Source organism: Clarias gariepinus, chromosome 10, assembly GCF_024256425.1.
Source record: "Clarias gariepinus isolate MV-2021 ecotype Netherlands chromosome 10, CGAR_prim_01v2, whole genome shotgun sequence".
Classification (NCBI taxonomy): domain Eukaryota; kingdom Metazoa; phylum Chordata; class Actinopteri; order Siluriformes; family Clariidae; genus Clarias; species Clarias gariepinus.
This window is the reverse complement of record NC_071109.1, coordinates 33071008-33142500: the sequence shown is the minus strand read 5'-3', so window position 1 is coordinate 33142500 and position 71493 is coordinate 33071008. Positions and strand designations below refer to the sequence as shown.

Genomic DNA, 71493 nt, shown 5'->3' with positions numbered 1-71493 from the left:
AACAGCGTGTTGCTGGCTGTCGTGCACATGTTCTAAACCTTCTGAACTCAAACCAAACAGTTACAGCTAATCATCAGCACGTGCAGAAACACACACACACACACACACACTCACACACACACTCACGCTCAGTGTCATTTAGATTATTAATAAATCAATTATAGGCTTGCTGCATTAGAAATAAATTCTTCAGCCAGTATTATGACATTTTATATATATATAAAAGGTTACAGTAACATCCTGGGACAGAATTACCTCCATCACCCTGAGCGCTTTTAATCCTCTCACACCACCGCAACTTAATGACCACAACACGATGCGATTTTATTTAAATACAGTGCGTTAATGCATTCACTCTGATGAGTTAGTGTTTCCATGGTAACAACTCATTAACCAGGACACATACAAGCGAAGTGTTCTGTAACGAGAGATGTGTGTGTGTGTGTGTGAGTAGCATGAGTGTAAGGAGTCTCCAGTGCGAGCGATGTGTAACAGTCAGAGGTGAAGCTGTACTTGAGGAGTTTGTGTGTGTGTGTGTGTGTGTGTGTGTGTGTGTAGTGTCTGTAACCGAAGTGAGAACGCCGACTCTAACGCAGATAAGTAACTATAAATGGATAAAAATATGACGTGGTGTTCTTTAATAAATAAAACGTGTATCTAAAACGCACAAAGAAAACTCTCTCACACACACACACACACACTCTCACACACGTACACACAGTGTTAATACTGATACACTGCACAGTGATGAAGTGCAAGTGACATAAACGTGTAATAAAGTGTTTAATGCAGTGAAATAACAGAAATACACTGCAGTTATAGACACTAACTCATACACAGGGTCAAGATAACACACACTCGTCTCACACACACACACACACACACAACTCCACAACTAATTAATAAGCTATTAAAAGTGTACGGCTTATAATAACAGTAATAATAACAGTAATAATAACAGTAATAATTAGTGTCTATAATCACTGAGGTTGTTCCACTCATTAGCCTCACACACACACACACACACACACACACACACAAACTGCTCAGATTTATAAATCATGTCCCTTATGTCTTTTGTCAGCAACAAACAGCTCTAGGGCTTACACACACACAAACACATCTACACACACACACACACCTACACACACACACACTACATAACCAGATCAGCAACTGATTTATATTTCTACACCTTTAACAATGAGACTAATATTTGAGTAGTTGGATCATGTTCAGGTGTGTGTGTGTGTGTGTGTGTGTGTGTGTGTTTGATGAGTCGCTAAGTACAGATTGAATAGTTACAGTGTGTGTGTTTGACTCCTAGGAGCTTTTAGACACAGTGTGAGGAATAACACCGTGTGTGTGTGTGTGTGTGTGTGTGTGTGTGTTTTCACGGTGAGGCTCAGAGAGGCCTGCGCGAGCTCTTACACACACACACACACACATAGTGTAAAGTCACGATAGTAGACTAATGAATTGAACTGAATTAGTGGATTAAACAGTAACTACGAGCAGGAGTGTGTGTGTGTGTGTGTGTGTGTGAGAGAGAGAGAACACACCGCGCTGGAGTTTCTGAAGTTAAAAGGCGCCGCTGAAGTTACAGTGTAGCTGAGAGTGAAGGTACAGAGTTACACCGGGAAGAGTGTGTGTGTGTGTGAGAGTGTGTGTGTGTGTGAGAGTGTGTGTGTGAGTCCCTGCTCCCTGATGGTCAGGTCCTGAGGAGTTTCAGGGTCCATGTTTAAGAGAAGAAGCGGCGACTCACCGACACTCAGCGCGAAACAGCAGAAAAGCAGCAGCTCCGGGAATAAACACTTCTTCATCATCATCCTCATCCTCATCATCCTCACCCCGCTGTTCAGCTCCGCTCCGCCATTATCCCGCGCGCGCTCTCTCTCTCTCTCTCTCTCTCTCTTTCTTTAGCGACTCCTTTTTGTCCAGGAGCAGCTCCGCGAGTCTCTCTCTCCCTCACACACACACACACTCACTCACAGCGGGAGCGCGCGCGCCAAGAACGCGGACACGCGCGCGGGCACACACACACACACACACACACAGAGTAGAGAGTTAGAGGACGTCACGTCACCGCGTGCACGAGAGCCGCATTCACACACAGTGCATACACACGCACACAGTATATGCGCGCGCACTACACACACACACACACACACACACGGAGAACTGTGCCGTAAAAAAAAAACTTCAAAGGACACCGACGATCAAAGAAAGATGAGAAAAGCCGAATCTCACATTCTTTAACGAAACAATCAGCTTCTAACCTTCTCACACGTTTTGTTCTGTACAACCCTAGAGCTTCTCCAACACACTTTCTACAATACACTCAGACACTACACTACACTCAGACACTACACTCAGTACAGTCAGACACTACAGTACACTCAGACACTACAGTACACTCAGACACTACACTACACTCAGACACTACACTGCAGTACAGTCAGACACTACACTACACTCATACACTACACTACAATACACTCAGACACTACACTACACTCATACACTACACTACAATACACTCAGACACTACACTCATACACTAAACTACAATACACTCAGACACTACACTACACTCATACACTACACTACAATACATTCAGACACTACACTACAATACACTCAGACACTACACTACACTTAGACACTACGCTACACTCATACACTACACTCATAGACTATACAACAATACACTCAGACACTACACTACACTCATACACTACAATACACTCAGACACTAAACTACAATACACTCAGACACTACACTACACTCAGACACTACAGTACACTCAGACACTACACTACACTCAGACACTACACTGCAGTACAGTCAGACACTACAGTACACTCAGACACTACACTACACTACAGTCAGACACTACACTACACTCATACACTACAATACACTCAGACACTAAACTACAATACACTCAGACACTACACTACACTCGAACAATACACTACAATACTCTTAGACAATACACTACAATACACTCAGACACTACATTACACTCAGACACTACACTACAATACACTCAGACACTACACATACACTCAAACACTACAATACACTCAAACACTACACTACAATACACCTAGACAATACACTCAGATACTACAATACACTTAGACACTACACTACACTACAGTCAGACACTACACTACACTCATACACTACAATACACTCAGACACTACACTACACTCATACACTACACTACAATACACTCATACACTACACTACAATACACTCAAACACTAAACTACACTCATACACTACAATACACTCAGACACTACGCTACACTTATACACTACAATACACTCAGACACTACACTCATACACTACACTACAATACACTCAGACACTACACTACACTCATACCTACACTACAATACACTCATACACTACACAACAATACACTCAGACACTACACTTCACTCATACACTACACTTCAATACACTAAGACACTACAATACACTCAGACACTACACTCATACACTACACTACAATACACTCAGACAATACACTACACTCATACACTACACTACAGTACACTCAGACACTAAACTACACTTATACACTTACACTACAATACACTCAGACACTACGCTACACTCATACACTACACTCCAATACACTCAGACACTACACTACACTCGTACACTACACTACAATACACTCAAACCCTAAACTACACTCATACACTACCATACATTTAGACAGTACACTTCACTCATACACTACACTTCAATACACTAAGACACTACAATACACTCAGACACTACACTCATACACTACACTACACTCAGACAATACACTACACTCATACACTACACTACAGTACACTCAGACACTAAACTACACTTATACACTTACACTACAATACACTCAGACACTACGCTACACTCATACACTACACTCCAATACACTCAGACACTACACTACACTCGTACACTACAATACACTCAGACAATACACTACACTCATACACTACACTACAATACACTCAGACACAACGCTACACTCATACACGACAATACACTCAGACATTACACTCATACACTACACTACAATACACTCAAACACTAAACTACACTCATACACTACAATACACTCAGACACTACGCTACACTTATACACTACAATACACTCAGACACTACACTACAATACACTCAGACACTACACTCATACACTACACTACAATACACTCAGACACTACACTACAATACATTCAGACACTACACTACAATACACTCAGACACTCCACTCAGACACTACGCTACACTCATACACTACACTACACTACACTTAGACACTACGCTACACTCATACACTACACTACATTACACTCAGACACTACACTACACTCAGACACTACGCTACACTCATACACTACACTACAATACACTTAGACACTACGCTACACTACACTATTCTATACTGATAAAATACACTACACTTATACACTATACTAATACACTACACTTATACGCTACACTTATAGACTATAATTATACAATACATTTATACATAACACTCATACACACAGACACTACACTACACTCATACACTATACAACACTGATCCACTACACTCATCTACTACACTACACTGATACACTACACTCATTTACTACACCACAATATACACTACACTAATGTGGTACACTGATACACTACACTACATCAAACTAATACACTATACTGTACCTTTACACTCCACTCCACTACGCTTATCTACTATACCACACTACACTCATCTACAACTCTACACTATATTCATCCAATACACCACACTCACCTACTACACCACACTACACTTCACTCACCTACTACACTACACTTATCTAATACACCACACTCACCTACTACACCACACTACACTTCACTCACCTACTACACTACACTTATCTACTACATCACACTACACTACACTTCTCTACTACACTACACTCATCTGCTTCATTACACTTATCTGCTACCCCACACTAAAATCATCTACCACACTACACTACATTACACTCATCTACTACACCACACCACACTATACTCATCTACTACACTACACTTATCTACTACACTACACTACACTCATCTACCAAACTACACTCATCTACCAAACTACACTCCACTATACTCATCTACTAAACCACACTACACTACACTCAAATAGCATACACAAACTGTATTACTCATCTACTACACTACCTACAATCATCTACTACAATCATCTACTACACTTCACTACACTATACTTATTTACTAGACCACACTAAACTAAACTCATCTACTAAACAACACTCATCTACTACACTACACACATCTACAACACCACACCACATTACACTGCACTCATCTACCAAACAAAACACATCTACTACACCACACCACATTACACTGCACTCATCTAATATACTACAATCACCTAGTACACTCCAGTCATATACTACACCACACTACACAACACTATCATCCAATAGACTACACTACACTAACATTTAATACACTACATACACCACACTAACATCTTATACACTACACTACACTAACAACAAACCACCCCTTTATCTCTAAGATTTTAGAAAAGGTAATAGCACAGCAACTATGTTCATATCTACGTAGCATACACAAACTGTATCAGTCATTACTTAGGTCTCATCACAGGACAGAGACATGATTGGGTAAAGTACCTCCCATTGGCCTCTGATCAGAGTTGCGTCTCTGTGCTTGTGTTACTCGACCCCTGTGCAGCTTTTTACACCATATTTTCTTTGACAGATTAGAAAATGTAGTAGAAATTAAAGGAAACAGCCCTCTCCTGGCTCAGATCCTATTTAACTGATCATTATCAGTTTCTAGATTAAAATGGTAACTATTTGGCCTGTTCTCTAGTTTGGTGTTCCGCAGGGATCAGTTTTAGGTCCACTGCTATTTTCTCTCTACGTGCTTCTTCTGGGCAACATAATTCATAAGCACAGTATTAGTTCCACTTTTATGCTGATGACACACAGTTATACGTCTCAGCAAAGCCAGATGAGAAAGGCCAAGTTTTAAAAAGAAGATCAATGTGTGAAGGACATAATAGATGTTGATGTTAATTAACTTTCTTCTGCTTAATCCTGACAAGAGAAAAGTACTGGTACTAAGAACACATGCAGCTAGAAGTAAGCTTAAGCACACTAACTTTAGATGGTCTTCTGTTGCATCAAGTGCAACAATAAAATACTTTGGTGTGATTATAGATTTTAGTCTTTTATCTGAAGCTCATGTAGATAATATTACCAGAAAAACATTATTTTATTTCAGAAATATTGTCAATATAAGGAATATTTTGTTACTAAACAATGCAGAAAAAAATGTATGGACGTAGAGTATTATGGTGAACTGGTATGTTTAGATGCTGTCCTCCCCACTCTCATTGAATTGTCAAACCTACCTGACTCGTCTTGGTGCCCTTCTTCTAGTTGGAGATCTCGTCACATGGATGCCTTGTGTGGTCTACTTGGGATGGGTGTGGTGACTGGGGACGGTTCTACTTTGCCATAAGGTTGGTCTTTGCCTCGGCTGATGCTCTGAGCACATGTGACTGCAGTCGCTTAATAGTTCAGGACGGGAATTTCCTACAGTCTACCTGAGCCTTAAATAATGAAACTGGACTCTGTATGAACTTCTCCACATCTCCTGTTATACTGAACTTCCAGCCTCCTAACACACAGTATGGGTGCAGATCAATCCCTGCTGTCCATTATCACCCAGATGAGGATGGATCACATGTTGAGTCTGGTTCCTCTCAAGGTTCTTTCCTATTGCCATATCATGGAGTTTTCCCCTCAGCACTAGTGTACCCTCGGCTTGAATTTAATTGATTACACTACACTTACTAACATCCAGTGCACTACCGCAGTCTGAGAAGGAGAAGGGATATGTTTCGTTTCTACACTTCACTTTTTCTACAGTTACAGAAAATATGAACATCTAAGAAATAGCTTTACTGAAAACATCACACACAAAACAAAAGATTTTCCCAAACTGACAGATGGTGGAAGAATTAGAATAATTTTTAACAGAAGGCCCCACTGCTGCTCGCGCTGCAAAATTCATATCTGAGGGCCAGAAAGAGACAGCGCGAGACATAGCGTGAGACACACTTTGAATATCTCCAACCCTAATCACGATCTAACCTGTACATTTTGCATATTTAATATGTTTAGAATGTTTGTAATATACAAAAACGACCAATCAAAAATTTGTACACCCCTTCTAACTCCACACTCCTGATTTTTATTTCTTTCTACACTGTACACTGATGCAATGTTGAAGGCATCTCCTTTCAACACGTTATATTGCGATGTATCTGCTACTTATGATCTAATCTGACGTGCTGGTTGTTAATTGGTGATTTCTGAGGCTGGTGACTCTAAATGAACTTCTCCTTTGCAGCAGAGCTCAGTTTTGGTCTTATTGTCCTGGGAAGGTCTTCATGAGAGACAGTTTCATCATGATGGGTTTTACAAATGCACTCGACACAACACTGTTGTTGCAAAAACTGTTCCAGAACAGCTAAACTTCATGTCTTTAAATAACAACTGACTGTTAGTGCTGTTACTTAAATATAAGAGTTATTTCATAATTTTGGAATCTGCAGTAAAAAAAATGATTCACTAAACAAAAAATACCAAACTAGAAGGGGTGTCTTAACTTTCGACCGGTACTTACTTTTATATATGTTATTATGTAAGTCAATATTTATTATACATCTAGATTTTTTTTTGCTTGTTCTTAACATTATTACTTTATCACCAGTCCACTGTGGGCGTGTCCTATTCACCCATCACACCCCTACACAGGCCACACACTCACCAGTCCACTGTGTAGGAAGGAAACTGGTTTAGGACACAGCCTTACACTTTTCCAAATGCATTAATTTGTCCAAAATGTGTAATGAAACATAACCAGTGTTAATCCTGATCAACTGGTGTTCATCAGCAGCAGACTCAGCTAAGAGGGTGTGGCCTAACATCTGGAGGCGGAGCCACGTGCTTCCATACGGTTGACTGTAAACTTCAGGCTTAGTTTGTGTGATGATTCAGACGATAAACTGGACCCTGCAGCCATTTAGTTTTTCTTTAATTCAGATTTAAAGAAAACAACTCCAAACTTTGAAACATGTTTAATTTTATCCCTTATTCATAAAACAACAACAACAACATAAAAACAATCTAAAGTCATAATGAGCAAAAAAAACTACGGTGAGAATCTGCTTTCACAAGACCGGAGCTGAAGCCAGGGGGTTAAGTCCATTTGGGTGGTGAAAGCAGAAGCACATGTGTATGTGTGTGTAAACCACACTAATGAAACCTGGCTTTACACAGTCACCTGCGCAGCTAAAGGCTGGCAGCGTTCACTTTGATCCTCCAGGCCTAGCAAATAAAAATTTTGACTCAGGATCGCGCTTAAGTAAAAAAAACAACACGTCCGATCCCCGGACGTCCAACATACCTCTGGCATAACGCACACCATCTGGAGCAGGGCGCTTAAAAAACAAAAGCCTTGTGTTCGGCAGCTTGGCACTCACACTCCCGCTAACACTTTCACCTCTCCATGAGTCGTTAGCTCGACGCAGTCGTGTAGCGAAACACGGGAAGGCTTCCTGCATCTTTACACAAACCGAGCTGCAGTACCAGTCTGTGACCCAAACACCAGTGTTTACTCTCGAAAGCCAAGGAAAACCTTAAATTAGCACTCTACAGAGAAATCGTAATAAAAAAACAGAGATTTAGAAGAAAAGCTAGCATGCTAACTGGATCATTAGCTAAGATCACACGCGGCTTGGAAACTACCGTAGCAGAAATATTCCAATGATGAGCGTTTCACTTTTTCAACAATTTACTTGTTTACTAATGTGTGTGTGTGTGTGTGTGTGTGTGTTGGTATTTTTTACCAAGTACATTTTGTAAACTATGGTTTTAATGAATTTCAGGACTTACACTTTTATGCAAGGTCAAAGGTGAGGTGTCCAGGATTCCCTGGGGAAAGGGATTTCCTAGCTAATTTGGCTATGTTAGCGTTAGCGTATTTGTAATAATATTTGTAAAAAATAGCTATCTAATAGAAATTCTGCAGAACCTCAGCTCGGTGAAACTTTACACATGTTTCCAGTACACCACAGTTCAGTGTGAGAGGTGTCTCTGATCTTCTCAACTATAATCAAAAGTCATTAGGGTCACTGGTTAGAAAAGAGAAAAAAAGAAACAGAGTTAAAGTCCGGCAAAACATTCTGCAATAAATGATTTATTGATTATAGTGATTCCTACAAACCTTAACATGAACCATCTAAGTGGATATAATAAACACTGAGGATGGCGTGCTGCGACAGGAAACTAATCAGCGGCAGCGTGCTGTGGTACACTCTCGACCGCACATCAGAACACGGCATCTTTCAAAGGTATGGAGAAGACGTCTCCGTCTGAAGACGTGTAAGAGCAGGGGTGAGAGATGGACGGAATGAGACGCTTTTCAACACTTTCTCTCAGCCAGTAAACAGGAAGTTGGGTGTAAAATCTGAAGCTGTAAACTGCGAGCTTCCCGTGTGATTAGACTCGCTCTCGTCTCTGATTAAACACACGCACACCAGCCTTTTGTTGTCCCCCGTCCCCTGATGAGCTCGTTATTCATTTAAAAGGTGTCCGGCAGTTTCCTCCTCCCTTACTTTCATCTTCCCCAATTAAGGCCGTAGAAACCAGACGCAGCGTGCGCACACTTCCTAGGGGTGGAGCGGTTGGTGCGCTTCAGATGTGGAGTGTTTACACATGACGTTGTGTTTAACACTTAAACTCGGATTTAATTCCTTTTACAATAAAAGACAGAGACACGGCAGGTCACTGATACGACACACAGCACTCCACATCGTCTCCGAGTCAAGATCCAGACATGAAGGTGTTGATTAATTCTCTCTAACAGCAGCCCTGACAATACTGCAGGTTTATATCAACACACTCGTTCTGATACATTGCAGTTTCCACCAGGGATCACCCGATATGATTCCTAAATATCACGATATCTGGGTGCTGATATGCTTTGCACTGCGATTCTCAAAGTATCACAATTTTATAAACATCCTGGTCCAATATTAAAACCTTTTTTTTTTTTTTAAAGATTTTGTTACAAATTCTATGCAACTTTTGTAAATAATTTGTGGTACCACACAGGATACTGTGCCAATGTGAGAATAGATTAGAGCACCGCCCTGTAGGATTATAAAGGAACTACGCAGTGGATCATCCGATCAGCACAAGTTTTTTACACCGGATGGCCTTTCTTTAATAAAAAAAATGTAATTTGATTTTGATACATGAGTTGTGATATGTAACTGAAATATGTATGATTATAGTTTCTATAGTAAGCAATAGAGCTAACAACTGCCTCAAATGTAGACCTGAGTAATAAAAAAGTATAAAAAGCATGTTGATTAATGATTGTAATTGTTATGTTGCAGGAGGAATAAAACACTTGGAGAGGAACTCATCGTGACCCGGAGCTACTTCTCACAGTCGCTGATCACCTGAAACAGCCTCGTGATCAGGGTGGGCATCAACATCTGCCCTGATGTTAAATATCACATATCACTCCACATCTAATATCTAATGTGACAACAAATTAACCCAACAAATTAATTCATTTTAAAAGGTTTGACCAAACAAGAATTACCATATATACACACATTTTTTGTTTTTCTTTTCCTGAAGTGTGTAAATTAAAAAAAAGGAAGGCAATTTTTAAAATAAAGTTCACCTTAAAGTTTCTTTTTTTTTTATTAAGAAAAAAAAGGTTTAAGGTGTGTTGGAAAAAAAGATCAACCAGATGAACCTTGAGTAGTTTTTAACTGTTAAGTAGTAAAGTGGATTTATAAAGAATAATAATATATTTAAAATACTCATGAGAATAAATATATATACAGACACATGCACACCTTATAAATACTCAATTTTGCTTTTTATTTCATCAGTTAAAGATAAATCACAATCTGTTTGTTCTGTGTTTATTTTATAATTTTTCATTTGCAGCGTAAACAATCGTTATTTTCAAAAGTGCATAATTGGACATGATTTTGTTTTATTGGCACAAACATGGTCGCATCCTGCGCTTGTCCTGTTCACCCCTGCAGGAAAATATAGTAAATTAAACAGGAGAAGAAGAATCCCACTTCTCCGGACACAAACACACACACACGAACACACATCCTGCGGTGAAGTTGGCGATGGCTTTGCGCTCCCCTTGGCTTCTCGTTAATGTGCTTCGGTGCCTCAGTGGCTGTGTTTTGGCATCGGATCCGAACCCAAAAAGCGGAAACATTATAACATAAAGGCATCGGTTAATAACTCGCTCTAATAACGACGGCAAAAAGGCAACTAGTGCAACCTGACTGTCAGTCGCTCCTGGAAGACGAAGAAAGGAGAAAAAAATATGTATAATAATAACATTAATAATAATAATCTATATTGCACCTTAGGTTCTTTAACATGGCGATAGATCCGGAGATTAAAGACCAGTTTAACATCATCTGCATAGAAGAAAAAGTATGAATAATTTCTATAAAAAAAAGTTATACATTCAGTGAAATGGTTCAGGATTTACTCCACTCTGCAAACACACAACATTAATATTAGGCAGTTTAGAGGACGGAAGTAGACGTTCGTCTTTAAATCCACTCCAGACTGGGTTCGATCAGGCCCGGTTCTGCTGCTTCGTTTTGGTCCGTGTAAACGTCCTCAGTTACGCTTGAATGGAGCCAAGTTGTTCTTTAATGTCATTTTACTTTTTCAATATTTACTTTTTTGTAAAATGTCATTATCACTTAATTTTATTCTCTTCTTTCAGTTTCGTGTTACTTTAGTATCACTATTTTTTTTATTTCTGCTTTTATTCAAATTGCTCATTATTGTCATGTTGAATCCTGCCTTTTTTATTTTTTTTTACAGATTATTTTTACCTATCATATCTTACAATATTCATTAGTTTTTTGTTTTGTTTTGTTCACATTTTATTTGTAAATTTACCTTTTTTTTTGTTCTAGATAAAAACAGTCATTTCTCCTCCATTTAATTTGTTTATGCCTTTTTTGTTCCTGTTTTATTTTCGTTCTCTCTTGTGCTGCTTTTCTTACCCGCTATAATGACCAGCTCTCCAGTTACAGAGTTTACTTTAAAGATTAACGTTTCTATTATTTTTTTCTACTTCAGTCCTCCAGACACAGCGCCCTCACTGACAGCGATACTCAGAATATTCAGGACATGACACTTCCGAATCGAAAAAAATAAAAAAGGAATACATTTCTTATTGGAGTGTAAACGGAAGAGTTCAGAGCCCTGAGTCGGAGTACATGCCGTTGATGAGATAGTCCATCTGCGTGTAGCCCCTCCTCTTATAGCTCTCGTAGGCGTGTCTGAGAAATAGGATGACTGTGACGATGAAGAACAGCAGGCCGAAGATCAGCACGGCGATGAGGGAGCTGGTGTTCACCAGGTGACTCGTCAACTCTCCTCCGGCTGTTTCCACTATGGCTTTGTCCTGATTGGAGGTAACATCTGGGACTCTGGGGGGCACTGTGGAAGGATTCTGCCCTGGTGAAGGGGTGGAAGGATTGACGGAGGGTAGAACTGGTGGAGCGAGGGATGGAGAAGGTGCCGGTGGTGGGGTAGATGTGGGTTGTTTTTGGGTGGTGAACGGAGGTGAGGTGACTCTCTCGGTGGTGGTGGTTGTTGTGGTGGTGCTAGTGGTTGTCGAGGTAACTGTCGTCGAGGTAAGGGGGGAGTTGGTCGCTGGTGTGGAGTTAATAGGAACTGCAGGTTTGACTGGAGAGTTGTTGGTCGTGGTGGTGGTGGTTGTGGTGGTGGTTGTGGTGGTGGTTGCAGTTGTGGTGGTGGTTGCAGTTGTGGTGGTGGTTGCAGTTGTGGTTGCAGTTGTGGTTGCAGTTGTGGTTGCAGTTGTGGTTGTGGCTGATGAGCTGGTAGCTGTCGTCGTTGTTTCATGATCAGTTTTGTTCATTTGCGCTCCATCGTGACTCTCGTAAATAGATGATATGTTCTCTGCCTCCACAGATGCCACAGGAAATGGTTGTGAGGCTGATGCAGGGGTAAAAGGAGTGTGGTCTGAGGGTTGCCCCTGTTGTCCATTCTGTAAGGAATTGTTCAGGGTTTGCCCCTGGTGTGCATTTGGCTGGGTACTGATTTGGGTGGAATTCCTTAAAGATTGCCCCAGATCTCCACCCCTGGAGGAGCTGTTCTGCCCCAGGTCTACATTAGGAGACGTTCTGCTGGTGTTGCTGCTCAAGCCAGAGTCAGAAGCGTTACCGGCTGAACCCTGATCTCCATTAGGACCAGGAGGAGATAAAGGGGCAGTGGAGGCAGATGTAGAGGCAGAAGGGGCAGTTGGTGGAGGGGTTCGGGGAGGATCAGACCCTTTTCTCTGACTCCGTCTTTCCTTTTGCGCTCTCCTTCCTGAGAGTAAAGTACAAAACGATCAGAACCGTCAGTGACGCACACGAGCACAATAAAGTCTAAAACTCTAAACTTACAAACCAGTGTACTGAGGTCGGGATTCTGATCCACCAGGAGGAGTTAATTATTGAGCTAAAGTCAGGTCCATAAGTATGTGAACAGCGAGACAGTGTTTGTGGTTTGTGCGTCTTTGTTCTCCATTACAGTGTCGACATTCAGCTTTAACTCAAGATCTTTATACATTTTTACATTTATATGCAGAATTTCTGTAAAGCTGCTTTGCAACAATGTCTGTTTATAAATAAATAAAAATAAAACTGAAATAATGTCCCTAAATATGACGTGCACTTCGGATCACAAACCTTCTTCTCCATGTTCTTCTCTTCCAGTCACACTGGTTCAGACTCATCTTCTGTTAGAACTGAAGTTTCCTATCCAACTCTAATCTGTTCTTCCTCTTCCTGAGAGCTCCCAGCGGTCTGCATGTTGAGTTAAACCCCGTGTTTACACTCACGAAGGCGTCTCTTGATTGTAACTTGGATAACGATACTCAGACGTCCCCCAGAGTGTTCCTGACTTGTCTCGATGTTGCCGAGCTCGCCCGTGCATTCCTTCTTTTTAAGAAAGTACAGGATTATTGATTTGGGATAAAAGTTTCTAAAACTTTTGCTCTTGCTTTTGTTTCCTCCTTTCATGTCCACTTACAGACGCTGATCACCAGTCAGCTGTCCAATTACTTTTGAGCCTGTGGATATGGAGGGACTTCGTGAGAGTCCGTGTTATTTTAAACCCAGTGTGGTGGAGGACAACAGAGGCACACAGTCTCACTGTCCCATTACTTATGGACCTGAGTGTACAACAGCATGCCCTGATGAAGTGCTCGACTCTTTACAGGGTGTTACACCAGATACTGATGCAACAGCTCTGATGAAAGTCTTAAGTTGCCCAAATAAATCGCAGCTCCAGCAGGAACCTGGAGGAACTCGAGGTTGTGGAATTCTCTCGGTGTGTATTTTGGTACGGTCACCATGGCAACAGTAACGGATATTGTACTAGCATCGTTAATGAAATTACTGATTAGTAGTTTTTTGCCCCGCCCCTAAGTATGAGTATGTGCTATTACGCTTCATGATGCAGTGACAGCGGGTCGGCCAGCGGTACGTACCCAGCTCTGCGATGAGGTCATCACACAACGTGTCGTTACTGCAGGTCAGGAAAATGCAGGTGGAGTCGCTGTGAGAGAAATACACTCGTGTACACGATTTATCAGGAGGACCTGCGGGAGGAAAACACACGGCTCAGTACCGCATTAACACACACAGAACACACACACGCCTTAGGAGGCTTAGGAGATGCATTTGGACGTCTCCTCCTCCGTCTCTCCACCTGCCTGTCTGCTTGACTCTCTCTATACAAGCATCTCTGTCTCTCTTTACTTGCTTGTCTGTCTGCCTGTACGCCCCGTCTGTCTGCCTGTACGCCCCGTCTGTCTGCCTGTACGCCCCGTCTGTCTGCCTGTACGCCCCGTCTGTCTGCCTGTACGCCCCGTCTGTCTGCCTGTACGCCCCGTCTGTCTGTCTGCCTGTACGTCTGTATACCCATTTGTAGAACAATCTGTAATGGGTTTCAGAACAGTACCCAACCAAATGCACACCTGAGGCAAACCCTGAACAATTCCTTACAGAATGGACAAAGACAACAATCAGACCACACCCTCTTTTACCCCTGCACCAGCCTCACCACCCGTTCCTGTAGCATCTGTCTGTCTGGTTACCCGCCCACCCGCCTACATGTCCATCCCTATACCCGTCCGTCTGTCCCTATACCGTCTGTCCATCTGTCCGTCCGGTTGTCTCTTCAAATGTCTTGGACTCCCTTTACCTCCCTGGCTGTCTCTGTACAAGTCTCTAACCCACCTCACACCTGTCTGTCTTTCAGACTGTCTAAGACTCACACATTCTATATTATTTTAATATTGTGTGGTTTTGTGTTTGTGTGTTTGTGTGTGTGTGTGTGTGTGTGTGCACGCTGGAGTACGTATGATGCGTGTGTGTGTATTTATAGCACAGATTCCAAACATTTTAGACTTCCAGATGGACAGAGCTCTGAGTGAGTGTGTGTGCGTTCACGGACGTGTGTGAGAACACTTTCTCCAAATCCCTGTGGTTTTCTAAAGGTCAAGTGTGCTGCTCTCTCACACACACACTTACACACAGAATTCTGGGACGATGTGTGTGGCCCAAATTATATAAAATAAACAAACACGCTGCTGGTAATGTTAATTAGAAAAAGAGCTTCTCCTAACAAAGCCTAGAAGCAGCTGACCCAAACACACACACACACACACACACACACGGCCCTTTCATCTTAAATCCAAACCACATGTCTGTTCTCAAAGTTTAAAAAAAAAACTAAACATGTGTCTTTACTGGAGTTTCTCTGAACATCTGATACTCTACAGACGTGTTTCATCTCTGTGTCTCTCTCTCTCTCTCACTCACACACACACACACACACACACTACAACTAAACAAATAAATAAATCAAACAGACTAGAGACGACACGCAACACATTTCAACACGACTGACGCTGAAACGGGAACACAGCGCGGTTTATAAAGACGTCACGTGACATCAAAGCGAGCCGAGCGTGTAAAATCTTACAGATGTGAGGCGCTGGTGCGCAGAGACCCGCGCTGACACCACAAGCCCCGCCTCCCCGCTGTACCGCTTACACAACGCGTGGAGGGAAGTGCAAGAACCGGGGCAGAAAGAATTATAGGCTTTTATAAACTTTTTTTTTTTATAGAATTAGAAAAAAAAATTGGTTATAAAGTTTAAAGACTTTTTAATATATAAAAAAATGTGTATTTAAAAAACAAAGAATTAAAACTGAGGGAACAGATCCATACGGTGTCACACACACACACACACACACTCTCTACACAGTTGTAATAAACTTACAATGGGACAAACTGCAGCGTCCAGGGTCGTTTGTCTTGACGACACTCGCAATGCTGCTGATGTCACACACACACACGCACACACTCCACAGGAGCACCAGGACGACATGCTGGATCTTCATAATGACGAGGACTTGGTTAGTCAAAGGAAGTCACCATCACACGCCCTGAACAAATAAACACACACACACACACACACACACTTTTTTTTTACTGCGTGTCTGTATGTGGAAACTTTACATTGTCTCATACATAGTTAACACTCTGAGCAACAGCACCATCTCGTGGTGGAAAGCGGAAAAGACAAAACATTCGTTTCATCTTTGTTTCAGGAGCTTTTCAGTGAATTGGTGATGAATCTTTTTTACCTAGTGTTAGCTATACAGGTGTGTGTAATGTTAAATAGGCCTTCTAAAAAAAAATCATTTATTAAGATGGGAGAAAAATAACTAGTTATGTACCGAGCACAGAAGTGGCGCGACAGGAACAAATTTTTATAGCGTTACATCATGTTTGAGCGAATTAATCAGAAACGCACTTACACACACTCACACCAGTCTTAAAATAAAACTAAGAGTGGATAGTTTAAACGCTGCCCTTGCTTTTTTATGTGAGAAAAACAAAAATTATTAGGAACACGCTACGTTTAATTACTCAACAAACTTTTTTTTTTTTACGTTTAAATTCGGGTGAAAAATGTAATATCGAATCTGGATATTCATAAAACCGTGATACTTATGGAATCACAGTTTTAACTGAATCGGCACCAAGGTATCACGATGATATCGTATCGGGAGACGACTGGTGAGTCCTGGCGCTAGGAGTGCATTTAGATTCTGTTTCACATCTCTCAGACAGGATGCTGAAGGGGCGGGCCGGGCCGGGGCGGGGCTTCCAGTAGTGTAAATAATTTTTTATTCTGTTCGTCTGTGGAATAAAACACACTTTGTGTGTGAGGGCAGATTTTTCGTAGTAACTCTAATATGTTAAAATAAAGTACATTAATAAAATGAGTCAGCTTCTGGGCCTTAACAACGTTACCATGGATACGGACTGCTTATGGAATATTCATAAAGTGGGCGTGGCACACTCAATTTATTTACTGTGTTTGTTACTTACTAAGTAAATAAAGAGCAGCTCTAACTATATTTATTATGCACATGTTAATTAGATGAATTCAATAAATGGTGTGCAGGCAAACAAAATAAACATTTTAAATATATGAAAGTGTACATTTTACATTAAAAAGAAGTTTAACTAAATTACATTTTAGATTTATTCTCTATTTTATTTTCATTTCCTGTTTGTCCTATTGTTTGGCACAACCTTTACAACCCTGTAGAGTGGACATATACTGTATATTACATTTATTATTACAGTTAGTTATTACATAATGATCTGGGGGAAACACTTATTTACAAGTTTCAATACATTAAACTAATAAACAAAAAGACTTTAAACAGAAAGAGGGTCAGTAAATGAAGAAAATGTTTTATTAAATATTACAAAAAATAAATAAGTAACTAAGTAAATAATCTTTTTAAGGATAAACGTGCAGATCTCACCAGAGTGAAAACTCTCTCAGTGGCTTCATGCAAATCTCACAGCTTCACCTGCACTGCGACTGCTAATGCTAATGCTAATGCTGGACTTAAACTGCTATTTTCTGGCTATAAAACACTAAACAGTCGAGTTTATGAGATGTCCTGAGATCTTCCTCCTCCCCGGGATTAACACCATGCTCAGTATGAAGTCCTGTTTCTTCCTGAGTTTAACCAAAACCAAACTAATCTAAGATAACCGTTAGCTGAACTAAACAAACTAGCCACGACGGGAAGCGTTACAGCGGCTGACCCGGGAGTCGGTTCCCCACTGAGTCGGTTCATCACTGAGTCGGTTCTTTAAATTGAAACGATATAAAATGAAGATTCGACTCCGAATATGTACAGGAATACAAAGTGACAGAATTAAAAACTTGTTGGAATTCTACATGTTCTGTATGAGCCAATGAATAAATAAATAAATGAATTGATTTCACACCACAAACAGTTTAACAGTCAGAGACTTTCATTTAAATACTTGCCTCACTGAATCAATTCCGCGTGAAACGACTCTGAATCGGATCCTGCGGGTTCCGTATACAGAGCTGAGCTCCCGGACACGAGCCGGAAACTGCGGGTTATTGTCAAAATAAAAGTCCGTTCCTCTGACGCGTTTAAATGCGCAGTGGATTGTGGGTAGTGATTGAAAATTTAAATCATTTAAGTGACTCGGTTCTTTGAATCTCGTTCATCAAAATTAACGAATCTTGTTTTTGAGTCGTTCTTTTGATAAGAAATAAAATAAAATGTTTAAAAAATAAAACGTCTACATACACAAATCTCGGCTATAGTTAGTAGCCAGTAATGAAAATATTACAATGCAGTTAAGGACATATTATAATAAACAGAATGAGCAGCTCACCTCTTATATCTTCCAATCTGAGTCGTTCGTTCTTTTGAATCTATTCCACCGCATAGCGTCTATGGGAGTCACGTGATAAAGGAACAAACGACTCGGGACTTGAAGACTCATCGAGAACTGTTCAATTTTGTGGTCAATGGCAGTGGTTAGCACTGTCGCTTTGCACCTCCAGGGTCCGGGTTCGATTCCCGGCCAGGCTCGATTCCCGTCTCTGTGTGCGTGGAGTTTGCATGTTCTCCCTGTGCTTGGCGAGTTTCCTCAGGGTACTCCGGTTTCCTCCCACAGTCCAAAGATATACAGGTTAGGCTAATTGGCGTTCCCAAATTACCCATAGTGTGTGTATGAGAGTGTGAGTGTGTGTACTGTATGTGTGTGTGCCCTGCGATGGATTGGCACTTTGGCGCCAATCGGATCGTTCATGAACGACCCTCACTAATTGTGGGAGATCCTCCATGTTGTTCCAGCAGGCAGTGTGTTCAGCCTGTCACATAAACACAATATAACAATATACTTGTGTTAGAAATACAAAATCGCTTTGTATTCCTGAGTGGTACACACAATGTAACGATAACAAGTGTAATGTATGTTTTGTGTCTCTACCCATATAGAGCAGGAAAGTGAATACACAGAGGGCCCCAAAAATACACACACACTTCAGCAGTTGTTATTGATGGCTTTATTAAAACTTAAATAAAATGATGGCAGCAGTGTGTAACGTAATGTTTTCTGTAGTCACACCGTCATTGCTGCCATTGTGACCGTCAGAAATATATTTTTCATGTTGAAGTGTGTATACATTTTTGGGCTTCTCTATAGTATATGTTCACTATTAAAGCATTTTTTTTTAATAATAAATAAATAGCATTTTATAATGTATACGTTATTATTACACTTTTATTACAGTATATTTTTATTACTTTTAATATTTTTATTATTTTATTACTTTTATTATTTTTAATATTTTATTACACTACATTATTATTACACTTTTATTACAGTATATTTTTATTACTTTTAATATTTTTATTATTTTATTACAGTACATTATTATTACACTTTTATTACAGTATATTTTACTTTGTACAATATATTTTTCTAGTTAATTTTATTTCTAACGTACAGTATTTCTTTTATTCATATTTATTTCTTATGTATAAGTTTTTTTTTTTTTTTAGGTCACTGGCGGCCGTATAAGCATTTCACTGGATATCGTACTGTGTATGACTGTGTATGTGACAAATAAAATTTGAATTTGATTTGAATTTGACATGTTTTGCTAGTTCTTATTCTGAAGGCTTAACGTAACAATCAGACAATTCTCTGGAAGCAGAGTGATTTCTATTTAATCATCCAGGAAAAGCATTTCTTTAAACTTATTTTTTTGCAATTAAATCTTAATAATGAAATGCAAAATATCCATATTGTTATTTGAAACATAGACAAATGGTACAAAGTGCATAAAGCACTTATTAAAACTAAACAATCTGTTACTATAGGAACGATAACATATCAGAGCAAGCATGAACCTGCACCGCTGGCTGTTAGAGAGAATTAAACAGCGTGACTAAGTATTAAACTTTATTATTTTACTCCAGAGGTGATATGATGATGACTATTATTTGTCACGTGGACCTTACAGCACAGTGAAATCATTTCTTTACACCATGGATAAGATAAGATAGGGTAAAGCTTTATTAATCCAAGGACTGCTCCAAAAAGATCAAAGAAGAGTTCTGTTATCAATGAAAGACCTGAGTCTCCTGGGAACATACAGTCGGCTCTGCCCTTTCTTATACAGCACCCCAGTATTTTTGGACCAGTTTAGTTTATTGTCTGTGTGTATATCTAAAAACTTATAGCTTTCCACAATCTCCATTTTAGTCCCCATGATGCTAATCAAATGAGAGAGTTTTCCATTTAATAAAATCCAAACCCATTTCTTTTGTCTTTGAAATATTAAGTTGCAGGTGGTTCTGCTGCAATAAATACTTGCACATTTTACTTATGAGATTTAAATATTTTATTTTTAAAAAATAATTTTATGTAGTTAGTGTAATAGATGACACTTAAAATAATATTTAAAATGGATATGAATAGACTTTGTTTAAAATTGCGTTTCATACTAATGTCACATATAATAAATGGTATTTTCTTTTAATTAATAAAATGTCCTATAATTGTATAAGAATGAGAACCTTTATTTTGACGTGGGCGCTGGTGCGTGAACCGGAAGTGCTTTGCATGTTATTGATGTTCTTGTTTTCATGACGGAGAGGCGAATTTAATTCCATTCAGTGCCACCAAACACCGACAAATCAGGATGATTAAAGCGATTCTGATTTTTAACAACCATGGCAAACCGAGGCTCATCAGATTCTATCAGTATTTTGTGAGTTTGTTTCAGCCGTTAAAAGATCAGAGTTAATAGCGCGTGCGTCTCATCAGCTGATTCAATTTCCGGCTCATTTGTCTGGAAATAAAACTCTTATAGTGTGTGTGTGTGTGTGTGTGTGTGTGTGTGTGTGTGTGTGTGTGTTACAGTGTGAGTTATAGTGTGTGTGTGTGCGTGTGTGTGAGTGTGTGTGTGTGTGTGTGTGTGTGTGTGTGTGTGTGTGTTATGGTGTGTGTGTGTGTGTGTGTGTGTTATGGTGTGTGTGTGTGTGTTGTGTGTGTTATGGTGTGTGTGTTATGGTGTGTGTGTTATGGTGTGTTTCTGTGTGTGTGTGTGTTATGGTGTGATGTGTGTGTGTTACAGTGTGTGTGTGTGTTACAGTGTGTGTGTGTGTCTTACACAGTGTGTTACACAGTGTGTGTGTTACAGTGTGTGTGTTACAGTGTGTGTTGTGTGTTATGGTGTGTATGTGTGTGTTACAGTGTGTGTATGTGGTATAGTGTGTGTGTGTGTTATGGTGTGCGTTACAGTGTGTGTTTGTGTGTTACTATGTGTTTCTGTGTGTGCTATATTCTGAAACATAACAGTTTAACACGCATGCACACACACACACACATACATACATATATATATATATAAACAGTATATAAGCATGCATATATTCATACATATGTGTGTGTGTGTGTGTGTGTGTGTGTTTAGGCAGAGGACATGCAGCAGCAGATCATCAGAGAGACGTTTCACTTGGTGTCTAAGAGAGACGATAACGTCTGCAATTTCCTGGAAGGTGGCAGGTAGAGAAATAAATAAAGTATAATAATCAGTTAAAACACACACACAGGAGACACACACACACACACACACACACACACACACAGGAGACACAGTTATATCTGTATTTCTTATAGAGCAGTTTTGTGAAAATCAGATGGAGTCTGATGGACCTGACTGGAACAGAGATGTAATTCTCACCTGTGTGTGTGTGTGTGTGTGTGTGTGTGTGTGTGTGTGTGTTATTTCAGTCTGATCGGAGGCTCAGACTATAAGCTGATCTACAGACATTACGCCACGCTCTACTTTGTGTTTTGTGTCGATTCGTCTGAGAGCGAGCTGGGCATCCTGGACCTGATTCAGGTTCGTCTTCACACCGTCACACCGAGCGATGTTCAGTTACGCAGATAAAAAACACCATCATTTATTTAATGTACTGTACTGATCCTGATCAGGAAACTCGGGGGTTGAAGGAGTTTCTTTAATCTGCTCTGAATTTTATTTACCCATTAAAAAACTAAATAAATAATAACGTTAACGTTCTTAATTTAGTTTGACGTTTATTTAAATATTAATGAAACTATAAAAGAAAACCATTATAAAATACATATATAAGTGTTAACATTGTGTGTGTATGTGTTTTACGGTGCAGGTTTTCGTAGAGACACTGGACAAATGCTTCGAGAACGTGTGTGAGCTCGACCTGATCTTCCACATGGACAAAGTGAGTGTGACATCACTTCCTGCTTAACACCCCTCCCACATACACGGTTTGACCCGCAGCATATTAATAATCTATTAATTATTAAAAAAGAGAGTGTGTGTGTGTGTGTGTGTGTGTTACAGTAAATGCATTCTACTTCCTTATAAAAAAAGAATCTTCCAGTAACAATATACATATACACACACATACCAGGGACGTTCAAGTCAAACCAGGATTTGCTGCAGTCGTTCCCGTGAACATTCAATGAGTGGAACGCCTGATCCTTGAAAATCAACAGACGAGACGCATCTGTGTGTGTGAACTGTACACACACTTATTCACCAACACCACTTACACGTTACAGGGACTCGGCATGGAGTTATCTCCACGTCCCTTCTCAATCCTGACATCGCTTCAAGACATTTCCACATGTTTGGGTCATGAAAGGAGTTCCTGGGAGGCCGGGGTTTTAGATGTTTCTGATCACGGCTCCGGCATACTAAGAAAACTTTCTACCTTGATGGTGTCCAAGCACTAGTGAAACACTGGGATAAGTGCATTAGTGTAGCAGGAGATTATATAGAGACATAAAGAGAGTTTTTACTCTCAGGACCGTGTTCTGTAAAGTTCTAAAGTCCTGGTTTGACTTGAACGGACCACATATATACAGTATACTTATGTCAATCAACCATAGCATCGCCCAGAGGCACTCTGGAGCCACACCCGAGGGGCCGGATCCACCCCAGTGACCCACAGGGAACCTAAGAACTAGGATGTCATACCGGTAATGGTTTTAATGATATGGCTGATCCGTGTACAATTAAAGTCTGAAGTTTACAAATAATTAGGACGAAGGCATTAAAGCTAAAAATTTACTCTCCACAGAGTAATGTAAGGAAAGTCATTTTTCCACCAATTATTTACAGATAGATTATTTAACTTATAATGCACTGTAATTTAAATACTCTTTTTGTAAACTCTATTATACAAAGGTTTACAAAAGCACATTTCTGCACAGCCATAGGCCAATATGTACGAATGTTTCTTAGTACACGCACGTCTTTTTTGACAGCTACCTCACCCCATAGGGACGGGCGAAAACTCCAGCAGCTTATTATAATTAAGAAGTGTGTTTAAGGCGTCCAAAAAACTCCTGACCGGACTTACACCCTTTAAAGGCAGTATTACTCAATACTAACGCAGTGTGTGTAAACTTATGAGCTGCTGCCAATGTGATGAAAGAAATAATCCTTCTGAAATTTCACATTCTTAAAATAAATCGGTGATCTTAAGTGATCCGAGACGGGGACGTTTCCTCTGGTTTAAATGTCAGGAAGCGTGAAAAAAAAAATGGGTTTACGTTACATGGATTTGGCTAAGGTGTGTGTAGCCTTTCAACTTTAACTCTATGTAACTGTTACCATACACACACACACACACACACAGTAACATAAAAATCACCCTTGTTTATATATAACATGAACAGTTTACATTTATATTGATTAAGCGTAATTAAACATTTGGCAGATGCCCTTATCCAGATCAACTTACAATTTTATCTCGTTACACATCTGAGCAGTTGACAGTTAGGGGCCTCGATCAAGGGCCCAACAGTGAAAACCTCCCGAACCGTAGTCCAATACCTGAGTTTAATTGATTATTATTATTATTAATATTATTAATATTTGTTAACAGTAATTAGTTGAGTTTTTATTCAGGAGGTGAGCATGTCTCTCTGTGTGTGTGTGTGTGTGTGTGTGTGTGTGTGAGCAGCACTAATGGTTCCAGCAGTAAACATTATTACAGGAGGATATGGGGTAATAACAGGTTATGTAACCCCGGGCTGAGGGTTTATGATGTGATGGGAAGTGCTTTATCAGGTGATGGTGGACGTTCTCACACTCCTAATCTCGACAGTAATACAGGGTTGTTCAAGACTCTTCGAGTGTTTAAGGTTTTCCAGATGTGTCCAAAGTTTTAAATAAGTGTTTATTGGTCAGTTGTACATTGAAATGCTTGTGGTGAGACTCGGGTAATGTGCAGATGTGTGATTAAAAGAGCGTCAGAGGATTTAATAGAGAGGAGAAAGAGGAAGAGATCAACCACAAGTGCTATACAGTGTATCGATATAATAATATAGAGCATATATCAGAATGAGAGTGTGTGTGTGTGTGTGTGTGTGTGTGTGTGTGTGTGTGTGTGTGTTGGGGTGGGGGCTTGATATGGCTAGCAGTAAGTGTAAAGTGCAGGATGTAGTAAACACTAGATGGTCTGAGGAAGTGCATTAAGAGTGATGATCAGACCTCCACTTCCCCGGCGTGTGTGTGTGTGTGTGTAGGACGACTCTGTAGCCCAGCGCACCGTTATAGTGATCGAATCTTCACAACACAACAGCACTCGGTGTCACACAGTAAAATGAATAAATATGAACAGACTTTGAGACGCAGAGACAGGACGCAGTGGCCATAAAGTAAAGGTGAATGAACATGATGAAGGTAATAAAGTGAAAAGCGCTCTTTAAATACTGCGGCGTGTCATAAACAGTGTTAAAAGTGACGGCGCACTGACGGGGTCCGAGTGTGTTCAGGGTCCTAATGGTCGTCAGCCTGCAGTGACTGTGTGTGTGTGTGTGTTTGTACATGTGTGTGTACACAAGAGTGAGTAAGTGTGTGTGTACAAGAGTGAGCGAGTGTGTGTGCACAAGAGAGAGTGTCTGTGTGTGCGCGAGAGTGAGTGTATGTCTGTGTGTGCGCAAGACTGTGTGTATATGTGCACAAGAGTGTGTATGTATGTGTGTGTGTGTACGAGAGTGTGTGTACGAGAGTGTGTGTACGAGAGTGTGTGTACGAGAGTGTGTGTGTGTGTGTGAACGAGAGTGTGTGTGTGTGTGTGAACGAGAGTGTGTGTGTGTGTGTGAACGAGAGTGTGTGTGTGTGTGAACGAGAGTGTGTGTGAACGAGAGTGTGTGTGAACGAGAGTGTGTGTGAACGAGAGTGTGTGTGTACGAGAGTGTGTGTGTACGAGAGTGTGTGTGTACGAGAGTGTGTGTGTACGAGAGTGTGTGTGTACGAGAGTGTGTGTGTATGTATGTGTGTGTGTGTGTGTGTGTGTGTACACAAGAGTGAGTAAGTGTGTGTGTACAAGAGTGAGAGAGTGTGCACAAGAGTGAGTGAGTGAGTGTGTGTGTGTACAAGAGAGAGTGTCTGTGTGTGCGCGAGAGTGAGTGTATATGTGCACACGAGTGTGTACGAGAGTGTGTGTGTGTGTGTACGAGAGTGTGTGTGTGTGTGTACAAGAGTGTGTGTGTGTGTACGAGAGTGTGTGTACGAGAGTGTGTGTACGAGAGTGTGTGTGTGTGTGTATGTATGAGTGTGTGCGTACAAGAGTGAGTGCGCGTGTGTGTAAGTGTGTGCGTGTACGAGAGTGTACGTGTGTGTGTGTATGTGTGTACAGAAGTGTGCGTGAGTGCAGGAGTGTGTGTGTGTGTGTGTGTGTGTGTGTGAACTGCACTATGAAAAAAAAATTAAGGAAGGTTTCTGATGAATCCACTGTAATTAAAACTGCAGATCTTAAACTCCATTTTTATCCTCAAAAACTTCTGCAGTGTGGTTTAATAAGTGTGTGTGTGTGTGTGTGTAGGTGCATTATATCCTGCAGGAGGTGGTGATGGGAGGGATGGTGCTCGAGACCAACATGAATGAAATCGTCGCTCAGGTTGAGCTGCAGAACCGCATGGAAAAATCTGAGGTAAGCACTTTTTTACACACACACACACACACACACACACACACACACACACGTGTAAATTATTTTCTAGAGCAAAACTTAAGTCTGGTAACCTTCGAGATGTGAGATGTTTTTGAAAATGGTGTCAGAGTTTGCGGGTCATGTGACCGCTCCCTGTAGACTGGTGACACCCTGCACGACTTCACACGTGATTCTGTACCAGTGATGGGTCGAGTCTTTAACGTGACTCAGACGAACGAGTATCTCAGAGAGTGATTCGTTCATTTTCTACTGGACACGCATGCGCAAATCATCACAAAACCTCATAGGTTATGTAAAGGAAACAGAATCGAGCGATTCTTTCTCAATGACTCTTCTACCCCGAGTCGTTTGTTCTTTTGTCACGTGACTCCCATAGACGCTATGCAGTGCAATGGATTCGAAAGAACGAACGACTCGGAACAGAAGATATAAGAGGTGAGCTGCTCATTCTGTTTATTATAATATGTCCTTAACTGCATTGTAATATTTTCATTACTTGATCTAGAGGCAAAACGTGTGTATGTAGACGTGTTGGAGTCTTTTTATTAAAAATGCAACATTTTATTTTATTTCTTATTAAAAAAACGAAATGAACTAAATGACTCAAAAAAAGATTTGTTCATTTTGATTAACGAGATACTGACACCAGACTGACACCAGACTGACACCAGACTGACACCAGACTGAGACCAGACAGACACCAGACTGACACCAGACTTCTCCCATCACGAGTCGCTGATGTTTTAGAGGCGAGTCTGGGTGCACAGCCAATCAAAACGGAGGAGGCGGAGTCACATTTGTGAGGAGGCAGGATGATGTGTATCATTCGGTGGCCAAGATTAAAACTCTTGATCTAGTGTGTGGTGTGTCCCAAGCCTTACAGTGGAGATCAGAGTTTTTTTCTTCCTTTTTTTTAAAACTCTTTGATCTTCACTGTAATATGAGGTCCCATGTACGGCTTAAATCAAACTTCACACATAAACATATATGTAACAGTCACACATACATATATACTACTTAAGTGCTTAAACAACTATATATGAAATACACTCACACACACACACACCTATGAGATGCACAAACACACACACATAAACTCTCCGTGCGCACACACCTATGAGATGGAACAACAGGGCCATAAAAATACACTTTCTCACACACATACTAACAGCAGACCCTGGGCAGGAGGAGGACAGAGTGAAGGTACACAGGATCTACAATTACCACACTTTAATTAGCACCGGGTCCAGTGGACCCAAACATCCTGTATGTAATATGAGCCTCCAATAACGAACTAGACTCAATTTTAACTTAAACGCATCTCCTGGTATACTGAACTTCCAGTTTCACACAGTATGAATGCAGATCAATTCCGCTGTCACCCAGATGAGGATGGGTTCCCTGTTGAGTCTGGTTCCTCTCAAGGTTTCTTCCTATTACCATCTCAGGGAGATTTTCCTGCCACTTTTTGTCTTATCATTTTAATTCTTTTAACAATTGTTAAAAGCGCTATACAAATAAAATTGAATTGAATAATATAAATGTGTGTGTGTGTGGGGGGGGGGGGGTTATAGAGGGTGTGGCCATTGAAAATGTGTTTTGATATAGGCTCGTCACAGAAAATGAGCCAAGGCGTCTGAGTTTGAAAAAATAATGAATTGTATCATTGTTGTTGTTTTTTTTTGGATAAAAAAAATTTTAACTGGTCATTATATGGTGTTCGGGTCTGTGCGATCTGTTTTAATTTTTTATCAAAAAATACAAACTTAAATACAAACTTGAAGCAATCATCATCATCATCATCAGACCTGGCTTATTTATATAAAGTAAACAATGATTAAACGATGTTGGTTTCCTAAAAAATGTAAACTTCTATAAGTAATGTTAAAAAATAAATAAAATTAAAAAAGTTCGAAGAATAAAAAATAATAAATAAATAATAAATAAATTTGATATTTTGAAAGTTGTTGTTGTTGATGGTCACGTTGAAGATGATGTTGTTGTTGTTGTTGTTGTCCCTCAGGGTGGACTATCCGCCGCTCCAGCTCGAGCCGTCTCAGCCGTGAAAAACATGAACCTTCCTGAAATCCCACGCAACATCAACATCGGCGACATCAACATCAAAGTTCCGAGTTTGTCTCCGTTCTGAGTCACATGGCTCCTCCTCTTCCTCGTCCTCGCGGTTATCTTCACTCAGTCTGAGTTTATTTTTTTTACCTTCAGGGGCCAAAACTCTCTCCATGAATCACAGAGCATTTTATTTCCTTAATCACTGACAATGTGTTTGTGTGTGCGTGTGTGAAGTACTTGATGGTGAAAAGGAAACCATCAGTAGCTCGTTAGCGTCACTAAGCCATGTTCTTGTTGATTTTAGTAGAAGTGTGTTTTGTGTTCGTGTTATTGAAAATTCGAGTAAACCGATGAACACGTCTGAGTTTAGTCTGTCTAACCCTCGCCAGCTCTCACGCAGCCATCACACACTTTATTTATACTCGGATTATTGTGTTAGACTATTTAAATGTTCCACTACTGATGTTGATGTTTTATGTTGTGTGTCCTGCTTTGTGGTGCTAATAAATTCAGAGCTCTGGCGTCCAGCTGTGGGATTTCTCGTCTTTTTCTACTTTGTTTCTGAATTTTATAAAATCTGTAAAACTTCATAATCAGAAACTGATAAACTCTTAAATAAACCAAATGAATCGTGGATTTCTGTTCAAAAGAAAGGTGCAGCTTTTAAAAGTAAATGTACACAAGCATTTTGTGTTTACACTGTACTGTGCAAAAGTCTTGACCCCTTCATTTATTCATATCAAAGTAAATTAAATAATGGAGATTAAATAAAAATGTGAACAAATGTTTTACTGCGACAGGCTGCAAAGTCACTAAAGATACAGTTTAACAACTGGTTGTTTATGTAACAAGCTCAGCAGCATCCTCATTTTCCCTCTCGTCTGTTCCAACCAATTCAATTTTATTTGTATAGTGCTTTTTGCCATGGTCACAAAGCAGCTTTACACAATCAGAATTATGGAAGCCACTCAGCATTCAGCATCAGCAGTATAACTAATCACTGGCCTGATCATCTGCCATCATCTGCACCTGTTTCTCACTGGGTCAGTTCTTAAGTTAGATGGTATTTTTTAAATGCTTGAATGATTCATAGGTCACTGTGTTGCTCAACAAACAAAAAACGTTCCTCTGAAATTGCTCAGGTACAGGAATTGGACTGAAAGTGATGAGAGACAAAAACTTGGAGAACTTTAAGAAACCTGGAGAACTATACCCTCAAGCTTAAACATAAAACAAAGCCCGGAGCTTTGGAAGCAAAAAATGAGCAAATAAGGGGGTCAAGAGTTTTGCACAGGGCTGTAATTCTTTAAAATTAGTGAAGCTGCTTTAATGTTAAACGTGTCTCATATTTATTCGTTCACATTTGGTGAATTCACGTAACACTGTTACAAAATGTGGACAATAGTAATACTCATCACACTGGTCACACTGGAGCTGATCCCAGTACACTCTGGATGATGTCATTGTGTGTCTCATCAGAAGACACACATTCTTTGCCATATTTTCTTACCAGACTGATATACAGTATATTAACTAATTTGTTTCTTATCTGTTCTTGAACTACTTTAGATTGTGTTGCTTTTTGAGATCTTTTATCCTCTTTTGATCTTTTGAGATCTTTTGCTTCAGTTTGACAGACATTGTCTAGTTATGTAATTTCTTGATTCAACAGGTCTGGCAGTAATCAGTGTGCCAAGTGATATTTAACTCCGTTTATTCATGGTTTATCAAGGGGGCAAATACTTTTTACACATAAGGCCAGGTAGGTTTGGACAGCTTTCATCTATTAATAAATGAAATAAATATTTAAAAACTGCATTTTGTGTTTACTCTTGTTATCTTTGTGTAACATGTATATATTTCTCTCATGATCTCAACAACATATGTAACTGTGACATGACATTTTTTTGGCGCTGGAAATGCCCTGGTTTCACCCTCACTGTTTACGATCTCACTCAGATAGCTTTATAAGATAAGATTCTATCAAAGGTTAATAATTATCACACAAAAATGTGCAGAGTCTCTTGTGACGTCCCTTATAAACGCATTTACGTGAGATGTTTTTTTTGTAGTCCATTGGCTGGGAAGCGAGGACCGGTGAGGATTCTGAGGTTTACTGAGAAACAGAACCTATATTGTACCTGTGCATGGTGACCTCGTACCTCTGGGTCGTGGGTTCAGATCCCGCTTCTAACAGAAACTGAGCTGGAAATTTACAGCAAGTTCAATAGTTCAGAAGTAGGCGGAGCTTCAGGCAATTTTCTTCCAAAATCTTACATTTTATAATGTGCTCACTGAAATACTTGGAAATTCAATAAGACTTTTCTTCAGATTCGTTTCCATTTTTTGTGATTTTATTTAAAAAAATCTTTCTTATTGCCTTTTTTTATGTTGCAAATCGAGGTCAGTGAAGTTATCACATGTGGTTTATCACCTGTCCATCTTTTTTTCCATGAAGTGTATTTATAAAAAATAATTTTTAAATACAAAGTTAAAGGTACATTTATATAAGCATAAAAATGTGAAGTGAGTTAGTGTTTGTTTTTTAAACAAGAAATTGTATCTGATTGACAAACTAATTTTAATTCATACATAATTGAGAGCATTTATTAATAGAAGACACTAAGTGTGTAAGATTAAACTTTATAGCATGTGCTGATGTTTTTTTTATTTATTTTTTATTTCTGAGCAGCCTCTTAGGTAAAGCCCCTAAATCCACTGGAATCATCACAAATGATTCAGCAGATGACCAATAAATCTTTATATAAAAGTATATCTATTATTTAATTTTCTCCTGGTTGCCTCTGCCAGGGGTTTATACAGCAGCTGTAATCTAAATGCAGCATCAATATTACCAAGAGAAGTGCTTCTGATGAGATTTATTGAGCAAATAAAGAGTTTGAAATATCACCTTTGGGCTCCTCAAACAGTTCTTGATATTACTTAATTGACCGTGATTCATCACAGCAAGGCATGACCGTATAAATCATTAACGTCATTATAAGATAGAGAAGAATAAAGCCTGTGTTTTATAGAAAGCCCGTGCAGTTTCCATTCGGTTTTATTTCCCTCCCTGTTACTTCCACTGTGATGGAACGCGCCTCTTTCTGATGTAAACAGATAAGATATGGGACGCTAGATAAAGCTGCATTAGACTGCACCAGAGTGTGGAGGATTTATTGAGCATTTTAGACAATAATTCATTATAACTGATGGCTCATCAGGCACCGTAAAAGCTGATATACAGTATGTTCCTGAACTTTGCACGGCACTTTTTCTGGGAAAAGAAAGTTATTTATGCAGGAGGAGATCTTTAATATCATGCTGTGTATCAAACTGTATATTCTAAATACTCTAACTTGAGTCATTCAGGATAGATTTGAACTCAAAGAACTTTATTAATCCCAGAGGGATATTGCTTCTGATCAGATGAGGTCCATCTGCACTTATAAGCCAGTTTATTAGCTTCACGTCAGTCATTTTTATTTTATGCACTCAGTGTAGCCCAACTTTTTGCTTTAAGCGAACTATAGGCATCCATACACATTCCAGGACCACATCCCGGTCATTTACTACTTTAACCAGCGCTTTTTTCAGTACTGTGCTAAAAAACTAAATCCTGACTGAAGACCCATACGTCACTGTTGAACTCCCCGTTCCAGATTTATCATTCCCTGGTTTCCTGCTATAACATCCTCCACTCTTCTGAGAAGACTCTTCCAGTAGGCGTTGGAGCGTGACCGTGGGCATCTGGGTTCATTCAGCTACAAGAGCCCTCAGGCGCTGATGTTGGGATGTCGGGGAGGCTCCGGTTGAGTCAGGGCTCTGTGCAGGACACTCGAGTTCTTCCACTCCAACTTTACCTTTTTCCACTCCGACTTCCAACTTTGACTGTATGTCATGACAATTTATAGTCACAGTCAAAGGACAAAGTGGCTTTTATTGTAATTTCAATCATGTACAGTATGTACAGTACACAGTCACATGAAACAACGCTCCTCCAGATTTATGGTGCTGTATAAAACAAGACAGAACTACATGAGACTACGCAGAACTAAAGAAAAGATCTATTAGCACATACTAAGCATTAATGCACATGTCCCAGGTTAAGAGGACATCCAGCATAGACACACAGGGCCATTTGGACAAGAAGGAAACTTGTTAACATTCATTTAATAAGCCAGCTGAAAGAAAAGGGTGTAATTATGTCTAATTAATATGTATATGTAATGTCATATTTCAGAACTTATTAGGAGTTGACATTAAATCATCCCAAAAGCCCAAAAGTTCTGTTACCAGATTCACGTCCTTGTCCAAACCTCGTACCCGCCGCAGGCTTTGGTCTTCCTCTGCAACTGCTCATGTTTGTTTTTATGCTAATTATTAATAACTAAGTTACACTCATGTGTGCAGTATACCTCACCATTAAAGACTGCCTCAAACTTATCTTTAAAAATTAAGCTTTCATACACATTTGGTGTAACTTTTAACTCCTTGACGTACCTGGACTAGCGCCTGAGGCTGGTAACACACCTGGAGCGGTGCTGAAGACAAGCAGCAGATCTAGACAGGGTCAGAAACAGATAAAAGAACTGGACTAATGTCCTGAGACTGGTTCCGGAATTGTCCCAAGGCCAGAAGGGTGTAATAGATCACCAGCTCAGGGAATGAAGGAGGTGGCAGAAATGGACTAAGGCCTGTGAAAAGTACTGAAAATGACTACGGCATGACAATTAACAGAACTGTATCAGGACCTGAGACGAGTAAGAGAATCAGATCAGAGCCTGAGACAGGTCCACCTATCAGATCCAGACCTGAGCTGTGGCAGAAAAAGACCCGGGTCTGAGCTTGGACAAGGGTGTGAGTCCGACAACAGAACTTTAATATCAACCCCAAATAAGTTCTGAAATATTTCACCAAGTATTACATAATGTGAAGAGACTTCTTCAGTTCTTTGTTGTTTTTTTTAGCTGTCTCATCAAATTAATGTTATACTGTCCTGTTTCCCCCTTGTCCAAACGGTCCTGTGTGACTCTGCTAGATGCCCTATGAACCTGGGCTTTGGTGGTTAGTTAGTGTTAATAGATGATTTATTAAATCTGGTGGGAGGAGGAACCTCTAAATAAAAGGAACATCAGATAGTCCCTGCACTTGTCCCTACTGTCAGTTTGCAGCACATCTGTTCATCATGGCTAAGGGGTTCTTTGTCAGCAAGGCAGTTGGGATCACCGGGATCGTGCTGGCCGCCGGAGCTGTGGCCACCATCATCGCTCTCTCTGTCGTTTACGATCAAGAGAAATCCAGAAACAAAGATCTAGAGGTGAAACCCACTGTAGCAACGACAACCACCACAACAGCCCAGCCAACCACACCAGCATCCAACGAACCCTGGGACAAATTTCGTCTCCCTGATACTCTTATCCCAGAGTCTTACGATATCACCTTATACCCACGTCTCGAACCAAACACTGAAGGCCTCTACATCTTCACGGGATCCTCCAGCGTGGTGTTCCGTTGCGTGAAGGAGACGAATCTGATCCTGATTCACGCCCACAGGCTGAACATAACCGCCGAAGTCACACTGACTGCGCTCAGCGGCGCTCCTGCACCCGCAATCAGAGACAGGCAAACCATCAGCAAAACCCAGTATCTTGTTTTTCACTTGAGTGAGAACTTAAAAGTTGAAGAGATGTACAAACTCCACACCAGCTTCCAAGGGGAACTCGCTGATGATCTGGGAGGATTTTACAGGAGCGAATACGTGGAGAGCGGAGTCAAGTAGTAAGCATTCTTTCTTTTCTTTCTGACTTCTTAAAATGTTTAAAACTAAGTGTTGAAAATGTCAGAGCTCTGCTGTTCTCTGGATGGGCTTTCTCCATGAAATGCTTTCAGATCTTTTGTCTTATCTTATGTCAGATTAGTTTGCATTGGTTTTAACAATTTAATGTTTTAAATGTTTAAAACATTACATTTTTCCACTAGTCTGCAACTAGTTTATTACTAATTGAACTTGAAAATGTACCAAAGAAGAATTTTCAGCTTTTTTAAGTATACCCGGACATTTTTAACCATGTTTAAGATCGTTCTAGGTGGTTTTCTGTATTTCAAAGTAAATTATTAATTTAGATTTATTTTATGAAGCTAAATTATTTCTTTTTTTAGTGTGGTGGCCACGACCCAGATGCAGCCTACAGATGCACGGAAAGCGTTCCCTTGTTTCGATGAACCTGCAATGAAAGCTGATTTCAACATCACGCTGCTGCATGAACCAGGAACCATCGCTCTGTCCAACGGCCAGCAAATTGGTATGAAAATTAGGATCATTTTATAACTCAGTGCACAATATGCATTAGTGTTAATGTTTATGCTTGTATATGTCTTCTGAAGTCCTGAAGTAGATCAACTAATTTTATAAAAAAAATCTTAAAATATGTTATAATAATTACATATATGTAAACTGGATACAAATAATAATATGATGTAATGATGTAGGTAAACTGCAGTCAAACTGGTCCATGTTTACACAGTTACACCAATTTTCATGGTTAAAGTTGACCTTTATGGCAGGGTTATTATAATTTTTTTTCTATGACTACTTATAAAGAATAAACATCACTTTAAAGACATATAAATCTATCTTTAAAATCAGTTATAATTCCTCATGTGATTTTTGACATGTACGTGAAGATAATTGTTTATATATTGATGTTTTGTTTTTATACTTTTAGACTCGGTTCAAATTCAGGAAGGTGGTGTGACGCTCAATAAAACCACATTTGAAACTATCAAGAAAATGTCGACGTACCTGGTGGCGTTTATTGTCAGTAATTTTAAGGACATTGGCAAAATGGAAGGCGATCGTTTGGTAATTATATTATGTTTCTTTAGCTAATTTGGTTAACTTTTTATATTTTCAATCTATTTTCTAACATCTATATTTGCACTGATGTGAACCCGCAAAAATTCTGTTTCTCTTTTTTGCTGCACAGATTCGTATTTTTGCTCGTAAGGAGGCCATCGATGCAGGCCACGGAGATTACGCACTGAACATCACTGGCAAGATCCTGAACTTCTTCGAAAGATATTACAACGTGTCCTACCCGCTTTCCAAATCAGGTGAGGGATGAACGCAGGCTGGGGGCCCGTGGTGAGGCCCCTGTGTCGTTATTAGTGTAATTATAATCCTGAAGTTTCAGAACAGAGGCTTTAATGTAGAAATATTAGACTCAGCACCGGTGACACATGTCACATGTGATATCCATCTTTAAATAACGTCTGTTTTTTCCGTCTATAAGACATCCCTAGAATAAAATAGATGATGATGATGATGTTGAAATGATTCATGCAGATCAGGTGGCTCTGCCGGACTTTAACGCTGGTGCCATGGAGAACTGGGGTTTGATCACCTACAGAGAAACAGCTCTGCTCTACGACAGCGCGGTTTCCTCTACAGGGAATAAAGAGCGAGTCGCCACCGTCGTCGCTCACGAACTCGCACACATGGTACACTTTCCCCTGTTCACTGTACAATATATAACTAAAAATAAAACTACAGTGTAAAAGCATTAAACTACAGATTTTGTAGCTAGGAGACTCTGCATGAACATCACAACGAGGGTGTGGTCAGGGCGTGGTCAGGGTGTGGTCAGGGCGTGGTCAGGACAGAAAAGCAGAGTTTTTTTGCCTCTATAACTTTATAACACATATTATTTTCATGGTAGATGGAAGTTCAAATACGGGCAAAATATATTACTGTTTGTTGAACCCAAAAAAGAACTTTGAAGAAAGATTACGGCAGTTTATGACGTGTCACTCTGATGTTCTGTTTCTCACTCTCTCAGTGGTTTGGGAATCTCGTAACCATTAAATGGTGGAACGATCTCTGGCTGAACGAAGGTTTCGCCTCCTACGTGGAATATCTCGGAGCTGATGAAGCTGAGCCTGACTGGAACATCGTAAGTCGTTCATGATCCTTAATTAAGATGTTAATTAATTAAAGTGATTGCAACGTTTAAATGCAACCCCGAGACCTGTTATCATGTCATTGGCTCAGCACTGAGCTCTGATTGATCGATAAAACACGACACACAGACAACTTTATGTCGTGCTATAATTAAAATTTTAATGATTCCTTCTTTTTCCCCTCGTCAGAAAGACCTGATCGTGTTGAACGACGTGCACAGGGTTTTCGCCGTGGACGCTTTGTCCACGTCCCACCCGCTGTCCTCCAAAGAAGACGAAATCCTGAGACCTGAGCAGATCAGCGAGGTGTTCGATGCCATCTCCTACAGCAAGGTGGCGCTCAACACCCACCCCATTCCCGCTTCATAATCTCCACTATTCAGAGTTACCCTGTTCCTCAAATAACCTTAACCCCACCCCTCAGTCTAACACCACCCCTCGGTCTACCCCCACACTTACCCTAACCCTTAGTCTATACCCATTCACCAGTCTAACCCCACCCCCCTCAGACTATACTCACCCCTCACTCTAACCCCACCTCATGTGACCATGTTTCTATGAGGTACTCTGTGCATTAAGTAATATGTTTATGTCTGTATTCTTTGTGTGTGTGTATGTGTGCACATGATTTCTGTCTCTAGGGGGCGTCAGTGTTGAGGATGCTCTCGAATTTCCTCAGTGAAGCTGTTTTTGTGGATGGTATCAATGTAGGTTTCAGCTCAGCTTTTCTCCTATTTTTTTATTTTAAGATAAAATTTGTCATTCTTACATTTTTAATAGCAAACATTATCAATGGTAGTTGCTAGCTAGAATTATCCAGAAAAATTGATGGAACAACACTTTTACAATCACAATTACAAACAACACCAAATTTGATTTGTAAATTATAGATACTTTAGTGAATTTGTGGTTAGTGGGCGGAGCCAAATTAATTCACAAGAAAAGCAGAAAGTGTTCATAACTAATATTAACAGGATATATTTTCCCTTCCTTACAGAGCTACCTCATGGCCTTTAAGTTTCAAAACACGGTATACACAGACCTTTGGCATCATCTCCAGCAGGTGAGCTTTTTTTCCGCCCTGGTGAATTCTTTTCATGATGCTTACATGCTGTTAGAGGTAAATAATCAATAAGATGAAAATTGGGCAATATGGTCTAACCAATCAGAATTCAGGATTAGAAAGAGCTTTGGTGTGAAATCAAAAAAAAAATAGATTCTCATTAGATCATTAAGGTTTTTAAAGACGTTCGCTGAAGTTTTCTGATTCGGAAGCAGACTGTCGGCAGGTTCCACGGAGAAGACTTAGGAGAAGGAACCAGGGCTGTAACTGTGGAGTGTTTGCTAATTAAGGCCTGACTGTGTGGTGTTTAATCTCTTTCAGGCTGTAAACAAATCCGGAACCAGTCTCCCGACAAGTGTTAGTGACATCATGGACCGCTGGGTTCTTCAGATGGGTTTCCCAGTGGTGACGATTGACACGACGACGGGAACGCTAACTCAGCAGCACTTCCTCCTGGATCCTGATTCTGCCGTGAACCAACCGTCTCCATTCAAGTAGGCCCGGATTATAAATTAATGAATATTTCATTAAAAAAAACAAAAAAAACAACAACACACAGTTAAAAGAGACGTGTGATGTAATATGTGGGGAATGTACTTGTTTTTTCTCCTTTAGCTACGAATGGATTGTGCCTATTCAGTGGATGAAAAGCGATGCTCAACAAAACATCTTCTGGCTGGAGAGCAAAACCGGTGAGCAACAACATGCTGCATCATACAGTGAAAAGGGGTGTGGTTAAAAGGGGGTGTGGTCAAAAAAGGCGTGGCTGAGAAGGGAGGGGTGATTCTGGAAGCTCTATTGTAAGTCATAAGAAAGAGTGTGACCCAGGAACACGTCACTGGAACACCTGCTCTTCATTTGATTCTACATAAGACTTAAAGATGAAATACAAAAATAATTTCCATTCCATAACTCTCAAAATAAAATCAGTTTAAAGTTTAAATCAATCAGTTTAAAGTGCTTCAAATGCATATGAACATTGAGTTAATGGCCACACCCCTGCATTCACTTTAAAACGCTTTACACTTATATAATACTTTATACAACAGTATTCATTAACACTGTTCCCATTTTAACTTCGCTACCAAACACATGATGGAAACAGAGTGACCTTGATAGCGCCCTCTTCTGGACAGTCATGATTTCCTTTATTTAATGAAACGTAATTGCTTTCTAGATTTGTGAGCAGTTCCCCCTCAACCAGTCGTAGATAACTCTCCCATCATTACACTATAAAGTGACACAATCAGGACATCATTGTAGACACATCTGTAATGTAACACATCTGTGATATGGCTGTGAATCTGATGATCTGAATTATCTGTCCTGTTTTAAGATACAAATAATGAGATGATTATCACGGGTTCTGATTGTCTGGTGGCCAACCTCAACGTCTCGGGGTACTACAGAGTGAACTACGACATGGGGAACTGGAACAGACTGCTGCAGAAACTCAACAACACACACCAGGTACTGACAGCACCATAAACACAAACACACACACACACACACACACACACACAAAACATCCTTCAGCTCGAACATCAGTCATGTGTGTGAATTTCTGGCCTGATTACTGGAGTGCTCTGGAGTGTGCTGATGGAGTGTTTAATCGTTGCCAGTGAATTAGAGCTGTTTATTTATTATTTGAGAAAAATGTTGATGATGTGATGGAGTGTCGGTGTGTGATGTTGACTTTTGAGAAAGAACTTTATGGATGTTGCAGGGGATTTGGAAGTGTTGGAGAATGTGGGTGTGTGTATGATGGGTAATTCTGGTGTTTGTTTGTATTGGAGAAAGTGTGTGTGTGTGTGTGTGTGTGTGTTTGGTGCAGTAAGTCGCCGAGTGGTGTTTATGTGTGAGTGGTCACATGGCTGAGGGATAGTGTGTGTAGCTGGTATGTGCTGGTGTTTGATGATGTCTAGTCGGCGTTTAATGCAGTATGAAAGTGTTTGTTGAGGAATATCTCTATTCACTGCAGTGCATGATAAAGTATGATAAAAAAAACTGATAAAGTTAGAAAAGTTAAGAAATCTAATGTTGGTGTTCGTGTTTACGTGATCTCAGTGAACCTTAAACAATCTTTTTTCTCCCCAGAGCATTCCCGTCATTAACCGAGCCCAGATCATAGACGATGCTTTCAATCTTGCAAGGTGAGTGTTTCAAATCTACAAACAAAAATCAATCAGATCATCAGAATAAAAAAAACACATGATTTGAATTGAATCAGTGCATTATGTAGTTATTTATGTGTTACTCATCATTATGCATGATGCATGCTGATCGTGTGTGTGTGTGTGTGTGTGTGTGTGTGGTCCACAGGGCGGGTATTACTGGGACCACGCTGGCTCTGGACACCACGCGGTATCTATCACTGGAGAGGGAGTACATGCCCTGGGAGTCGGCTCTCGACAACCTCGACTATTTCTACCTTATGTTCGATCGATCGGACACTTACGGCCTCCTGCAGGTCAGATTACACACATCTCACAATTTACTCAGTGAGATAAGACGAGATAAGATAAGATAAGATATACCTTTATTCGTCCCACAGTGGGGAAATTCTGCATTACAGCAGCAAAGAACAAGTTCAAACATAAAGCAGCGACAGTACCATGTATAAATAAATAAAAGAAAAGAAAAATGAACATTATCAAAAACAAATATTAATACATAGCATACTGTATAAACACAGAAAACTAAAAATAATACAACAGTAACACTTCAATTAAATCAAATTGCACTAGGTAATATAATATTCTACAGTTTAAAAAAGATTTTATTCCACAGTTTCTATCACACAAAAATTTTTTTGATAATATAACTAGATTGTAAAAGTTTATGTTTTTATAACAACAGTTTATCACAGTAATGACAGTGTGGTGAGAGGTTCACTGGGAGCAGCTGATTGTACAGTAATAAATACACTGTGTGTGTGTGTGTGTGTGTGTGTGCGCACGCTAATAAATACACCAGGGTGACAGGGTTAGTGATAAAGTGTCCTTTATTAAAGCGAGCGTTAGCGTCCTGCTGTTGCTTGTTTCCTTAAAGCAGCTGTAAGTGTTTTCGTCTCCTTATAGAACAGCAAAGTCCCAACACTTACATTTTCATATTGTTTAAGAGCGACACGGTGAAATTCAATGAGTTTGTGTTCTTGCTTACGTTGTGTCATGTGACTGAGAAACCCCAAAGCAGCTTAAACTCCCTTACTAACACACACACCTACACACATACACTCTAACACGCACACAAACGTACACACACCTACACACACACTAACAGCAGCTGAGCAGTTTCCTTATCAAAAGCTATAGGATGGTGAAGTCTGTCTGAAGTGTGAAGTGTTGGAGTGGGCTTTCGATATGACAGTCAAACATCTGCTTCCTGTATAAGTGGGCGGAGCCTAGCCATGAAAAATGCCCCCCAGAAATTTCAAACTCCTGGTGTGTACACACATACTAAAAGTCGAGATGGGGTAGGGATTATATCGTGTCCAATTCCTCCCCGTCACTAGGGGGCTCCCACAATAAGGCTACTACTACCACTCAGTCGGGAGGGCCGAAGACTATCGCGTGTTTCCTCGATATTACGTGACGCCAGCCGACCGCATCTTTTCAAACTGTTCGCTCTCGTACCTTTGGGGGCGGAGTAACACACTCGGAGTACAGCGCTATCCGCTCTTTCCGCTTGCATAAGCTCACAGGAGCACTAGGTACCTCTCACCCCTCCCCTCTGAAAGAGCTCAGCCAATTAGCTCTCTCTAGACCTCCGGCTGCGAGAGGGTACAGCATCACCCCGAAATCGAACTCGCGATGTCCGGATGATAGGGCGAGCACTTTACCACTGCGCCACTCAGAGGCACGGAGTTTGTTTTTTCATTCAATTCACACTTTACTTGCCCTTTTTACCCTGTTTGATCGTGTGACCTCTGTGTCTTGCAGGATTACATTAAACAACAGGTGGAGCCGCTTTACACGTATTTTAAGGGCATCACAGTTGACTTTACCAAAATCCCCGATGGTCACATGGACCAGTAAGTCTCCTGGGACATTTACTGGAATGGAACTGTAATATAGTTATGCACATTATAGCTTTTTATCTTAGCATAAATAAATAGCTGTTTATTTTTTATTATTATTAAATTATTGAACATGTAGAGTTTATACTAACACTAAATTTTGTATTCAGTAAATCTGCAGCTCTCTTATCAGTGCATAAAAAAAAAACTATTTAAATATTACCTACATGTTTAATTATGTGTGTGTTTGCAGGTATAATGAGGTGAATGCTCTGCGCATGGCCTGTGGCTCTGGACTGGCAGAATGCAACAGTATGGTTATGAAATGGTTTGATGATTGGAGGACTAACCCCAGCCTCAACCCGTGAGTCTTATTATCATGTTATTATTGTTGTTGTTGTTATTTATTTATTTATTTATTTATTTTTGTCTCTGACATAGCTGTATAAAATGCCAAGTGAAACAGCAGAACATCAATAAAGAACATTAATACAGCAGATATAATTTAGGGTCACCTTCACTCATCATTACAGCTGAACCTTTTTTTTTTGCAAGTATTATTCGTTCTGGAGCCGTGCTTGTGTATCAAAATACTCATATATCAAAGTGAATTTCCCTCATGAGAAATAATAGAAACTCAGATGATTCGTTCCACAACTCAAAAATATTTATATGAAAATAATTAATAAAAAATACAAAGTAAAGATAAAACTAATTAACCTGCACTTTACCTTTGAAAGGAATCGTGACTGGTGTTAGACGAGAGCAAAAGCAGGAGCGGGAGGCGGGGGTCGGGGCATGGGTGGGGTGGGGGTTATTACCCTGTAGGACGACTGGAGGCCGTTGTTGTAGTACAGTTACTAATAAACAGTCACTACACTTGAACACAAAATAAAAAAATGTTAAATGCGCGCGCACACACGTGGTCACAATGTTATAGTAAACCGTACACACACACGCACGGATGTTGACTATACGAGTGACACTCAGCAGACAAATCGCATATGCACAAAAGTACTTGTATATAAAGAACCCGCTTGTTTAACAAGTTAAAATTTATTAACAGATTTTGCTTGTTTTATTATTATTTTTCATGTTTTTTCTTGCTTGTTCATTAATACTGTATGTATGATATTTAATGAGTTTAATGTTATACCACACTATCTCTGACACCAACATCAAACAGTTTGTGTGTGAACACTCTCCTTAAACTCTCTCACTCCTTCAGGATTCACCCCAACCTGAGGTCGACCGTGTACTGCCGAGCCATCGCTTTAGGGGGCGCCACAGAGTGGGACTTTGCCTGGTCCATGTTTCAGAACTCCACCATCGCCACAGAGGCCGATAAACTGAGAGCCGCCATGGCGTGCAGTACCACACCCTGGATCCTCAACCGGTAACCAAAACATTCATCTTTTATTTAAAAAATGTAAAGAATTCGACAGAGCCGTGAGTCTGGATCGAGGACAGGGTTCACGTAAAGTCAGAGGGCAGGTAGAGGAGGGGGGTTAGTCCTAAACACTAGCACGAGGACAGGGATGAAGAAGAGGCTACCAGCACCGTGCTTCACGCTGGGGAGAGAGTCTCTGAGAGATGAGCGATGTGGTTCTACAAGCGATGTGGTTCCGTCAAACACAGCTCTTTGTTCAGAGGCTGAAAACCCACATTTTGGTTTCATCAGAGAAGCCTGGAAGCTTTTTTCTCATGTCTGCTGTATAGTATTACTGTGATATACTTCACTATATCTGTGTGTGTATGTGTGTGTGTGTGTGTGATATCTCGGTAATCTGTCCGTCGCAGGTATCTGCAGTACACACTGGATCCGTTAAAGATCCGTAAACAGGACGCGACGTCTACGATCGTCTATGTGGCGAATAACGTGGTGGGTCAGCCGCTGGCCTGGGACTTCATCAGGGCAAACTGGGAGTACATCTACAGAGAGTGAGTGTCTCACGTTTTCTTCATCTGCATTCCACTGCACTGAGGGAAATGAAACAAACCAGTGAATAAAGCAGAGTAACACACAAACCTGGACCGTAACCGTGTGTGTTCTGTTGCGCAGGTATGGCGGCGGATCGTTCTCATTCGCTAATTTAATCAACGGGGTCACCAAACGCTTCTCTACTGAGTTCGATCTTCAACAGGTACACACACAGACACACACACACACTTTTACAGGAAACATCACCATGAATGTGCACTACACATGTTCCTGTCAGTAAGCTGTTACTACAGAAACGAACACATTAATATAAACCTGCACTACGGTCAGAGCTGCTGTTATAGAGAACTAATCAACACCCTCTGACCCTCTCTCTCTCTCTCTATCTCTCTCTCTCTCTCCGTTTGATGTTGCTGTAGTTGGAGCAGTTCAGGAAGGATAATGAACACATCGGCTTCGGCTCCGGCTCCATGGCCATCGAGCAGTCCATCGAGAGGACGAGGGCCAACATCAAGTGGCTCGAGAAGAACAAAGAAGTGGTGAAGGAGTGGCTGAAGAGTGCGATTACAAAATAAACACATTCTCTCTCTCACACACACACACACACACACACATACACGGGTAAATGAGACCAACTGATATATTTATTTGCCACATGCTGATATTTCCCAGAAGTCTTTTTTATCCAGCGGATAAAATCATTATCATTAATTGTTTTATTTTAAATATTTTACAGTAATTGCTTTTGTATTAAATGATGTTTTTAAATCTTATATTTGTTATGCGTTTGAAAAAAAATAAAACAATTGTTTTCCTTTTTAAACATATTTGTGTATTTATTTGTCAGAATCAATCGCCACGATCGCCTCTTTTGAGACGCCAGTAACTAAAGCCAGCCGTTATTTGACTGAAACAGTTTTTAAAAAATTCTACTGATTTGAGTTTTCACTGAGTTCTTCCACCCCTAGTGGTCAGGAATTGGAACTGCACCAAATACTCCATCTGGGCAGCCCTTCTCCTGCCCCACACTCACACTGAGGACACATAGAGGAGAGCAGCAGAAAGAACACTTAGTGACAGGACTGACTCTCTACACCTGCCAGGTTCCTGGTTTATAGTAAATATCATAAATAGGATGTAATAAATTAGCATAGTAAGCGGACATGCCTCAATAGAGTGGACTTCATCATCATAAATAAAAAGGAAGGTTTTGTCTGTATACGTTGGTCAGAACTCGCTCTTTCAATTATATCTTTATGTTCTATACACTGGAAAACCAAAAACAAGTCTCAGGAAAAATTCTGTCCGTCTGACTGCCTGTCCAGCCAGATTTTGTCTCAGCATCACACAAAACTGTCTAGACAGAATTTAATGAATCTTCCGCAGTCCTTAGATCCCTGTCTGAAGTTTAACCTGCATCAAAAGTGAAATCTAAATGTTGTGTAAAAGCGATGTTATGAACAGTTTTGTGTCGGATTTATTTAATAATCTACTATAAAATAATCTACTAATGTGCTACTGTCTCAATGTAAACAAACACCTGCACCAATAGATATTAATTAGAGAAGATAAACAGACAGACATGTACGTGGGGTTTAACTGAAATAATGATATCACTGATTACATCAAAGCTGATCAGATTATAATTATTTTTTAACTTTTACCTTCTAACTATTTCTACAAACCCAGGTAAGGATGGGTTTCGTCTTAGGGAGTTTGTCCGTCAACACCATAACGTCCTGCTAAACTGATAAAGATATTCATTTAGACATTTTTTTGAATTTATATTCAGATCCACGATTAGTATTTCCGTAAAGCTACTTTGTGACGATGCGCATTGTTAAAAGTGCTGTACAAATGAAATTGAAAAAAGGATTAAGGAGTGAATAATGTCCTCACACCAGAAATGCGTCTCAACCCTGGTGAATGATATTAAACTCCAACACAGCTGAAGAAACACAACATGCTGTTAGACCTCACGCAGGACGGCTGGACGCTGTCGGTGTTTAACCGTCTAATACGAGTCTCTCTAAAAATTCGATTCCGTCCCAACACTGAATGAAGCGATGTCCGTCCCCTGACATGGGTGACGTCTGTAATGACGTTTGAGACGTCCCTCTGTTTGCGTCTCATCTCTGAGCAGGAATAAAGCCGTGTGTGCAGCACAGCTCTGCATCTCATTTTACATCTAAGGGTGGTTAAAACTTTATTTTTATTTCTTAAAAAAAATATTTTATGAACAAACCAATATTAATTCCCTATTTAAAATATGCACCAAAAAAACAAACAAACAAAAAACTCTGACGCGTCTGATTGTGTTCTCACGCTCGGGCCTGACTCAGAGTTATGGCTGTGCAAACACACAGCTAAGTGAAATAAATCACAATGATTGCGTGCTGGTGATATTCCCACGTGTCAGCCTCACACTGACACTGCGAACGTACACCAGAAGAAGAGCGACATAGAGAGAGCTTCAGCCTCGGGTCCAGACTCAGCTCAGACAAAATGCCCAAGTGTCCCTTCAGTACCATGTGCATCATCTGCACCGTGGTGTCCTTCATCTCCGTCTCCATCCTCGTCGGTCTCTGGACCTACCAGTTTTATACATTTTTCAACCAAAAGGGGTCTCAGATCGCAGCGCTGCGCGGCTCTCGTCTCACAGAATGTCTGCGTCCCGTTTCCTACGATGTCACCTTATGGCCACGTCTCAAAGAGAACATCTTCATGGGGAACTCCAGCGCGGTGTTCCAGTGTGTGAAGGAGACGGACCTGATTCTGCTTCATGCCAACAAGCTGAACCTGAGCACCGAGGCCACACTAAGCGCGCTCAGCGGCGCTCCTGCACCCGCCATCGTCCGCATCCAGACCCTCAGCAGAAGCCAGTGTCTCGTTCTTCACTTGAGTGAGACGTTAAAAGCAGGAGAGCGGTACACACTCCACATCAGCTTCACAGGGGAACTCGCTGATGATCTGGAAGGATTTTACAGGAGCGAGGACGAGGAGAGCGGAGTGAAGAGGTAAGGTTTTCATTCTGGACCAACTGAGATCAGGAGACCAGCGGCGACGTGGGGGGTTTTAATCCCTCGTTTCTGGACAAATCTTCCCACTGTTAGATCACCAGCACTTAGTTTCAGCTTTAAACTGCTGCTTTTTCACTTCTGGACCACCGAATGGTGGATTATTGTGTTTTTAAACTTTGGTTTAATAAACAAATGAGTGCAGTTTCTTGTGATTTAGTTAAAAATGTCTGAATATTGGTTAATTACATTTAGTTTTGTGTTATAATTTACTCAATTATTAGGTTACAAGTTACACTAGGTTAGGTTACACTCCTACTATTAATTAATAAACGGATTTCTTTATTTATTCATTTTTTCATAAAGTAGCTGGTGAGTTTTAAAGCTTTAAAGCAGAAGAGTGATGAAGCTGCAGGTCTGTGCAGGAGCTCGATGTCAAATATTCGCGTCCTGACGAGAGAGAAAACCAGGAACGTTAGTGTAAAGCTACTGTTTACTAATTCTTTGTTTTATTAATAAATGATGTCATGAAGTTGTTTTAGTGAACAGTAATGGAGAAACATTTCACACTTTAATGCCAAAAACAGGAACCACTGAGCCTAAGGTCATGGGAAATGTTTGCTTTTCTGTGTGTGTGTGTGTGTGTCTATTTACACACTCCAGCAGTGTCAGTGTGAGTGATCAGACATAAACACTGCTGTGATCAAAAGTCCACTTCAAAGTCCACGTCCTAATCCAAAACTCATCACTGTGTTTCTAACAGCTCATTGACCAGCGCCCGGCTCCGCCCCTCCCACCCTGCAGCCCAACTCCGCCCCTCTCACCCTGCAGCACAGCTCCGCCCCTCTCACCCTGTCGGAGTTTCATCAAGTTTGGCAGAGACGAGCAGCAACACCTTACCTGTTCTCCACATCACACTACTGAAGGAGTGCAGCAGCTTCACCTTCACAGGAGAACACACAGTGAAAACCTGTATTTACACACACACACACACACACACCGTCACACACCAACATGCACCCTCACACACCAACACGCACTGTCACACACCCCAGTTCACAAACACACACCAAAATTTTCCAGTAAACAATAACACAGACCTCCTGCCTACCATCAGACTCACACACTCACATTCTCCAGCTTTCGCCAAAACAAGAGCGCTTTACATTAAACACACACACACACACACACACACACAGTGCCTAACTGTTGAACTCACCACTAGTGTTTGTCTCCTCTGTTGTGGTTTTAGAGAAATTAAACACCAGCGCTGACGATGTAACAACGAGCAGATTCGAGTTGATGCGGTGATGTCATCAGATCAGCTGACTCTCATCATCACTGAAGACACACACACCAACACAACACACACATCAACACAAGATACACACACCAACCCAACACACACACCAACACAACACACACACCAACCCAACACACACACCAACACAACACACACACCAACCCAAAACACACACCAACCCAACACACACACCAACCCAACACACACACACCAACCCAACACACACACACATCAACCCAACACACACACATTAACCCAACATACACACACCAACCCAACACACACACCGACCCAAAACACACACCAATGCAACATACACACACCAACCCAACACACACACATCAACCCAACACACACACACCAACCCAACACACACATCAACCCAACACACACACCAACCCAACACACACACACCAACCCAACACACACATCAACCCAACACACACACATTAACCCAACATAAACACACCAACCCAACACACACACCAACTCAACACACACTAAATGAAAGTATACATTTTCCGGAGTTTCGGAGAGGTAAGGGGTAAAATACCCGCTGGATGAACATAATACCAGACTTTCAACCATTTTACACTAAAACCAACAAACCATATTAACGATATTAATTTAAGTCTACTGTACACAACATACTGTACATTTTTGCTTTAAAGCATATTTCAGTATTTTATCAACTATTTAGGATTTGTGTTTGATGTCTGATAAAAATGTATACTAATTGTCCTGACCTCTTTAACTTTTTTTTTTTTTTTTTCACGTTCCTGTCATTTTATCATGTTACATAATATTTTATGAGTGTGAATTGTTTTTAATCTTTAATGTTAAGCATTTGGAGATTCTGGACTCAAACTGCTTCTTAAAGTTTATTATATAGATTACTATAAATAAATCAGCCCTTTATTGATGAAGTCTGCATCATGCTTCATCCAGGAGTTCTTTTTTTAACATTGGATTTTTTGTTCACTTTAACTTGTGAATCAAAATGATCAATCTATTATTAATATAAAATTAGTGCAGAATTATTGGCACCGTCTAGAAAAATTAACAAAAATGAATATATAAATGTAACAAAGACAAGACAAACACTGTATGGTTTAATTCCAACACCCAAAGTCTTCATAAAAAGGGTTTATTATAAAACACGTATAACTCGTATAATACGCCCTCTGACGGACAGAAACTCAAATGCTGTGGCATTAAGCAGAACATCTGATAAATTGTTCTTTCTCTCTTACTATCTGTATAAGTAGCAGTAAGCCTTATGTGATTAAAATCTGAGATAAGAGAAGGACATTGTGGTAGTGATAGGGATTCGGTGATACTAATGTTTATTTTTTGTTAGCAATGAGCTAGCAAGGTAGCTGTGGTCAGTGCCGCTTCAATAAGGGCATTGAGTTTGACACTGATGTTTCCTTTAAGATGCATTATAAAATTTGAATGAGGTAAAGAGAGGTGAGATATTACCCCACGACGTACACACACTCCCCAAGAGGCCAGCTTTCACTTTAATAATACAGTTCAGTTCCCGAGTACACTTGTGTTTCCACACAGTCCGATACAGCAGGTGGCAGTGTGCACCCAGGTGATCAAGTCTCTAGTGTGAAAGCATCCCACGTTTGAACGGACGCTGTTCTTGTCCAAGGTTTGTGCCTAGGGGGCGCTGCAAGACCTTGTCCAAAGGTCAATTATTCAGCCTAATAAGAAATATACACATGTAATACATCATACACACCGGGATACAGGTTTATTACACACTCACCAATACTGGATCCTAATTATGTGACACACATGGTGCATCATGGGTAATAGTCTTACAGTTAGCACTAATGCTCAGTTACACACACACACACACATACACACACACCAGAATCCTGATCTCCTCCTCAGGAACACACACACACACCTGAGCAGTCATGTACAACCTGTCTCAGGTGTGCTGTGAAGATCTAATCTCGAGGACCTAGTACCACACTTCCCTATATCACTTCCTTCTAATTGGCTGAGGAGGTGCTTCATTCTGATTGGCTCTTGGCTCCAGGGCTACAACTCTTTTCTGATTGGGTGTCAAGGGTCAGGATGCGAGGGAGGGGCCCGCCTTGGTCCGTTTTGATTGGCTCTCGACTACAGGTCCCGCCCTTTTGTTCCGATGGTGAGGGAAAGTGGGCATGAGCTCCGGCTCGCACGCTGCGGACACACAACATACACATGCATCATAATCACCATCATCATCATCTCTTATTCACACAAACACACACACTGATACTTACGCAGTGGTTTCTCTTTGAAGTATGAGCTCTCCAAACAGTCCTTTGCTGAGGCCCTAAACAAAAACAAATAAACAAACAAACACACACAAACCATACTGTGAGGCTCTTCATGATGCTCCAACACAGAGAATAATAATATTACATTTAAACAACTGTGTGTGTGTACCTGCGTTGGGGGTTGTACATGAAGAGCAGGTTAAGGAGGCGGAGTCCAGCCTCTGACAGCCAGGTGAATTTGTTCTTCAGGTTGTTGTATGGCTGTTTCCTCAAACTGTACTGACCCACCAGGGGGAGCCGCAAGAAACCCTACACACACACACACACACACACACACCTGCCTCAACAAATGTTGTCAAAATCTTTAGAATAAAAACCTCACACAGACACGATGGCTCTGCAGCTGTGTACCGGCCAGATGTTCTCGTTCGGCGTTCCCAATAGCTGCACGATCAGATCCAGCTGTTGGATCTCTGAGCTGCCGGGCAACAGGGGCTTATGGGCCAGGAGTTCAGCCAAGATACACCCTACTGCCCTGCACACACACACACACACACACAGTCAGTGCCCAGTGGTTAGTGAGTGATCGTTACGTGACGCCCGGGCAGCGCGCGGCTCATACCACATGTCCAGTGCGGTGCTCTGATTCTTGGTTCCCAGCAGGAGCTCAGGTGCTCTGTACCTGCACACAGGAAATGATGTCATGGCTGTTTCTGACATCAGCGGGTTAACTCAGGGGTTAGTGCTGAGCAGTGAAGGTGATGATGTCACACACACACTCACCACAGTGTCACTACTTTAGGGGTCATGGGCTGCTGCGGGACGCCATACACACGCGCCAGGCCAAAATCCGCTACACATACACACACACACACACACCAAATAACACAAACATGCATGGTTTATATACTACATATACACCAGTGTGTGTGTGTGTGTGTGTGTGTGTGACACTGACCGATCTTCACACAGCCTTTATCCGTCATCAGCAGATTAGACACCTTCAGGTCCCTGCAGAGACAAGGGGCGTGACATATACAGTGGGGGCGTGTCTAAATTAATATGTGTGTCTAAATAAGTGGGCGTGTCTCACCTGTGCAGTATGAAGTTTTGGTGAAGATACACCAGACCCCTGAGCAGCTGCAGAACGATACACTTCACCTACACAGCACAATACACACACACACACAAAATAGTGTTTCAGACTGGTGTAGTTATACGAGTGAGAGAGTGTGTGTGTGTGTGTGTGTGTGTGTGTGTGTGTGTGTGAGTGAAGAGCTTACCTGTGCTTCTGAGAAGGGAGACTGCATGTTCTCCAGGAGGCTGGCCAAATCCTGCTCACAGTAACTCATCACCAGAAACAGACTGCAACACACACACACACACACACACACACACACACACACACACATATATATATACAGGTGAAATCTGAGATGTGAAAAAGCTTCCCATGATGATGCTGCGATCATGTTATGTGAAATTATGCAACTCTGTGTGCATGTGTTATGGTGTGTGTGTGTGTGTGTGTGTGTGTCCCACACCTCTCCAGCTGGCTCCCCACCACCACCTCCTTCAGCTCCACTATGTTTGGGTGTCTGAGTCTGAGGAGCAACGTGATCTCTCTTAGACTGCTGATAGGGATTCCTACACACACACACACACAGAGTTATAGTTCAATCAGGAAGTGTTTATGTGAGCAGATGAAACACACACACATACACACACATCCTCACCATCCTTTTCTTTATCCATGCGCACCTTCTTAAGGGCCACGATCTCATGTGTGTGTGTGTCACGGGCTCGGTCTGTAACATACACACAAAAACAGCAAGGGTTTATTAAAGAAGGTCCAAAGGCTATGAGTTCAAATCCCAGCACACAGTCCTGTTATTACTGTTAGAGATCAGCTGCTCTTCCATCCAGTGTATAAAGTGTGTGTGTGTGTGTGTGTGTGTGTGTAAGTAAGCTGTTCAAACTTACACACGATGCCGTATGTTCCCTCTCCAATGCGGTTCAGCTTCTCAAACTCTTTCACACTCCTGCAGTTTCCCAACTGAACACACACACACACACACACACACACAGCTCTATCTATCTGTACACACACACACTGTTCCATATTAACTGTTTTACTTAATTCATTTAATTACTCAACTGAGGAAAAGAGACACAGAAAGAGTGTGTGTGTGTTTTACATTAACAATGAAAGGTGTGTGTGTGTGTGTTTTACATTAAGAGTGAGGTGTGTGTGTGTTTACATTAAGAGTGAGGTGTGTGTGTGTTTACATTAAGAGTGAGAGGTGTGTGTGTGTGTGTTTTACATTAAGAGTGAGGTGTGTGTGTTTACATTAAGAGTGAGGTGTGTGTGTGTGTGTGTGTGTGTGTGTGTTTTACATTAAGAGTGAGAGGTGTGTGTGTGTGTTTTACATTAAGAGTGAGAGGTGTGTGTGTGTGTGTTTTACATTAAGAGTGAGAGGTGTGTGTGTGTGTTTTACATTAAGAGTGAGAGGTGTGTGTGTGTGTTTACATTTAGAGTGAGAGGTGTGTGTGTGTGTTTACATTTAGAGTGAGAGGTGTGTGTGTGTGTTACATTAAGAGTGAGAGGTGTGTGTGTGTTTTACATTAAGAGTGAGAGGTGTGTGTGTGTGTTTTACATTAAGAGTGAGAGGTGTGTGTGTGTGTTTTACATTAAGAGTGAGAGGTGTGTGTGTGTGTGTGTGTTTTACATTAAGAGTGAGAGGTGTGTGTGTGTTTACATTAAGAGTGAGAGGTGTGTGTGTGTGTTTACATTAAGAGTGAGAGGTGTGTGTGTGTTTTACATTAAGAGTGAGAGGTGTGTGTGTGTTTACATTAAGAGTGAGAGGTGTGTGTGTGTTTTACATTAAGAGTGAGAGGTGTGTGTGTGTGTGTGTTTACATTAAGAGTGAGAGGTGTGTGTGTGTGTGTGTGTTTACATTAAGAGTGAGAGGTGTGTGTGTGTTTACATTAAGAGTGAGAGGTGTGTGTGTGTGTGTTTTACATTAAGAGTGAGAGGTGTGTGTGTGTGTGTGTGTGTTTTACATTAAGAGTGAGAGGTGTGTGTGTGTTTTACATTAAGAGTGAGAGGTGTGTGTGTGTGTGTGTTTTACATTAAGAGTGAGAGGTGTGTGTGTGTGTGTTTTACATTAAGAGTGAGAGGTGTGTGTGTGTGTGTGTGTTTTACATTAAGAGTGAGAGGTGTGTGTGTTTTACATTAAGAGTGAGAGGTGTGTGTGTGTGTTTTACATTAAGAGTGAGAGGTGTGTGTGTGTGTGTGTTTTACATTAAGAGTGAGAGGTGTGTGTGTGTGTGTGGTTTACATTAAGAGTGAGGTGTGTGTGTGTGTGTGTGTGTGTGTGTTTTACATTAAGAGTGAGAGGTGTGTGTGTGTGTGGTCGCTCATCATTAGTTAGCATTAGCATTAGCTCACCCGCTCGGTGTGTGGAACAGTGAAGCTCCGGCCGGTTTTCAGAGACTTGAGGCGGATGGGCTCCGGCTCAGGATCCGCCGTGTTCTCCATCTCTCTCTTACACACACACACACACACACACACACTGCAACACAGAGCCGCTAGTGCGTTAGCATCACGTTAGCTTCTGGTTAGCGAGTTCGAAATCTCGCGAGATGTCAGGTGGCGAATCGTGTCGCGGGATTTGTCGGTGAGATCACGTGGTACACTGGCCGCCAAACGTCGATCCTCCCAGCCAAGAGGTTCATGGTTTCACGAAGCTTCGTTTAACGGCTAAATTGTACTGCCCTCTAGTGGACACATTTTGTGTAGCAAATGTCCGTAACAAGCAATGTAGTTGGTGTTTCGGCTGCTTCCGGGTGAGGTGTTATGCGCTAAAATGCCCCCTGCCATGGATTGCCCCCCTACATAATCGGTATCAAATATTATATTAGAACATAATAGAACATTCATAGGTTTATTATTATCAAATGTGATATTACTATTATAATGAACTCTAGGCACGTGACAGCCGTCAAGACTAATAATACAAATTCTTGTATAATGTTTATTTTTTGTGGCACATTTATTTTCATATCAGGGGTTTGTCTTGAATTTGAAAATAAACATTTATATACAGTATATATAATTAAAAGTAATATTGTTTATGATGAAAAATTAGACGGAACTAATTTTATTATAAAATAAACAATTTAAAAGTATACATGTTGTGTATTTAATTTTTTTCATATACAACATAGGCTATATATTTTCATATTGCTTACTTTATTTTATAATAATAATAATAATAATAATAATACATTTTATTTGATGGCGCCTTTCAAGACACCCAAGGACACCTAACAGCAGAAACACATGCAATAAAACACCAGCACATAACAGGCCTGTGTGTGTATTATGTGTGTGCTGTTTGAAAATCCACTGTTAAAAACATAATAAGCACATAATCACCATCTCTAAATCTTTGACAATAAAATAAATCAATGATTGAAACACACAGTAAAGAAAATTAATTGACAAGGGCAAAAAACACCAAGATATAATAACACTAGAATTCATAAGATCAATTGAGGTCATTAATATAAACCAAAAGTTTTTGCGTGCATATTCCTTTTATATGAGATAATAAGTAAATGTAAAGATAATTGTGAAATGCAAAAAAGTTTCTGGTATCTTGATTCATGAATTTAAAACAATATAATGATTGACAGGAGTGAGACTCCATGTGCACGAGCCAGTCACATGAGGCGGTCCTTTGTCATTGGTCACATGACCAGTGCAGGGTAACACATGCGTCAAAGCGAGGCTTCATTTGGACACGCCCCTTCTGATCAACACGACTATCAGTGTCATGCATAATAACATCACAACCGCTCTCCTTCACTGGCTTCCATCCTTCTCTGTACAACGGAACATCTGCGTACGAATTTAATCTGTTCTGAAGACGAGTTCTTACAGAAAAATTGCAAATATTACCAATTTCCAACACTATAATCGTAACAATAAAAGCATGAAGGAATGTAAATGAAGGAAAATATGAAATAAATAAACATTAAACCTCACTTAACCTTCATTAATAATTCCTTCTGTCACCGGCTGCTTTAAAACCCAAACTGAAAGCGGATCCCTTTTCTTCTTGCTGCCGTCCTTGCTAACATTCTTGGGACCCGCCATGCTGTTTCTTCACTAAATGCAAAAATCCCACAATAAATGAATGAACAAACTCACTTCGCTTGGATTTCCCGGATGTACGCGGCAACTCGGTTCTATCGCTCAGGATGCTGAAAATGTTGCGTATGCTGCGGCAAATTTCAATTATTTTTGGTAAGCCGTTCGTATGCCAAGGTACCACTGTATATCCCACATTTATTTATTTGCATATTACATAGGTGTGATGGAATTATATAGTTCATATATAATAATTAGGAAATATGTTCACTTTAATTTCTGACATATGAAACTATATGAATATAATTGTCAATACAAATAAACAAACGAATGTCTTTGTATAAACAATTTTGGACTTTACTATAGAACAATCTACTGGTTGTACAGACAGACTGAGAGACAGACAGATGGCTTGATAATTAATAAGACACAAACAGAGAGATGGAGAGTGAAATAGAGTGAAATACTTTGATGTAAGGTTGTGTGTGTGTGTGTGTGTGTGTGTGAGTGTGAGTGTGTTAGGCCCTGCTGATAATGAATCGTCCCCCCACCACAATGGGGTTGCCCGGCCTGCGCTCTTGGTTTGCCTCCTCTATGGAGCGCCCGTTATTCGGAGCCAGCAGGTTCTCCCGGGACGGAGCGGTGATGATGATGGTGGGCGGGGCCAAGGGACAGGAAGGAGATGATGCCGGTGATGATGTGACATTGTCGAGGGGCTGTGTTGATGAGCCAGCCTCAGTTACTGTAAAAAAAAAAAAAGGGTACATTTAATACAGAGATGAAGATTCAAGATTCAAATAACTTTATTAATCCCAGAGGAAAATTGCTTATGCTCGGTTACAGGTGCTCACAGTTGTTAATTAAGAAAGGTAATAAAGAATAAAGGTAATAAATAATAATAATAATAATCTTAAAAAAAAAAAAAAAGTTCTTAAAACAGTAAGTACCATAAGAATATGACTCAGGGCCACTTGTAAGTATTGCACAGTAATCTAGTATTGTTTATGTAATATTGTATTATTGTGTGAGATCTTGTATTACATATTTTCTCGGGAAGTAGTATTGCAGTAATTATATTATTAATATGGTAAGTGATAATGTCCTGTTGTGTAACAGTTAGTGAAAAATCCACATACATGTGGAAGAGTTGTGCATTTTTATGGCCGTTGGGAGAAAGGATCTCCTGTGGCGCTCTGTGGAACACTTGATAGTAATCAGTCTCTGGCTGAAACTGCTCCTCTGTTCAGCAAAGACACTGTATAGCGGGTGAGAAGGATTGTTCAAAATGGATTGTACTTTGGATAGAATCCTCCTCTTTGCTACTACATCCACAGAGTCAAGCTCCATGCCTAGCACAGATCCGGCCTTTTTAATTGACTTGTCCAGTTTGTTCTTATCAGACACCTTACGGTTTCATAGAACATCTGCAGAATGGTGTTACAGATGTTAAAAGACCTGAGCCTTCGAAGGAAGTACAACCAACTCTGTCCTTCCTTGTAGAATGCCATTGTGTTGAGTGACCAGTCAAGTTTGTTGTCCAGATGGACTCCGAGATATTTGTATTCAGAGACCATGTCCACTATCTCCCCCTGGACAGATATATGAATGATAATTCATATAGGAGTCACAGGGATCTTGCTTCTCCTAAAGTCTACAACCATCTCCTTTGTTTTCCTGATGTTTAGTTGTAGGTGGTTACGCTCACACCAGGAAACGAAGTCATCCACCACAGACTGGTACTCAGAGGTGTCACCCTCCTTTACACACCCAACAACCACAGAGTCGTCAGAGAACTTCTGCAGGTGGCATGACTCTGAGTTATATCTAAAGTCAGATGTATATAGGGTGAAAAGAAACGGAGACAGTACCGTCCCCTGTGGAGCTCCAGTGCTGCAGATCAAAGTCTCGGACACACAGTTCTGTAGTCAGACATACTGGGGACGGCAGGTCAGATAGTCCATGATCCAGGAAACCAAGCGGGTGTCAATGTTTATGTTCATTAGTTTCTCCCCCAATACTGCCGGTTGGATGGTGTTGAAGGCACTGGAGAAGTCAAAGAACATCATCCTTACTGTGGTCCTAGGCTTGTCAAGGTGAGAGTAGGTACGATGTAGCAGTTGTATTATGGCGTCATCAACTCCCATGAACGGCTGGTAGGCAAACTGAAGAGGGTCCAGAGAGGACTTCACCAGGGGACGAAGTGTATCAAGGATCAGTCTCTCGATGTGCGATGTCTAAGCAATAGGCCTGAAATCGTTCTGGGCACAACGTGGTGTTTTGGGTACCGGCACAATGCATGATGTTTTCCACAGTGCAGGGACTTTTTGCAGAGACAGGCTCAGGCTAAAGAGGTACTGGAGGACACCACATAGTTGGGGAGCACAAGATTTCAGGACTCTCGGATTGATCTTGTCCGGACCTACAGCTTTTGTAGGGCTGATCTTCCTGAGGCCATGCTTCACCTGATCCACTGAGATATTGATTGCTGGGTGTGCAGGAGTAGTGACTGTGACTGATTTCTGTGTAGGGGAGGACATAGGAGCAGGAGAGTGTGGATTGGGGCTGATCCATAATAAATGGTGCTGAACACTCCACTGATCACTCTACTAAACACTCTACTAATCACTAAACACTCTACTTATCACTAAACACTCTACTAATCACCGAACACTCTACTAATTACCGAACACTCTTCTAATCACTAAACACTCTACTAATCACTAAACACTCTACTAATCACTAAACACTTTACTAATCACCAAACACTCTACTAATCACTAAACACTCTACTAATAACCAAACACTCTACTAATCACTGAACACTCTACTAATTACCGAACACTCTACTAATCACCAAACACTCTACTAATCACTAAACACTCTACTAATCACCAAACACTCTACTAATCACCAAACACTCTACTAATCACCAAACACTCTACTAATCACCAAACACTCTACTAATCACTAAACACTCTACTAATCACCAAACACTCTACTAATCACCAAACACTCTACTAATCACCAAACACTCTACTAATCACTAAACACTCTACTAATTACCGAACACTCTACTAATCACCAAACACTCTACTAATCACTTAACACTCTACTAATAACCAAACTCTCTACTAATCACTAAACACTCTACTAATCACTGAACACTCTATTAATTACCGAACACTCTACTAATTACCGAACACTCTACTAATCACTAAACACTCTACTAATCACTGAACACTCTACTAATCACCAAACACTCTACTAATCACTAAACACTCTACTAATCACCAAACACTCTACTAATCACCAAACACTCTACTAATCACCAAACACTCTACTTATCACCAAACACTCTACTAATCACTAAACACTCTACTAATCACCAAACACTCTACTAATCACTAAACACTCTACTAATCACTAAACACTCAGTAAACACACGGAGAAAGCTCCAGTCACTTAATACAGAGATGAAACCCCGTGCCAATGCTTTTCATCAACAGGGACAGCAGTCAGGACCATCCTGTTCCGGTGTGTGTGTGTGTGTGGGGGTAGGTGATTGATGGGGTGGGGCTTTGCTTTTACTTGAATTTATGCATGTCTAATTATAAGTTATACAATCAACAAAGGTCTGCTTTTCTGTGTAATTAAAGTGTCAAAATGTCAGGCTGAGTTATTCTGTACTGTGTGTGTGTGTGTGTGTGTGTGTTAAATTGGATTGAGTTTAAGCTCCAGGAGATGAGAGAACAGTGGCAGTGTTTACCCTGAGGTGACCCACCGTGACAGGACACACTGAGAGTAACATCACACTGCCACTGTGCTTCATCATCATCATCATCATCATGATCACAGCTTACACACACACTGATCATCAACATGCTAAAACACATGTGTGCTTATCACATACACTAAGAATACATAATCTATACCATTAATGTCCTGATAATCACTTGTACAATCTATATCACCATATTTCATTGAAATTACATCATACACTTTAATAAAAATACCAATTAATACATATAAGATTATAATAAAAGAACAAACTGTTGTATATATAACTATAGAGAGAGAGAGAGAGAGAGAGAGAGGCTGACGGACAGACAGAAGGACAAACACACACAGAGACAGACAGACAGACAGACAGACAGATAGACAGACAGTAATTTAGGATGTAAGGTAAGTGTGTAAGGGTGTGTATTACCGATGTGTGTTGTGAAGCTGCTGGCTGCAGAACCCATTCCCCATCAGAACCTCTCGTCCCTGTGTGTCCATCCTGAGCACTAATCACTCGCTTACACTAATCTCTCTCTCTTTGTGCTCTAATCCTGGGATAAGCTTTTCCCTCACACACTTCCCCTAGATTAAGTCCACTTCATCTTTCCTTTGACACCATCAAGTCACCCAGAAGGAGTGCTGTGTATTGTGTAGAATTGATTGTGCGGTGAATAGTTTGTGTTATGTAGTGTGTAGTGTAGTGTGTTATTTGTAGTGAGTAGTGGGTTTTGAGAATCATTTTTTACCAGTTGAACTGGTGCCAGGCTCCACCCCTTTGCTATAGGCCCCGCCCCTGGCTTCAGGCACATATAGGTAGAAATAAGCTGTGTGTGTATATGTGTGTGGGAGAGAGAAAGATTTAGATACATGACTACAAGCAGAAAACAGTCAATAGTGTATATTATGATATTAATAGAGTGGAAAAACTAACTAATGCCAGATCAAAAGTTTGTGCCCCCTTCTTCTTCTGAATCTTACTCTAATGTAGCTACTGGAAGACCTGAGACTTATTTTTGGACTATATTTGGATTGTTGTCATGCTGCAGAACTCATCAGTGTTTCACTTGTAATTTGTGGAACACGATTTCTTTTAAAGATGAAGATCCCAAGAAATTCTAAGCTTCAGTAAATAGGACCGTGGAAATACACCATAGTTAACCTAGTCATGGATCAAGAGACACAATCTGAGTGCCTGACCAAAAAAAGCCTGCATATCAGAAGTTAGTGTCCCACATCAAACAAAGAAAACATCTAAGGAGGTTTAAAATGACCAGAATTCAATTGAACACACATGAAACACATTATTAAACCCTGTATCAGAAAAACATGATCATTTAAACACATGGTGAAGTCTGATGAGTCCAGACTGAGCCTGTCCCAGAGTGATGGGCGTGTCAGGGTGAGAAGGGAAGGACATGAAGCGATGCTCCCATCATGCATAGTGTCCACTGTACAAGCCTCTGGAGACAGTGTTATGATCTGGGGTTGATCAGTTACTCAGGTCTAGACTCAGTAATGTTATGGGCCAATAAAATGAAGTCAGCTGACCAACTGAATGACCAGTTTACCATCTATGACAATCTATGAAAGTTTTTCTTCCTCACTGATGGCACACAACATATTCCAGGACTGTGAGAGTGTAAAGGAGTGTTTCTGGGAGCATGAGGAATCATTTTCACACATAAATAAATATGAGAGTGTGTGATTATATTTATTTCTTTAGGCCAGGCGGTGTGTTAGGTATTCCTCACTAAAAGTGTTTATTCTTAATTTTTTTTAAGTGACCTGTGTGTGTGTGTGTGTGTGTGTGTACAGTCTGCACATGACAGCAGCACATCTATTCACACTGAGCAGCTCAACAATACAAAAATTCAAATTAAAATTTTATACACAGTACGATATGCAGTGAAATGCTTGTACGACCGCCGGTGACCATAAAAAGAAAATAAAAACTATATATAAGGAATAAATATTAATAAAAAGAAATGAAATACAAAAGAAAATAAATGTAACTAGTAAAATAAACAAACTGTACAAATAAGGGCATAATAAAAATATTATAAAATATAGAAATATAGGAATATAGGGGGGAATATATATAAATTTTTTAATGATTTAAAGTGGCAATAAAATGTTTTAAAGATTAAACAAACATTGTTTTAATGACTTTAAATACTTTTAATTATAAATTGTTATTTTCTTTCTGTTTAAGACAAAACATGTTCATTTTAGTTGATCTAAAAATAGATATTCACTGCGCCCCCTCCCCCCCTCTCTATAATTACCGGTTGGTTTGGTAGTGACGTAAGGTCACATGACGAGGTGAAAGGTGGAGAAGGCGGAAGTGAACAGACTGCGGCTGTGGCTCAGAAATAAACAAACTGCTTCCAGACTTCTGGTTTATTATTGACGGACACAGACATGGACGGTGAGGAGAGAGTTTTGACAGAAGCCGCATTTTACTCGCTGTTTTGATTCATGTTGAGTAAGATTAATCTGTGCTAGCTGAAATAGCTAAGTTGGCTAAGGAAGCTAGCGTGCTAACTTTGAACTGTTAGCTCTGTCTGTTCTTTTAATAGCCTTTATATTTGAAAAGATCTTATCAGGTGATAAACATGTTCATCTCTTGGGTAAAAGAAATGGAAAGGTTATAACGGGAAGTTAGCTGTCAGGAGGGTGCCATTACTTTCGGCACGGTGGAGTGGAATGAGAGAGAGAGAAGTAATTTAATCCGGACGGGGTGAAGTCAGCATTACTCAGCAGGACTGTGACAGGTCTATACTCAGGAGGATTAAACTCAACAGGAAGAGTGAAATAGTACATGTTCATAATGATTATGTATAAAACTATGTAATAAAACATATAGTGATTAAAATATAACGTAGTCAGTTCTGCTTTGTTGGGTTAGTGTTGTTGACTAATATTTCTTTAGGGAGGATGGGGGGTACAAACTATTGCACTCACCTGTGTACAGCATCTTTAACATCTAGAGAGAAAGAGAGAGAGAGAGAACAGCACAGAGGGTTTTTATAGCAACGGAACATAATTTTTAAGAATTAGGGATGTCCTCCAAATCTTCACTTTGAAAGATTTAATTTGTACAATCAAGGCCCATTCGGACAGGACTAGTTTAGTTTTCCAAACGACATTTGAGTTTGAATTTTTTTCAGATGACATCTGTCATTTTATGTACGCATTCAGACGGGACTAACATCTCCGTGTTTATTACGGAGGTAGGAGTGTCTGTGTTTTACATGTGGGCGTTGCACAAGATCACATGTCCACATCTACGTCCATTATTGGTGCGCAAACTTAAATACTAATTTGGACAGGAGATAGTACGGTAGATCACGTTGACCAAAACACAAAAGAAAATGCGTTTTGGGGAGAAAAAAAAAATTCGGCAATCACAGACATCCACATTCGGACGGGATTAGATTTCTCAAAAGACCTCCGAGTTTGCTGAAAACAGTAGGTAATTTGCTCTGGAATTTTTACAGAGGTCGTGTGAGAGAAAGACAGACATGGCAGCTTCGGACGGGATTAAAATCGCAAAGTACGTCTGTGAAACAGAAATTTCTCTAACGACCCCCTGTAAAACTAGACCCGTTTGAATCTGGCTTTATTTTACTAAACAAAAAGTTGTTGAATTTTTCCCAGATTTTCTCCCTAATTTAGTCGTGTCCAATTCCTCCCCATCACTAGGGGGCTCCACATTAAGATTACTACTTACCACCCAGTCGGGAGGGCCGAAGTTTCCTCCGAACCGCATGACCCCAGCCGACTACATCTTTTAACACACTCGGAGGACAGCGCTATCCGCTCCTTTTACTTGCGCTCACAGACGATTGGCCCCTGATTGGCCTTAGAGGCGTGATCAATGTGGGAACACTAAGTACCTCTCATCCCACCCCTCTGAGAGAGCTCGGACATATATCCTGTTTGTTGTATTTAAATACAGTAGTGTACATTTAAAAAGAATTGTTTAAAGTAATATAAGGTAATAATCACAACCCATTTAGCTTAAAGTGGAACAGGAACCACCAGAGATCACCTAATACGATAATATCATGACACCTCAGTGCCGATTCGATCTGTGCTGAGATTTTGTAAATCAAAAAGATATATTATTTATTTATTTTTATTAAAATTCTAAACAAACTGGGCAAAAAAAAATTTTTTTCTATCACCTGCAGGGTGATAGAGGAACTGCAACATTTTACCACCTCAGATGCAACTGTATAAAAAAAAAAAAGACTTTAAACAGTAAAATAATGAGTAAATGAATGAAATACATGTATTTCCACACAAAGTAATCACGATACGTCACTGAGTAATTTTCCCCCTCTTCCTAGTAAGCCATGTGGAGACATAATTGTTAGAGGAGAGTTACAGAAAGATAAAGAGAAACAGAAGGATAAACGTGTGATTTTGTGCAGAATGATGTGACGTGTAAAGGATAAAGTGTTTATTCCACTCTCTTCTCTCAGTACTGTTGATGATTATTATTGTTATTATTATTGTTATTATTATAATGATGGTTGTGTTTTCTCTCCTCACAGAGACACTGTTTCAATTAAAGGTAGGTCAGGCACACACACACCACACACTGTCTCACTCTCAGAGATGTTACTAATGTTACATCATCATGATTATATACCATGTCTCAGAGTAGGCGGAGCTTGACACATTTTAAGGCACAGATTTGTGGCCCTGGTAATCCTCCTGCACGCTTTAGTGTTTACTCAACTCTCAGCACAGTTGGTTCAACTACCCGAACTACCCTAACTAGTCGAACTAACCAAATTGACAGCCTTTTTTGCAGCGGTGCTCCGATTAGGATTTTTGGTGCAGATCACCGATCACTAGAAGCTGTATCGTCCGATACCAATCCCCGATTACAGGGTCTACTTGAAGCCTTATCATGTAGCATTATTTATTAAACTATATCTAACAACAATGTAAACTAAGTATTGCCTATTACAAGAAGAGGAATATTATGAATTGGCAACTGTATTTATTGACAAGCAACATGTGCAACACGTCAACTTAAAACATAGCAGCCTGTGCTTGGTTAGTAGTTGGGAACAGCTTAAAGATTGACAAATACACCAATACAAACATTTAATAAAAGAACATACAGAACAAACAGAGTCTATGACTTTGGCTTTAGAGTACCTTAACTTTAGGCTAAAAACTGCAACTGCAAAAAAGGCTATAGTCAAAGTTTTATAGTCAAAGTTTTTTTCTGAGAAGCTCAGGCAGATTTCGTGGACATTTGGAGAGATAGAGAGAGGGGCAGAGAGTACAAGAGTGAGCTAGAGAATGAGAAAGGGTGGATAAAGATTTGTAGCTTACTTCTTAAGCATCAAGGGCAGATTTTTCTTGATAAATAAAAGCATCTCCACATTTTTTCCCGACAGCTTGTTGCGCTTCTCATCTATAATATTTCCTGCTGTGCTAAAATGTCGCTCACTATCAAGCGGGAAGTCGGTTCTTTTTTTCGGGCGGGAGACGCAGTGTGAGACATGTCCATTGATGGAAAAAAATGTTGCTTCACCTTGTAGCTTTATACATGGAACACAGAGAAGGTCAACTCTAGGCCTCACCTGTGTGTGTGTGTGTGTGTGTCCTTCAGTTCACATCGAAGCAGCTGGAGAGACTGGCGAAGAAAGCTGAGAAGGACTCGAAAGCCGAGCAGGCGAAGGTTAAAAAGGTTCGTTATGTCTCCTTCTTCTGACTCCTCCCACTTCTGATATCACACACTGTATTATTCTTACCATGTGTGTCAACAGCAACTGTACATAGGATAAATTCTCACCTGTGTGTGTGTGTAGGCTCTCCAGCAGAAGAATGTGGACTGTGCACGTGTGTACGCTGAGAATGCCATCCGTAAGAAGAACGAGGGAGTGAACTGGCTGCGTATGGCGTCACGTGTTGATGCCGTGGCCTCTAAAGTCCAAACCGCTGTCACCATGAAAGGGGTGTGTGTGTGTTATTAACATAAATGTGGTATCAGTCCCATAATGTGCTCATGTACTGTTCTGAATCTCGGGCACTGATTGGGACGCTCGTTACGTCAACTTCAGTGTCAGTGAACATGTGTTCGTGAGTGAAAACGGGGAAATTAAGTGTTCTCTTTTTCTTTTTGTAGTGTATATTATAATAATCATAATAATAATAATTCTCTCCCTCTGATGCTGCTGTTGTTTGAGTCGTTGCCGTGGTAACGCAGGACCACAAAGAGGCAGACATCGAGTTGAACATTCAGGAGAGGATAAAGCAATTCAAACACATATTTCAGCTAATGTGTGTTTCGTTGCTAAAGGTGTGTGAGAGACATTTACAGCCCAGATGATTTGAGCGCATCATAACGCAGGGCCTCGCCACAGAGCAGGAGGTCAGAGATCAGCGCAGCACTCATGGCATGATCGTTAAACTTATTTTTGGAAAACCAGGCATCGCTTGTGCTGATGTTCGTAATGATTTCTCACACAAGACTATTCAGCAGTTCTCGGGCATCTATTTTTGGCCGCGAATGCAAGTGAAGCCCACGCGCTGTCGAGCCCTGCGCTAAAAACAGAATCAGATCGGCGGCGTGTTGCAGGACGCATCCTGAGTGCAGCGTCAGCACCGCGTCTCTCATCTGATTAACTGCACTGTGGATCGATCGGGACGTTTACTCTACAGAAGGTGGGGGGGGGAGCAGCCTTCAGGCACACGCACTAGTAAAGCAACAGCAGGTGTGTGTGTTGATGATGATGATGATGGGGCAAGTTCTGCTCACACCCCGCTCTGGGACAGCGTCCGGTACCGGTACTCAGTCAGCAAGGGGACAAAGGGGAATGTACTGATGCTCATCCTGATGTAAAGCGGTGTCACTGTAGCCCTAAACATGAATGTTTCTATCCTCTGATATCGTTTCCATAGCAACAGCTATGTGTAATACCCTTCACTGATAATAAATATGTATGTGTGTGTGAGATTAGGTGACTAAGAACATGACCCAGGTGACCAAGGCTCTGGATAAAGCTCTGAACTCCATGGATCTGCAGAAGGTGTCGGCCGTCATGGACAAGTTTGAGACTCAGGTCCAGAATCTGGACGTACACACTTCAGTAAGTGCGCACTACAGTACACGCTACAATAAACACTAATCTCTCTGCCAGGATGTAGACATCTGTCCATCCAAGTAGCCTATTGTGAGGTTGACGTGTGTGTGTGTGTGTGTGTGTGTGTGTGTGTAGGTGATGGAGGACTCAATGAGCTCAGCCACCACCCTGACAACGCCGCAGCAGCAGGTGGACGATCTGATCGTACAGATTGCGGAGGAAAGCGGGCTGGAGGTGATGGACCAGCTCAACGAGCTTCCTGCAGGAGCCTCCGCCATTGGGGAGAGTTCAACCAGGACACAGGACAAGGAGGACCAGCTGTCCCGCAGGTACACACACACACACACACATATTTTCACGAAGGCAGATTGTTATTCCTGTGTCTGTGTGTGTGCCGATCATGCATAAAGCATTTTTCCGCCAGAGCTCATTTGCATGCAGCGACACCCACAAAACTCCATAAATAGAAACGTGTACAGCATGCCGTGAGCATGAAACGATCAACAAGTCGGCCTACTTTTTTATTTATCCTGATATTCTTTAATTAAAGTCACTGAAGTAAATCCCCTGGTTCTGACTAGATGGCGCTCTTAGCCGCTGCCCGAGTGCACTAGCACGATGTCGTGTTTCTGATCGAGATTCTGAAGCTCGTCTAGACGTCTCTCTGTGTACAGGGGCGTCTGCTAAATGCTCTACACCCCTCAGCACCAACGGAATGTTCCAGAGAGAACAGAGCATTAACCGTCGGCTCCAGGGGGCGTTGCAGTCAGTCACACACACACACACACACACACACACACACACACACATTCAGGAGCACGAGCCGGAGAAAAGGGCTTAGTGTTTAAGGGCTTAGTGTTTAAGGGCCTCGTTTAAGGGCCCAACAGGGGCAGCTTGGTGTAGTTGGGGCGCAAACACCCGACCTGCCAATCTGTAACCCAGAGTGTGTGTGTGTGTGTGTGTGTGTGTGTGTTTTAGGCTGGCGGCTCTAAGGAACTGATTATCTTCAAGCCGTTCCTCTAGAGAGTGAAACTGCTGAGGAGGGAGTGACGCTGGAGTGACGCTGGAGTGACGCTGGAGTGACGCTGGAGTGACGCTGGAGTGACGCTGGAGTGACGCTGGGAAGTGTTCACTGATGGACTCCAGTTCTTATTCTGGACTGATTTTTTTTTTTTTATTATTATTATTCCTACCATAATCTAATAATTCACAGATATGTCTATTTCTCTCTCTCTCTCACACACACACACACACACACACACACACACACACTGCTGGAAACAATCTCCCATTGTTTACATGCGCGCACACTCTTTCAGAGTGAAGATAAGTTGTCATCTCTCTCTTACTGTGCGTGTGTGTGTGTGTGTGGAAGAGTATCTTGATTGGGTCTGGGTTTTTTTTTTATCGATTAAAAAATAAGGATATGCACTGCCTATAATAGACAGGATGTCCTTTAAATACACATACACACACACACACATCCTAAGTGTAAGTGATACACACCGATATAAACAGTGTGTATGACTTGCACTCAGACGAGTGTGTGAGGACGAGCGGTGCAGACGATACGTGCCGTAGCTACACTAATCAATAGTAATGAAGCCATATGGAATGCAGTTGCTAAGCCCCGCCCCTTTGCACAAACACACATTTGTATTAGCATTGCCAAGAAAGCTGTTAGTGATGTTCAGCCTTATTGCACCACACACACACACACACACACACACACACAGTTACTCTTCCTCCTCATTTTTTTCCTTCATCCTCTTCATCCTCTTCTTCCTCTTCTTCCTCAGTGCCTGAATCGGGTGGTGTTGGCATGTGTCTGCGTTGTGGGTGTGGAGACCTATTGCTAGTGCAGCTCTCTCTCTCTCTCTCTCTCTCTCTCTCTTTATCCCTATCACTCTCTCTCTCTTTATTGCTCTTTCACACTCTCTCTCTCTCTCTCTATTCCTCCTTCACACTCTCTCTCTCTCTCTATCCCTCTCTCTCTCTCTATTGCTCCTTCACACTCTCTCTATCTCTCTCTCTCTTTCTATCTATCTATCTCTCTCTCTCTCTCTCCTTCTTTCTCTTGCTTGTCTGTAGGTGTTTTTATTCATTTGTTCTGAAGGTTATTTATACTCCCCGCATTTCTATTTTGGTTTTGTACAGTTATTGTGTGGGAATAAAAACTCTGATAACAGCTGTGTTTCTGTATGTGTGTGTGTGTGCGCGATGGTCCTCCCTGACTGTTCATATTATGCTATAAAATGCGCACCTGTATCAGTCTCACTCTAAAATGCTCCACAATAAACCCCCAAACGATAGGGTACAGACTGTATCTCAAGTAAAAATAGAGATTGGGTAGGGCTAAAGGTCCTGAAGTAAAAGTCCCGCATTAACTTGTGTGGTTAAGTAAAAGTATAAAAATACTCACCTCCAAATTTATATAAGTGTCAAAAGTACACAACCTGTATTTGCCCTCTGTAGCCTTAGTTTCCTAGTAAAAAATCTCTCTCTGTCTGTCTGGTGTGTGTTCATGCTGTTTTTTATCACTGTCCGTGACCCGCTTCACTTCTGCGTACAAACATCTGCTATGTTATAAGTTGTGCCTTGAAGTATAGTCACGAAATTGCGCATGATAATCCCTCTTCAAACACTACACACCACTGCAACACCATGCAGAAATGTAGTGACAAAAAAGTACAGATATTTCCCAAGTGGCATAAAAGTAAAAGTATCTTCTAGTAAAACTAGGAGAACGGGTAAAAGATAAAGGTGTACAGTTATGGTCTCTTTCAATGGGGATAAAATCCTTTAAAAACTCACGCCTTAACAACTCGTGTGTGTGTTACTAGCTTACCGAACACTGTATTGGAGAACAATTGTACACACACCATAATGTCTGCAGCCTGCGGGGAAACTCTCACACCCTGATGATCTCAGGTGACATCATAAAGGTGTTGTGTGTCTAGTCCTTTGTGGTGCCTTAAATCAATCCAGGAGGTTGTGTGGATCATTTGGTTTATAAATTGTGTGTAATACGTTTTATTTTTTTTATATATTAATTTTTATGACATTTTATATATATATATATAATTATTATTATTTAATAACATTGTTCCAAACTCCAGAATTACAATTTTAGAGCAGAATGTTGATTTATGAATGTTCATCACGGGGGCTGAAAAGGGGTTTGTCCAGGCCAGCTTATACACACACACACACACACACACACACACGTCTTCATAAAATCAGGGATGTCCTGCAGTGTAATCAGAATTCATCTTTACATTTGTGTGTGTGTGTGGACATTGTAAATTATTAATGTCATGCATATTCACAAGCTCAGTAATGGACACACACACACACACTTCCTGTCAGTTCCACACTGTCACACTGATGGTTATTGTTTTTGTTGCTGTCAGTCGAGGTTGCCAGATTGGTGATTTCTCATCCACTTTATTCACACTGATGCACCCCCAGGTTGGGTGATGGGTCTTGTTGCTATGGCGACCAGTATTATTTCATCTTCTATAACACAGCTGACCCGCCTCCTGTCACAGACGCGTGCACACACAAACACACACACACACACAGGTTTAAGGTTTAAAGTTCTGCAGGAACAGTGTGATGGAGTGAGAGCCAGAAAATGGACAAAAAAATTAAAAATAAATGACGTCTGAATACATGAGTTTTATTACAGAGTAAGTGTTTTTATTTTGAGCATCCGCGGCTACACCCCTGTACAGGTCTTGACGCCTGTGTGCTAGCATTACCTTCGAATTCCGCTGCTCCACTGTTTCAGCAGATATATTATTTTCTCACGGTGTGACGTAGAAGGTGATGACTGCCTCCTGTTACATGGTGAGGGATCACCCGCTACACCGACCGCCCGCCACACCAGCATAGGGCTGTAGCCATCGAATATTTTAGTAATCGATATTCTACCAAAGATTTAATTGATTAATTGGATAAAATGTACTTTTATATATGTAAAATATATAAGAGAAACTAAGATTAATTACTTTTCTTTTTAGAAAAATCTACTTTTATTTTTTAAAAGCATACAGCATTTTATTAAAACTAAACATTGTCATTATTCACAATACAAGGAATAGCTTAAAGTTGACTGAGATGAATTAAGTGCATTACAATGCAATACGTTCTTATGTTAAAGCCTTTTCTCAGATGCAAAATCTTAAAAAAAAAGGTGTTTTAAAGTTCAAAGTATTTCAAGTTCTCTTCTTTGGCTCGCTGATAATTTTATCGCTCCCTTTCTATTTTGCAGCCTCAACAGAACACTTCTTTAAATCAATACACAGCTAACTGTTTGCGTCTCCTCCCGCTTTTCTTCTTCGTCTGTGTTTAGTGGCGGTTTGCATCCAGAAACGCACTGTGTCACCGCGAACAAATGATTGTGCAACAACATAACATAAGCTTTTAAAATTAATTAAAAGAAGCTTCGAGGCGAAAGATTTAGCCCTGGTCATTTTTTATAATTGAATTACTCTGGGAATCGTTTCAGTCCGACACCAGCACAGACGTTCCTCGTCAAATAAAATGGTCCGTCCCACAGGGTGACGATGTTGATGATGGTGCAGCCTACTGTTACGTTCAGTGAGGAACGCCTGTGACACGTGACACAATTCCTGTTTAACACGGCGTAGTGATTAGCGCTGTGGTCCCGCACCTCCAGGGTCCGGGTTCGATTCCCACCTCGGCGTCAGTGTGTGTGTGTGTGTGTGTTCTCAGAGATAAAGTGTCCAGAGTGTCTGGGTGTAAATGTTTTAGCCTTCCAGCTTTATTATTATCACTATGATGATGGTCAGATGGGTCAGGGTGTGGTCAGAAGTGGACGCAGAGAAACAGGAGTGAAAAACATCGACGTGGCAACCCGGTTATTGCTGATTATTTCAATCTGGCAACCCAGACCGGGATCCTCCCCCGACTGAGGGAGCAGCAGCACGCGGGGGGGTGAGAGAGAGAGAGAGAGAGAGTGTGTGTGTGTGTGTGTGTGTGTTTGTCAGTCCCGCGTGTCTCTCCTCCTTCCTGCTGCTGGAGTTCCGTCATGTGCCTTACCGGAGAGGAGCGCGTGAACCCGAGCGCGTGAGACAGACCCGGGACTGAATGCGGACGAAACCGGAACCCCGATCAGTGTGAGTGTGTGTGTGTGTGTGTGTATGAGAGTGTGTGTGTGTGTGAGCTGTTAATCATGTTTATGGC

The 71493-nt window shown here is 40.8% G+C and overlaps 8 protein-coding genes across 10 annotated transcripts in view; 5 read left to right on the top strand and 3 right to left on the bottom strand.

The window, feature by feature from the left end:
• The window catches only part of lrp5 (low density lipoprotein receptor-related protein 5), a 38982-nt gene extending 36991 nt beyond the window's left edge, over positions 1–1991 (bottom strand). For both annotated transcript variants that reach the window (XM_053505688.1, XM_053505689.1), the window contains exon 1: positions 1766–1991. In XM_053505688.1, coding sequence (XP_053361663.1) covers positions 1766–1844 — 79 coding nt within the window. In that variant the 5' untranslated portion in view covers positions 1845–1991. The remainder of the gene's footprint in view (positions 1–1765) is intronic.
• Positions 1992–10989: 8998 nt separating this feature from the next.
• Positions 10990–18334, bottom strand: wu:fa25f02 (integumentary mucin C.1). Its single transcript, XM_053505216.1, has 4 exons — positions 18044–18334; positions 16480–16645; positions 14681–14791; positions 10990–13515 (listed from the first exon to the last, which is right to left on the bottom strand). Exons 2-4 carry the CDS (start codon positions 16598–16600, stop codon positions 12377–12379), a joined length of 1371 nt encoding a protein of 456 aa, XP_053361191.1. The 5' UTR covers positions 16601–16645; positions 18044–18334; the 3' UTR covers positions 10990–12376.
• A 2839-nt stretch (positions 18335–21173) lies between these two features.
• Positions 21174–29166, top strand: ap3s2 (adaptor related protein complex 3 subunit sigma 2). Its single transcript, XM_053506629.1, has 6 exons — positions 21174–21330; positions 22036–22127; positions 22356–22467; positions 22757–22828; positions 26447–26554; positions 28599–29166. Exons 1-6 carry the CDS (start codon positions 21262–21264, stop codon positions 28722–28724), a joined length of 579 nt encoding a protein of 192 aa, XP_053362604.1. The 5' UTR covers positions 21174–21261; the 3' UTR covers positions 28725–29166.
• A 4638-nt stretch (positions 29167–33804) lies between these two features.
• Positions 33805–44453, top strand: anpepb.1 (alanyl (membrane) aminopeptidase b, tandem duplicate 1). Its single transcript, XM_053506570.1, has 20 exons — positions 33805–34426; positions 34808–34950; positions 35374–35510; positions 35635–35761; positions 35994–36148; positions 36487–36600; positions 36797–36940; positions 37249–37314; positions 37605–37670; positions 37992–38164; positions 38286–38362; positions 39007–39140; positions 39768–39823; positions 39993–40140; positions 41612–41703; positions 41942–42052; positions 42917–43084; positions 43489–43629; positions 43751–43832; positions 44050–44453. Exons 1-20 carry the CDS (start codon positions 33834–33836, stop codon positions 44203–44205), a joined length of 2883 nt encoding a protein of 960 aa, XP_053362545.1. The 5' UTR covers positions 33805–33833; the 3' UTR covers positions 44206–44453.
• Positions 44454–45527: 1074 nt separating this feature from the next.
• LOC128532208 (aminopeptidase Ey-like) lies at positions 45528–48023 on the top strand. The gene is made up of 3 exons (XM_053506439.1): positions 45528–46647; positions 47411–47619; positions 47900–48023. Coding segments are annotated over exons 1-3 (723 nt in total). The 5' UTR covers positions 45528–46135; the 3' UTR covers positions 47902–48023.
• A 1793-nt stretch (positions 48024–49816) lies between these two features.
• Positions 49817–53858, bottom strand: cdk10 (cyclin-dependent kinase 10). Its single transcript, XM_053505859.1, has 13 exons — positions 53684–53858; positions 52216–52288; positions 51969–52040; positions 51777–51879; positions 51516–51597; positions 51326–51393; positions 51191–51243; positions 51016–51085; positions 50855–50914; positions 50644–50767; positions 50402–50541; positions 50236–50288; positions 49817–50152 (listed from the first exon to the last, which is right to left on the bottom strand). Exons 1-13 carry the CDS (start codon positions 53771–53773, stop codon positions 50040–50042), a joined length of 1101 nt encoding a protein of 366 aa, XP_053361834.1. The 5' UTR covers positions 53774–53858; the 3' UTR covers positions 49817–50039.
• A 7636-nt stretch (positions 53859–61494) lies between these two features.
• Positions 61495–68064, top strand: chmp1a (charged multivesicular body protein 1A). Its single transcript, XM_053506427.1, has 7 exons — positions 61495–61598; positions 63733–63752; positions 64809–64886; positions 65008–65154; positions 66160–66288; positions 66418–66611; positions 67261–68064. The coding sequence occupies exons 1-7, from the start codon at positions 61592–61594 to the stop codon at positions 67280–67282; spliced, it is 597 nt and encodes a 198-aa protein (XP_053362402.1). The 5' UTR covers positions 61495–61591; the 3' UTR covers positions 67283–68064.
• Positions 68065–71240: 3176 nt separating this feature from the next.
• Positions 71241–71493, top strand: part of slc10a3 (solute carrier family 10 member 3) — a 2074-nt gene continuing 1821 nt past the window's right edge. The window contains exon 1 of one of the 2 annotated variants that reach the window (XM_053505169.1): positions 71241–71426. The gene's annotated coding sequence lies outside the window, so the exon portion shown is untranslated. The remainder of the gene's footprint in view (positions 71427–71493) is intronic. The other variant, XM_053505168.1, reaches the window with a different exon arrangement.

What these genes read in the sequence shown, in the direction of transcription:
- chmp1a (XM_053506427.1), top strand. An exon ending in AGACACTGTTTCAATTAAAG is followed by an intron (nt 63,753 to 64,808) that starts GTAGGTCAGGCA and finishes TGTGTCCTTCAG; the next exon opens with TTCACATCGAAGCAGCTGGA. An exon ending in CCGCTGTCACCATGAAAGGG is followed by an intron (nt 65,155 to 66,159) that starts GTGTGTGTGTGT and finishes GTGTGAGATTAG; the next exon opens with GTGACTAAGAACATGACCCA.
- LOC128532208 (XM_053506439.1), top strand. Translation starts at nt 46,136, where the DNA reads ATGCCCAAGTGTCCCTTCAGTACCATGTGCATCATCTGCACCGTGGTG. An exon ending in GAGGAGAGCGGAGTGAAGAG is followed by an intron (nt 46,648 to 47,410) that starts GTAAGGTTTTCA and finishes TGTTTCTAACAG; the next exon opens with CTCATTGACCAGCGCCCGGC.
- anpepb.1 (XM_053506570.1), top strand. Translation starts at nt 33,834, where the DNA reads ATGGCTAAGGGGTTCTTTGTCAGCAAGGCAGTTGGGATCACCGGGATC. An exon ending in TTTGGCATCATCTCCAGCAG is followed by an intron (nt 37,671 to 37,991) that starts GTGAGCTTTTTT and finishes AATCTCTTTCAG; the next exon opens with GCTGTAAACAAATCCGGAAC. An exon ending in ACACTTACGGCCTCCTGCAG is followed by an intron (nt 40,141 to 41,611) that starts GTCAGATTACAC and finishes TGTGTCTTGCAG; the next exon opens with GATTACATTAAACAACAGGT.
- wu:fa25f02 (XM_053505216.1), bottom strand. Translation starts at nt 16,600, where the DNA reads ATGAAGATCCAGCATGTCGTCCTGGTGCTCCTGTGGAGTGTGTGCGTG. An exon ending in ACGCTGCAGTTTGTCCCATT is followed by an intron (nt 14,792 to 16,479) that starts GTAAGTTTATTA and finishes TTCCTCCCGCAG; the next exon opens with GTCCTCCTGATAAATCGTGT. An exon ending in TGACCTCATCGCAGAGCTGG is followed by an intron (nt 13,516 to 14,680) that starts GTACGTACCGCT and finishes CTTTACTCTCAG; the next exon opens with GAAGGAGAGCGCAAAAGGAA.
- cdk10 (XM_053505859.1), bottom strand. Translation starts at nt 53,773, where the DNA reads ATGGAGAACACGGCGGATCCTGAGCCGGAGCCCATCCGCCTCAAGTCT. An exon ending in GGGAACATACGGCATCGTGT is followed by an intron (nt 52,041 to 52,215) that starts GTAAGTTTGAAC and finishes TGTATGTTACAG; the next exon opens with ACCGAGCCCGTGACACACAC. An exon ending in CATGGATAAAGAAAAGGATG is followed by an intron (nt 51,880 to 51,968) that starts GTGAGGATGTGT and finishes GTGTGTGTGTAG; the next exon opens with GAATCCCTATCAGCAGTCTA.
- ap3s2 (XM_053506629.1), top strand. Translation starts at nt 21,262, where the DNA reads ATGATTAAAGCGATTCTGATTTTTAACAACCATGGCAAACCGAGGCTC. An exon ending in TGATCTTCCACATGGACAAA is followed by an intron (nt 22,829 to 26,446) that starts GTGAGTGTGACA and finishes GTGTGTGTGTAG; the next exon opens with GTGCATTATATCCTGCAGGA. An exon ending in ACCGCATGGAAAAATCTGAG is followed by an intron (nt 26,555 to 28,598) that starts GTAAGCACTTTT and finishes GTTGTCCCTCAG; the next exon opens with GGTGGACTATCCGCCGCTCC.